General features: G+C 34.8%; 1 protein-coding gene across 1 annotated transcript; it reads right to left on the reverse strand.

Moving 5' to 3' along the window:
• Window positions 1-4,865: 4,865 nt before the first annotated feature.
• LOC149572651 (proteasome subunit alpha type-5) lies at window positions 4,866-53,729 on the reverse strand. The gene is made up of 9 exons (XM_089813756.1): window positions 53,607-53,729; window positions 53,422-53,503; window positions 53,241-53,321; window positions 32,693-32,806; window positions 32,501-32,602; window positions 14,158-14,216; window positions 5,592-5,694; window positions 5,392-5,457; window positions 4,866-5,226 (listed from the first exon to the last, which is right to left on the reverse strand). The coding sequence occupies exons 1-9, from the start codon at window positions 53,618-53,620 to the stop codon at window positions 5,134-5,136; spliced, it is 714 nt and encodes a 237-aa protein (XP_089669882.1). The 5' UTR covers window positions 53,621-53,729; the 3' UTR covers window positions 4,866-5,133.
• Window positions 53,730-72,089: the final 18,360 nt, after the last annotated feature.

Genomic DNA, 72,089 nt, shown 5'->3' on the forward strand with positions numbered 1-72,089 from the left:
TATTGGTATTATATTTAATCTCTTTGTATCTCATTGGATGATTAATATCAAATTGGCCAGTATTGTTGTTTTGATTAAGTTTTCCTTGAGAACCCAAGGATTTTGTGGCCAACCACCCAAGGAGGACATTCTTTCTCTCTAAATATTATGTTATTTCTTTCTTTCCAAAGTCCCCAACACAAATGTGGGAGAGAAAAGTTCCTAAGGGATTGAGCTAAAGAGCCATTTGTAGGATATTTCCAACAGAGAAAACAATCCATAAGGTTAAGAGTTTGAGCCCATTGAAGATTCCATTACTCCAGAAGGATATTCCAGACACTGTGATTGTAACTGCAATGAAGGAAAAGGTGATCACTATCTTCATTAGCCTTTTTACACAGAATACATCTATTAACTATATAGATACCCCTTTTATGTAGATTGTCTCTAGTTAAGATTTTGTTTTGAAGAGCAATCCAAAAGAAAATTTCAATCTTAGGGATTAGACCCCTTTCCTAGCTTTGGACCAAGGAGGGGGAATTGCATTAGTGTTAGATTTGAAGACTTGAGGCCACTTTATAATTTCCACTTGGGTCAAACCCACAAACAATGGAGTCTTCCTTGTACCCTTTAAGGCAGAAGGCATTGAGAGCAAACTAAATAAACAACATGTCAGGACTAGTCTCCACAAGACTCACCCACCCATCATTCCTCCAATAGTTAAAAATATAACACCCCTAGGTCTATTTGCTTCTTTCAATAGAAAAGGCATCAAAATAAACTTGATTCAACGAAACATCTAGAATCTAGATGTCCTCCCAAAACTTCAACATTCTGCCATTTCCCAATTTCCATTTGCAACCTCTTTAAAGAGTATCTTTTACTCCTTGAACTACATTCCATATAGCAAAAGAGTTAATAATCCCAAGAAGGTTCAAATACTCAGAGATAGAGCAAAGATTTTTTAGATATTTGTGCTTCCATATAGTGTTTCGTTCCTTGTCTTCCTAATAAAGTCTCCACCCTTGCTTAGCTAATAAAGCTTTATCCATAGTCTTACTTTTCCTAGTACCAAGTCCACCTACACATTTAGGTTGACAAATATTATCCCACGCAATTAAACGAAATCTTTTTCTATCTTCCAATCTTATCCATAAAAAAATCTACATATATAACAATATATTACATTTCATATAGTTACAATATTCTATTAACAACAAATGATAATTTTAATTTCAATTATTGGAGATTTTTAGATTAAGCTTTGGTCGAATGTTTAAAAAGTCATTTTTTGGACACATTTGACTATATGCACTATTTTAATGAGTTGTGTGGTGAGTCACACCTTCAAAACTTAGTTGTAGGTAGTTCAATGCCCATTTTACATTTCTTAAAAAACCGAAGGTCTTACGATATCCCATGTAGCTACTACATGTTGATAAAGTTAGCCCTCACGACTACTAATTTGTCTCCCCTAGCATCGATTTTGTCGACTCTATTTTTGGTTGCATTTATGAGGTTCAAATGACAAAAATCTTTCTAGATAAGCATGTTGGCACATTGTAATAGGAAAGCTTTTCATAGAGAAGTTCCTCAGTCTCGATTGCCATTTTGAAAGGGAAGAACACTACACCTTATTTTCAGACCTTACCTTCCATTTCTAGTTAGTCAATTAAAGAAAGATATCAAACTGGACCTAGTTCACCTCTATCCTATGTTTTCTCTAGGCTTTGTGGATTATTTTAAAGCTGTGTCATTTTAAATGGGCATAGCTACTAATTATTTTCAGATTTTCTAATCTAACAAAATAATGCCTTTGAATCATGTTTTATACTCTTTCAATCATCTATAACAGTTTGTGATCTAGGGTTATACTAAGCCGTTTGGTAAATGAAAGATGATAAGAATCTCTTTGAAACCTTAACTAGTACTTCTCAGAAAAAAGTTTGAATAATTTGCCCTACATTTGTAGGACTTTTGTATGTTCTCTTTTCAACAATTAAGTTCATGTGGCGTTTAGTGCTCAATCTTTTGGGGTTGGGTGTTTCTCATTATTTCTAAAGAGAAACTCGATCTATTTAAAAATCTTTAGCGTATCACCTTAGTTCGGTCATTTTTGTGATTTGTCTTTCATTCCCTTTCAAAAAACAATATGAAGAGTAACCTCTTAAATATCAAAGATTGTTTTACAAGGCACACCAAGTCTCGCGCCTATAAAACTTCCCAGCTACCCTTATTTAGGTGTGAGCCTCTTAGGAATCGACACACTACGATATATTTTTGTTTTCTTCCTTGTAGGTTGATTGTTTATAAGTCTCTTCACCAAATAACCATGTAGATAAGATTCACTATGCCTTTCCCTTTCCAAAATATCAGGAGATCGTCAATGTGGCATTAAGGTCATCCCCAAATGCCCTACTACCATTGATGAGATCAAGAAAGAGTACTAGAGGTCTATCACATGTAAAGTAGGTCTTGTGCAAATAAGACAGATATAGTAAAAATAAAAAGGGATAAGAATTTGTCACGTGTCCAACAAATATTAATGCACACAAAACATCAAGAGAGCAAGAAGACGCGATAGACACCGTAGTATCACATCTAAACATGAACATTATATTTGAAGGGGAAAAGGTGACTGAATACTAGCTAATTGTTTAGTATCATGTAATGGACACAACAATCATAACAGACACCATAACTCGACTCGTAACTTGAGGGGTCCACGGTGCTCTAGGGGAATTAAAAATGTTCCAAGTACTAAAGAAGTTCAAATGTTGAGCATTCGAGTCAAATTTAAAACTTATCGAATCATATCAGTCACTTGAGCCCAAACTTGCTTGTTTAGGCATTGTGCCAGTTAAAAAGTCTTTTTCAAGATAATTTTGGTTTATTAAGAAAGATAATTTTGGATCATTAAGAAACATCAAATTTAACAAAGCATTTAACTATAAAACACACAAACAATTAGTTTTGGGGGGTCAATGTACAAGGTATAAATATTTAGTTCAATATCACCTCCTCCTAAACAAATCCTTAAGTGAAATGAAATCCACAACTAATGAAATATGCCACATTGAAACAACCTTGTGCTTTAATCAAAAATCTTGCAATGAATAACTTATAAAGCACATGCGCATATAAACAATGACAATACTCTGAACCATCGTATATTGGAAGAACACTAAAGTCAGCCTACCTTTACTAGTGCTATTGGTGCTTAAAGGACGCTAACACATCAATGGAACCTAAACCAAAAGTCATCATTTTAGCGAAAAGAAACTGCATTACTTAAAATTAAAAGATAATCCTCGAAATTATATTGATTATCTCAACCTTAACTATGTACTATAACACTAGAAACAACACATTCTCATCTCTCCAATCGAAATTCAAAATTATATGTTTCTAAACTGATAACGAAAACGATCATACTTCTGCAAACTTCGACACTTGCATACGAATGGATGCACATAAACTAGCGTCCTTGAATGTATTGTGCATTGCGCTGGCCACATCCCTCGAGGAACGTGAAACTCCCATTGTGGGAATCAAGGAACTTTTTCTCTTACCCTAAATATTTACCAGTTGGGTTACGAACTCGCCACTAATCTCGGAGGTAGTAAAGCCTTGGTAATCAAAAAAACGGTTTGACACAAATGCTAAGAGAAAATAATCCTTGCTGGCAAAATCTTTTTCATGAATGACTAAAATATAAAATAAAACCAAAAATATCCTCAGAATGCAATAGTCCCATTTGACCATAGTGGTTTATTTGATCCCCATCGGATGTAATTAAACGTCAGATCAATGAAGAACGAACATAAAGCACACGAAGAACACCGGCTCTTGGAAGTAAAGTATCATCCCTCTTTTACATAAAAAAAAAGAATTGTTGATCTATGAAAAAAGAAAATGAGAATTAAATTTTACACAGGTGTAACTCAACTGTTGCTTTGCCAGGTAATGTCCAGAAAAAATGTTATGGTCTCAACTACTGCAAGCGACCCTGCAGTGCATGCAGCTTTACTGCTGGGCGCCATGGACGTTAAAAAGAACATTCCCTTGCCGTTCCTCCATACCAACTCGAATATTCCAAAATTACATATGAATTTGTAGAGTTTGTATCGGGGTCTTCCTTCCATTGTTAGGTACCTTAGCAAACGATTGCTCCTAATTTCAGGATAACCGATACAGAATAAATTCAATTCACACCTATTGTAAGGATAACAATTACCTAAATACATAATTAGGTAATTAACAAATTAATATTGGCAACCAAGGTGATGTACCATCTAGATAAAAAAAAACACACTTGAGGTAACAAATCAGATTGATAAGTAATCAAAATATAAAATCTGCTTTCAAATCACAATAGAATGGGCAACGATAAACAAATTCCCAACTATCTCAATATCAACCAAGAATGGTTACATATAGCACCTATTTTATTACATATGAAATTGTGTCCATATTTACAATGCCCATTGTTTGATTAGTGATAAATGCATATCGGCATGTCTTCTGAAGAAATCCCTAACACTTGCCTAATGCAATTACCACCACCATTAAAGTTTTGTGTTGATATGATTTCGCTTAATTATTAAAATAAAGCCCTGCTACGTGCAGTCATTCAACAGAACATGTATTAAAATTTGCAAATACATTCTAGTTTTCAGGTCTCAAAGAGATAAGGTTAATTGTATTAGCTAGGTTTGACGTTGTAAACCTGTTGGCATAGTTGATCTTCACTGAAGTGGAATTTCAATTAAAAATTATAACTGAACACTTGTACTCTTAAATTCGCAGAAGCAATTGGCAAAGCAATTCCCAAGGCTACGTGAAATAAACAATGATAGCAAAATCAAAGAAACTCATAACACTCATTTAACAAACAAAATATGTGAATTCTTTAATAAAAAATGAGTAAAACAGTATTAGTTTTATTGAATGTATGCGAAAGCTGTCTAGGAACTTCTCACCTTACATAGGGTTTGATGAGGAAAAATTAATATATGGCTAAATTTGACCAGAATAATTTTCTTGATTATAATGGCTTAACCATCAAACTAAATGCAAAGATGTAAATAAAATGTACTGCTAGTCCGAAAATGCTCCTCATGCCCCTACAAAATCTTTTTAGTAGAAATCTAATCATAGGCGACTTATAACTGCCTCCACTTCTGCTGGAGTATATAGATGATAAGTGGGTGCAACTTTTGCAATGTCCACATTATTGGCCGTCACCTAAAAACATGTCAACGTAAAATGTCAAATCAAATGGCTTCCAATATCTGTCCACCTCATACATTTAGAGAAAATTACAATGTTTCAATATCCTTTAATTTGTATTGTGTTCAATCGTACTAAATATCTTTCAATCAACTAACAACGAAAGCCTGCATAACTAACCTTATCTTCCATTACTTGCTTTAAAATAGAGAGTGCAGCAGTCTCCGCTTCTTCCAAAGTCATATCCTGAATTGCATACTCTTGAACTTAAATTCATCCAAAAAGTTTAGACTGAATTTCTCTAAACAACTTGCGAACTAAACTTTCACATAGTACCATTCTAGGAATCATACTGTTTAAAACCATATGCAGTAATATACCTTGCGATACTGTTCCTTCAAGGAAATGTCTGCAGCCTCAACTCCAGATCCTATAGATTTTGCATCAGATTGCCAAAACGTACCTGAAGGGTCTGTATAATATCTGTTTAGCAAACAAAACAATTAAAGAATATTAAAACTCAAATGGTTATTATATGCTGGCATCTTTTCTTTCCTAGCATTTTCCACTATGCCAGTGTCCAGGCAAGATCAGGGTTGAATTGTAGGCCAGTTTTAAGTTTCAACAATTGACCAAAAATTATCACATTCCAAATTTCCACTGATACACATAAGAAAAAACATTTCCCAAGGAAAAGAGTGATATCCGCAGTTAGAAGATAGGTCGGCCAGCCTCTTTATTGGCAGTGTTAACTAATGCCCCTCTTATCTGCCGATAATAGTGGGGATGTAGATTACAATTAAAATACTTTAGGCTAACCTGAAAATTTTGATAATTCAAACGCTTACTAAGCTCAACCATGATGAAAGGGAGACGACAAGATTAAAATTTCCTACTGCATGCACAAATTGCACAAATCAGCAGAGACAACAGCCTCGCCTGTTGACCTTTCAGTGTAATATTTGATTCAACGTGTCTCATTGCAGCAGACATCCAGCAGCCTATCATGGGAAGACCAGGTGCAAAGTACTAGAATGCATTGAGTGTGCCACTTTTCTGAAAATCTTTACATTACATTTCATGCATATAGTTGTATGCCACTGTCAAAATTAAAAACCTTGTTTATTTTGTCTTCATGTGAAACACAAGCTTGGAGAGCACATCATTGTGCATAAAGTCAGAATAATAGAAATTAGATTTTATAATTTACAGTCCACATTTAAAACTTTTCAACAAGAATGTTAGATGTTAATTAAAGATTGACATTTCCACAAGTAAACATTTCAAAGGTGTGTCATTCATATACATAACTATGTTCAGCTTTTTCCTTACCAATGTTCTTAGTTTCCTTTGAGCAACCTACTCAGGGTAACTTATTGGCCTTAACAAATCTCAACCATTTCACTCCACACTTAGAAAACCATGAAACAATTCCGGTGTTCAGTACTTGTGCATTTTTTATCTTCTGCGCCAAGTACACGTAACCAAATAAGATTTCCACAAGTAGAAATTTCAAAAGTGGGTCACTCGCATATATAACTATGTTCAACTTTTTCCTTTTCAATGTTCTTAGTTTCCTTTGAGATCCCCCCATAGGGAAAATTATTTTGTCCTCAAGAAATCTCAACTATTTCACTTTGTAATTTGAAAACCATGAAACGACTTCAGCTTTCAGTTCTTATGGAGATGACAGCTTCTACTTGCGGTCATATTTGCCAGAGGTTTACACGTTATGTGCACAGAGGTAAGGTAAAGGTAGTTTTTAGGTCATCAATGTGATAAACACTGAAGTAGTTGTAAGACCCCAAAAATCAAATCTTGGAGGACCCTATGTGAGCCAGGCAACTTTGCCAGTTGAGCAACAAGTTGATAGTTCTTCAAAATTTGGGCCTTGTGTGATTTTTTTAATAATTTATCAATGTTTGAAGAGCTTGTTTACTTAAAGTAGTTTACATAATCATCAAAATAGTAACATACAATGGTCATAAGCGAGTTATGAAAACACACAGCATTCATTACTTCTTTTAGATCAAGGAATTTGAGAAAATCACTACATATTTCAAAATGCAAATTTCTTTCACCAAAATAGGTGTACTGGCATGGAAATGAATAAGCAATATTTGAAATGCTTCCTTTGAATGCACCTTGTGGGTTCAAAGTTTAGGTTCAACTTCTTCCCAATCTACCAAAAATCTTTATTTTTTCATATAAGACATCAAGTATCATGAATGCAAAAAAGCTGGCAACAGCCTTTATATATAACATTATTAAAAGGGTCCTTGAAGCAATAAGACAACATATGATAGACAAGCACAAATATATGCCTCCATGAAAGATTACCAACTACGTGTCATGGACCTATTACTTTCAAACAATTGCTGTGATCTGAAATATAACTGCTGTAAAACTGAACTAGACATGAGTTTGAATGTTGAGCTTCAGCAAAACATGAAACTCAACTACAATCTGGAAACCTCCCTTTTACTTGTTAAATTTTATCTTTATACTCTATAGTTTGACAGTGACAGAAACACAACAAAATATCAAGTGTAATAAAGAATGAACACATTCTACCTTAGTTACTGATTCGTGAAACAAATCCGATTCGGGCACATGAATCGGATCCGTGGATTCATGATTTTTTTTCCCCCAATTATGATTCGTGGAGAATTCCTGTGTGTGTGTTCATACATATACATATATATATACACAAAAAAGTGAGAGAAATATACATAATTTTAAAACTAAATCATTTCATAGTATGAATTTGTGATTCTGGTATGAATCTATGGATCAAAGCCATTATGATTATAAGAAAATAATTGGAAAAACAAAAAGAACAAAAAAGATTAAAAAAAAAATTAAAAAGCAAAAAAAAATCTGGACAAATCCAGACGATTCTGGACACGGATCCGGATCCAGCCTCTAGGGCACGAATATGGTAACTAAGCATTCTACAGAAGAGTTCATGGCACTTTCTGGAGGAGGCATCAACTCCAACTCAGGCTTATAGTTTTTAAGGGCTCCACTAGACTTTCTACTAATAATTGAGATAAAATTGCTTTTCATGCTTCGAGTTTGAGAAGATGTCACCCTCAAAATCTTTATGGGCATGGCTACATGCTGGACTTAGTTCTTAATTTTTGCCACCTTTTTTTCTCTGGTAGTTCGATGAAGGGATAACTGTAAACCGGTATACCATTGGAATTTCTATCGAAAATAAGTTGTTACTTAGCCTGTCTTTAATGAGTACCTATCTCTCATCAACTCAAGGAAGCTGTGCATTTTTAAGACAGAAAGTTTTGCAAGTCAAAGTTTTTGAAATGTACTTTCATAAGGAGATTGGATCTTTGCCTACTGGAGCACTGGCTCAAAAGTTTGTAGGTGTATCCTTTTTAGGAAGGAATGTCCATTGATGCCACCATCAGAATAATGTAAATAATTTGTCCCTTTAGTAAGAGAGATAAAATACAATTGTTGCAAACAAAATATTGAGAAACTCCTAAACTTTATGCTAGAGATAGTTGCAACACTCACACACTGCCGGCGAGTAACTACTCGGCAAGTCCTGCCAAGTGCAAAGCTGCGTGAGCATAAAAGGATTCAAATGTACAACATAAAGTGCATTTGGTTTTTTTGACATGTTTATCGATTGAACCACAAAACACCCTTCCAAGCTATTGCAAGGTCATTTGCAAGGATTTAAGTTGATTTGAAGCAGATTTAGAAGCAAAATCGGATTCTCAAGATGGTTTTCAGATTTGTTTTTCTTTCATTTGTTAAATCATTTTTGCTCTTTTTCAAAAAAAAATTGCATTTAGGTTATAGAAACTCAATCATGGTATTTCCTAAATACTCTAAATTATCTTAGAGTGCAATGTACAAGGATTTCACACCATTTTTTCCTCATTTTTCCCTGTTTTCTCAAGAATCTCAACTTTTACTAAAAGTTCAAACCTTGTTACTTCTGTCTTGTTCTATTTTTCATGTCTCAACTGTCTAAAATTATTTAAACTAATTTAGTTTGTTTGCTAGTTTCTTAATTAAAATATTGACTTGTGCTTTCAATTTGTATGTGTAAGTTGAATGATAATAGCAAATAGAGATTCTTCTACAACTAAGTCAACTTCAATTTATATCAGTGCCTCAGTAGACAGGTGCTCCTCTATATATGTAGGCACATGTTTTAAGAGGGCTAGAGATGAGACTTGGAAGTATGCCTTTCAAAGACCAAAACCTAATTTAATAATTTGCATCAACTGTGAAAAAATGATTTATGGAGGCATAAATTGCTTGAAGTACCACCTTGCAGGCATCACGAAACATGATGTGAGGATCTATGAAAGTCTACAAATGAAATAGAAAGAGAAATGAATGTCTTACATGCTGCCCAAGAAGAGAAAAAATTGCAAAGAGAAAGGGAAAAACTAACTATGAAAGCAAGCATAGCTGAATTTCACCGTGTTACAATCAAACTTGAAGAAGAAGAAGAAGCACTTATGGGCATATTGGGCTCTTTTTGTAGCCGACATACCCGCAAATCCACCACTCCCTTGGCCACCAGTTTTGCTGCTTTTAGTAGAGCACCACCATCAGTGCCACACACACACTCTATTCCTAATTATTTTGTGCACAGAAACACACCTAGAGCACAACCATTATTGGAGAGAACTGGGTGGAATTGGGAGGTGCATAAACGAGTAGACATTGTTTGTATTGATTTCTAGAACTTGAGAAACTTCCCTTTCAATGTGGCAAAAAATACATACTAGCTTAGTTTGGATACTATAATCATTAATGACAATGGCCAAAAAAGGCTACAAATTGTCTTCTCGTGCTAGAGTGGGGAGTAAGTCCTATTGTTTTAGAATGTAGACTGAATTTATGTTCTTTTTTATCTACAGTAATTAGTATATATTATTTTTTGTTGAATTTAAGTTTTTTCATATTTTTAATCAAAACTGTGTACTTATGTTAATTTTACTTCATACTCGTAAGTTTGTGACATATGCAGTTGAAAGGGCAAAAGAAGTGCTAGAGGAGCAAATAATAGAATGGAAAAAATTTGGTTGCATGATTCTTAGCAATGAGTGGACAGATAGCAAAAACCACACCATCATAATTGTTTTGGTTTCTTGCAATAATGATGTGGTGTTCTTGAAATCCGTGGATGCCTCCAACAAGGTGAAAACCACTGGAGTTTTGGCTCTAATGTTAGAGCAAGCTATCATGAATTTGGGAAGTGAAAATGTGGTACAAATAGTAACTAATAATGCAGTAGGATATGTGGCAACTAGTAGAATCCTCCAAGAGACATGCAGTACACTTTTTAGACACCTTGTGCAGCATGTGCCATTGACCTTTTGGAGAATATAGGAAAACTAGATTGGTGAGACCAATTGTAGAGGATGCAACGAAGATTACAGAATACATCACACACCCTTGGGTTCTTCGATCTATGAGAGGAACACCCACAAGGAGTTCGTAAAAATGGGTGTCACAGAGTTTGCAATGGTTTTCTAGATGTTGCAAAGTATTCTTAGTTCTTTGATGGCTTTGAAGCAAATGTTTGCAAGTCAAGCGTGACTACACTCAGGTTATTCAAAGAAGCCTGAAGGAAAGAGTGTTTCATACATTGTCTTCGACAAGACAACCACCTAATTGCACAAAGAACTACAAAGATTGTGAAAGTAACTTGAATATTTAATTTTTTATTGTATTCATGTCTTTCATTATTAATTTGTAATTTCAATGATTAATCTTTTTGTACTCTTTATTGTCAGTGTTGGAGCCCTTGGTTAGAGTTCTTTGCTTGGTGGGGATTAAACCCCAACAGGATATCTTTATGAGGCCCATGGATAGGGCCAAGGAATCTATCAAAAATTACAAGGGGGGTAAAAATTACAGGTGAGGTAGCCTCAAACTTGACCCCATATGCGAAATTACTGATAGGAGGAACAATCAGTTCCACCAACCCATTCATGCAGCAAGCTTCCTCAACCATCGTTTTCGTTTCTTGACATTCTACTTGGATTCCAATAGAAAGGTCATGGAGGGCCTCACTGCATGCATTCTATTAGAGCGGGGTTGTTGTTGCACCAAACGACCGATCTCTCAATGCCCGATACAACCACTCAACTTATAGTACACAGAGACCGGATAAGCCCTTGTCACGAATCCCGAGAAGAGCATTGAACAAATTTATAATTATCTCCCCCTCAGTGTTACCTGAGGGTCTGAGGATTTGAACCTGTGGCCAAGCTCTAATACCACTAGTTAGAGTGGGGTTGTCGTTGCACCAAAAGACCGATCTCTAAATGCTCGATACAACCACTCAACTTATAGTACACAAGAGGCGGTTAAGCCCTTGTCACAAATCCCAAGGGGAGTGCTGAACAAATTTCTAACACGTTCAGATGATGATATTCAAACTTGAGGTGAAAGAACTCATTGTGTCCAAATTGGACATGTACCAAAATGCAAGGGGACAAGCTATTTTCTTTAGACTTGGCCAAGAAAGGAAGAGCCGCTCAAAACTTGGATATAACATTTTGAATTTTGCAGTCTTTCACATGTATAATAAATAGATAAAAGTTAAAATATGTTTTCACATTGCTTTATAACTCTTCAGTATTTTATTTTGCATATGCTTGGTGGCGATAAGGTGTAGACGCTCCAAATCTGCAAAAAATTGTACTCCAAATCTTGTGTCAGCCTTGTAGTTCATCTAGTTAAGAGTACAATTGCAGCTTGTTCAAAGCCATCCACACAAAGAAGAGGAACAAGTTAGAGCAGAAATGCCTCAATGACCTTGACTATGTGCAATATAGCCTTTGATTGCCCACAAGAAAGGCAGAGGAAACACCAGCCAAACCACTTGATTTGGTTGACATTGATCCTTACAGTGACTGGACATCACATGACCAGCCTTCATTGTTAGCAGAGGGTGAGATCTATGAAGGAGGGGGTGGATTCAGACTGAATGACATTGAGGGGTATGTGAAGGTTGAGGATAATGAGGAGTTGTTGCCAATGCCAACAATAGTACCATCTACATCCAATATGGAAATCGAGTCACAGTCAATTGTGCCAAGCAAGGAGGCAGAGCACCAGCAGACTCCTAGGACTAGACCCCCTAACCCTTACATGGTTTTTACCAGAGCTTCCGGGAAGGGGAAGAGGAAGATGTGGACTCTTTTGATGTTGTATTTACTTACAGTTTTACAAAGATAATTTTCTATTTCAATTTTGTTTTAGACAATCAAGCTAGCAGCCATCAAAATTCTACGTGGATGCCATTTTGTACCCAATCTGCATTTAAATATATCTAGACTTAGCTTCTTTCTTTTGTTAGTCATTTATGACTTATTATATGCATCTCCTCGTTGAACTTTGCAAAAACAAAATCGGCAATATTTTTTAGCAGCCAATTTTTTTGTTGAGTTTTCTACAGATTTTTGTTGAGCATTTTTTGAGGCCTTGGCAAGTAGTTGCCGAGTCCAAGCTTTTCAATTATGATGGCAGCCATTCAAAGTTATGATATTCACTCCTAGCACACTTCTCACTCTTAGTGCACATAAGTGGAAGTAATAAATAATCTTCAAGTGCCATGACATCTCAGGCAGGTACAACCAGCTAAATGGAAATTTGCATGCATCTAGCTCCAAAGGCAGCTTTGTTGTACATGAATCCTTCATTGCAGATATAGAGGACATGAAGAAATCTTTAAATGGCTATAAAGATATTTTTCAATCATAGTTTACTGTCGGAATATAATAAATTTTAAAAAGCTTACAGTTCTATATTAATATCCCAATCTAGGAAGAATCTCTAACAAGGAACATTTCTTTAATTTAGAAGCTAGAAATTGATTTGCATTTCATCTACTTCAGTGTCCTTGTTTGGTTTTCCTATTGAGTAAAAATTCCTCTTTAATTTTTTTCATGGCTACTAGGATTCTGCGTACAGTTATGGGGATGCCATATTTAAGAAATATTGAGTATGTGAATCAGGTTACAGGTATGTTATAATTCTATACACAGTAAGAAACATGGATAGAGGTACACAGACAAGGCCCAATCCCTAAGCCTGAAGTTCCTCTAATGTAAGTTTTGTATTATGTGTTTTATATGAAGCTATACGTGGTTACACATGTCATCTCCAGAAGCTTGACATATATTGCTTGAGCCAAACATGATGTGCTTTAAATTAATAATATAATTAGTGCATGACACAGCACGTGGGCATAAAAAAATCAGTAATACTGAAGAATGTCAAATTCATCTACTCCAGAAAATCTTTAACTTTATCAAAAGTTACAGAGATAACAGGATAGTGAATCCATTGGTCAATAGACAGTCAACCCAATAACAAATAGTTGCATGTGTTAACACCAGTTAGCTCTTCCCTAGAATATTCAACCCCATGCCACCGTGCCGGGCAATTGTTAGAGAGAAAACAGAATTGTGAAGAGATTCATCTGCATGGAGCCAATCTCAAGACTACGAAGATTACATTTATGGTTTACATCAATGTCTGAAGATAGGGATAATAATTGACAGCATCAAAGGGTGCAAAAATGTGTTTTGGTTTCCAGTACTATGCACATGGCAAGGATCAGGAGCTAACCTAATGCCAAATAGAAAATGGCCCAAGCAGTTTGTAATTGTAGCTTTGCAAACTACAACTACCGTACATGGTATAAACATTAAAGTTTAAGGTCGATAAATTATCCTGCAATACTTTGTTGTCACAATTTTGCTTGCCACTTCCAAAAAACAGTCAAGACTCGAGATGTTTTGGATATTGTTGAGGACACGTCACTATCACATGTTTGGAAATAAAAAATTTACCAGTGCAATTTAAAACATGTCAAAGATTAATAGACACAAGAGCATAGATACGAAGCAGAAGAATATATAGAAGCAAAAGGAAGTAGGTCCTTACAAACAAGGCCCATTCTCATCATGACCTGCAATCAGAAGAGATACTCCAAATGGGCGTGACTGCAAAATTGAAGAGAGGGAACGTGAGAAACAAAATATCTCATAAGCAAAAAAATAAAACAAATATATTTTTCCTTTTAGAACATTATCAAACTAATGCAAAAAGATATTGAAATGTGTATTTAACTAAATTTTTCATGCATATCACACTTCTTAAAATTAATCTCAGAACTTGACCACAAAGGGAAGTAGACATTATTCTACCACTTAGAAGACTGATTTGTGGACCACTACAAACTAATCTTAAAATTTAAGAGGCTAAAAAAATAGCAGGCATAAGTCCACAAGCCATTTATCAAAGCAAAAGTTATACTTGTGTATGAAAACACTAGTCCATGAGTCATGAATCAACTAAAATCTGATCTAGTAAGAAATAATTTTGTCCAGTCAAATGAGAACTAATTACAACAAACATGAGGCAAAATACAATCTAAGCATTTTTATATGGTATATTTTCTGCTTTTGTTTTGTTTCACTGACCAAACATCAAATTTGACAATCTACCAAGAAATGGTCATCAATGCTAGCATCTATCTGATAAATAGTCATTCAAACTTCAAAGCATTAAATATGTGTTCCAAAAAAAAGAAAATTATCAAAGACAAAGCAAAATATTTACCATAAGCATTAGATGCTCCATAGTCCATATTACCGTTGATGTCAGTTTTGTACCACTACATAACATATAGCGATTGAATACTTGATATGGAATATCAAACACTGAATCCCTCTCTTGAAAAGTTAATACTCATGAAGACATGAGAAAAACTCCAATGTTCCTTACACCTGTGGATACTAACTCAGTTATATTGATGTGATTTGTTGGTAATCACATAGGCGGCCTTACATTGTTCATTCAAGGATAATCTTGGACTTTAGGATGATGGTGATGGTTTTGTATGAGTGCTAGATGATGTTGATGGTGGTGGTGATGGTGGAGGGTGTAGCGCCAGATAATGTTGAGGGCTGCGACAATGAGGGCAATAATGCTCTAATGACTTTTACCTTCCTAACTTTCTTAGAATGAAATCCGACTACTCAACTACTTGCTATTTTACTCCTACTCCTATGAATGGAAAGATTAGCAAATGGACAGGGACCGAATTTGATGAAAGCTAACTAGCGGCTCTACCTCCATAGATGCAATGATTCAAGGGAAAAGACTAGTTTACCATGCAAGGCTTCCCAACAAGTCGCTAGGGTGCTAGTGGCCTAGTTATAGATCTCTATCAAACATCCACTAATATCACCATGCAACTATCCATCTACTTTACTCTTACTAACTTTCTTGAAATAAATACTACTTTAACAACTTCAAAGGAAATCTAATTCTTACCATTGGAAGACGAAACCTTGCAACAACACCAAATGTTCTTAATCACCATGCAAGTCACAACAATGATAAAGAGAAGCAATTTTGGTATTATCTTAGCAACAATTTTATCCGACCATTTACAAATGAGAGCAAATAGCCTTATAACGATCTAGTTGGATCCTAGAAACCCTAATTAGGATTGCCACCCCATTGGCCAATGAGATGACACCACCTCATCAATGGACCATGAAAAAAAAGGAAAAGTGGCAACCAACGAGAAGGCACTAAAATGGTAGCCAATCCGAATCAGACACCTATCCTACCCAATAAGGAGAATTTGCCACTTGGGCTTACATAAAATGATCTTCTAATATAGTTCTACCCATTTCTTTCATCTTTTTAGCCAAAGCAATGAACTTAGCTAGCTTGTCGTTGACTTCCTTCATGGGAGGGCAAAGTGTATGTTTCGTCTTGAGCTCAGCTGAATTCATCATGTTGCTCGCTACTTGCAGTGTTTTCTCATGATCCATCTCATATTCTTTCACGTATCTAATAAAGGCATTGAGGGAGGCAAAGGTGCCCAAGTGTCTCTTCTTGATGGCAACCTTCCCCTACTCATCCAATCTTGATCCAAATTTTGTCTCATTGACGTTCTCCTCTTTGATATCTTCGAAATCAAGCGCAGCCCCAACATCGCTCATCATGGTTGAAATGGAAGTGCCAACGTCTACGCTGTGATGTGCAATCTCGTTCTTTACCTCTTCAAGTATTCTCAATCTGATAGTCTGTTAGTCTAGTTTTTCATCCTTGCCATTTGCCATACCTCAGTGGAAAACCCTAGGGTCAATTTTGAAAATTGGTTTTTCTTTGTCAAAACCCTAGTTCAAATTTCCTTGTTGTGTGCTCTAGCTTTAAAAGGGTAATTAAATGTGATTTCCAAATTACGTTAGCGCGGGATGGGTTAACTTTAAGTTTTCTTTTTATAACGATTACTTTTTTTTTTCCACAATTAAAAGCTCTTATTTTCCAAGCTTGACTTAACCATGGTCATGTATCCTAAGTGTTGAATGTAAGATCTAAACTCAAATGAGTAATTTTGGTCAAGCGTCGATCTTAGTAAGATCAACGACTGGCACTTACCCTCAATATGAAGTTGCACGATTTTTATATAAAGCGGGGAAGCGCCTTTGTGCCACATATCACCAATTGACAATATGTCTTATTTGCACTCCAAAAATTTGAAATTTGTCAAATCCTTTTTAGAGGTTGTCAGTATTTGTCAGAGCACGTTCCATTTTCTTGTGATTCTATCGGTGGGCTCATTCCCAGTGGAATGTTCTGTTTTATTCTTGATGCATTGTTGATCTTTTAAAAGATCAACAGTTGGCACTTCACCGCAAAATGGAGTTGCTCAAGTGTTAAACAAAGCAGGGAAGCACTGTGTTGACACTTGTCTATACTGACGTCAGGAGAAATGTCACATATAGCTCTCATGCATGCTTCTTTTCCACCGTTGATCTTAGGAAGATCAATGACTGGCGCTTACCCCAAAGATGAAAGTGAAAAGTTTTTAAACAATGCGGGCAAGCGCCTTGTTGACATTTGGCACATGGTGATATCAATGCCACATTCTCTTAGAAGTATTCCTACTATTGACAATTATCAGATACTAGTACTTGGATGTAATCCTTTCACTAGTTGAAGTTGTTGACTCAGCACTACATAATATGATTATGTTCCATCGTTGATCTTTGTCAAATCAATGGATAGCACTTTACCGCTTTGAGAAAGTGATCAATATTTAAACAAAGCGAGGAAGTGCCAACAGGACACTTAGAAAATAATGATGTCATGTATCCACCCTTCTCAAAGGTAATAATGAAGTCCCTGTTGTGGCAATTGTCAAAACACGTGGCTAGAAAGAAGATATTCTATTGGTCAGTTTAGCTAATTGGGTGCTATTAAGGTACAACTTTTTGCGATCATCAATTTGTACAAGATCAACGATTAGCACTTTCCCGCAATATGAAGCTGCACAAAATTTAAAACAAAGCGGGAAAATGCTAATTTGCCATGTGGCAAGGTGGGACCAATTGTGAAGGACATTTGCTGGCTTATGCCAGGTTGGAAAAAGGTGTTGAAATGGAATGCTAGTTGGATCGCACTATTAAAAGTTTTATTTGCAAAGTGCAGTGAAATTTCATGATCATTAATCTTTACAAGATTGACGAGCAACGCTTACCTGCACTATCAAAATGCACGACATTTAAACAAAGCAGGGAAGCGCCTACTTGACACATGGCCAAGACATTAAAAGTTTTAAAGCAGCTTTGTGCTTTTAAATAAAGTCCTCCAATGCTATGAGATCGACGAATGAATTCAAACCTGAAGCACAACATGAATTTAACAGCTAAGAACATTAATATTGCTCAGAATTCCTTCATGTGATCTCAATGCCCTAGTATAATTTGCAAATTCACCATTATTGAACCACACAATTGCAAAGAATTCTCAGAGTGCAAGGGTTTCCAAAGCTAGGGCACGAATTTCTACAAGGTTTTCAGTGAATTACAGTGCGAATTACAGAGAAAAGGAAGCCTAAAACAGCGGGTAAGTGATCTTGACTTCTAAAAACCAAGAAATTAGAACTATGTGAAGTTAAATCTTCAAAATGCCTCCACAAAAGGAATTCTCCAGTCTCACTTATTATCTTAAAAGATTTGTTCACGATAATTTCCTTGAACAATTTCCTTTGTTTGTACATGAGATAACAAAAGGCAGAGAGCTTATTCCAAAAAGCCCTAGGTTGGTTGTGAGTGAGGGTTTTTATGATAGAGCCAACTGGGTGAGAGATGCTCAAGTTTTTGTAGGAGGTTTAGAATTATTCAAAAATTGGTTTGTCGAACACAACCTAGACACTCCTTTGAGTAATGTTTGAGAGTTTGATATCGGTAAATTGGTGGTTCCTAGGGTTTTCTTTGATAGTGATCTATTGTCTAATATGGCCAAAAAATATGACCATATCACTAGAATTGTAAAGAATCATTTTGGAGATAACCTTTTTAGGGTTTCACCTGTATTGATCAGTGAGGTGTTTAAACTCAACCCTAACCATGCAATCCATGAAACAATTTACATGGATGATCTTCAGGCAAGATATGATGCACGAAGGGCATATTTGAGAGTGGGGCCATTACAGCAACATATTGCTAAGATTGGATCACTACCCCTGGTTACACCAAGCACCCCAAAGCCATTGATGAGGAAATACTTTGTTCCTAGAGCCTAAGCCTTATACTTTACTCTCTGCCAGATATTTGGGATGATGAGGAGTACATCCAGAGTTCTATTGTTCTTATTATAGCTCAAATATTGCAGTTTGGAATGAGCACCATTCTTGATTTTGCTACTTTCCTTTCAGAAGAAATTAATAATGGTTTGGTTTGAATAACTCAAGGTAAGGTGAACAGGCCTTTTTGCTGGTATTCCTTGTTGATGCACATATGTCTTTATAAGGGAGATACCTTCTTTTCCAAGAACATGAAGCTAGAACTAGAAAAGGATGGATAGAAGCTCCCAGTTCCGCTACGGAGTGCTGACATGACTTGGGAAGCCAAGGATGCCAGCTATGTCTGATTTGACAGATATTTTGCTCCAAGGCTCAAATTGCTCTTGAGAGGGGATAGTCCAAGGATTCCACAGCCTCTACTAGAACTAATCAAACCCAAAGACCATGCCAAGGGACTTTTGGTCAGTCATAATTGGGGGAACATAATTCCATATAATGTTTAACCCCATGTTTTGTTGTTTCATGTGCCTCTGAAGATAGGAATTGCAAAATTGCTATGGTAGATTGGAACGATTGAGGAAAGGGATATGATAGGTAAAGGTAAAGGCACTTTTTCCCCTATTCTCACTGTAGCTCATGATTTTGTTTTTGTTAAGAAAGGGTGGAGGAATCTTAGTTTATTTTTGAATAGATATCACATGGCAAAATCCCATGCAAGATACATTGATCCAAAAGGATTCTATGACCTCCTAAGGGAGAGAACCAAAGGTAAGGTTATTACACAACATGTATACTTCCCGGAAGATCTTATTAGAAATATTTTTTCATTACAAGAACAGGAAGTTAGAAAAAAAAAATGGATAGTCTTCAGTAAAGTCTTAGAATTCATTAATGCTTTTGACCCCAATTATTATCCATTGAAAGATAAGTATTGGGGGGCCAAAATGATTGCATTAATGAATAATTTTGTTGTGATAATGCAAACTATGAGTGAAAAGAAGACTATCTTAGTTAAAGCATATCCTGATAAAGCAGCATAAGTGAAGAGAAGGATAAATAGCAGAATGATAGTCACTCCAGGTCAGTTTACATTTCAGAGGACAGGATATATTGTGGCTTAGAATGTACAAAATGTTCCCCCTCACAAAAGGCCAAGACCAAAGAGTCCACCTGACACCAGTGCATAGATAGAAACTAGAATAGGGACCCTCTTCTCATGCAGAAGAGTATTCACCAACTCAAACCCCACTCTGAATAGAAGATGAAGCATCTTTAAGAGAGCAACTAGGACAAATGGGTGGGGAAGGAGATATAGTGGTTACCACTGTTGATATAGAAAGAAGAGTGCCTGAGGAGCCTCCTATGCACTCCTTTGACCTCAGCGTTGCTGATTACAAAGGTAAGGAGATAGATCCTATTATTGCTCAAGCCTCTCATAAATTCATAAATGATGAAAATATTGTTAGATCTAGGGCCTTTGCACAATTTCTATGGAGGAAAAATGTAAAAAAATAAAGGCAGAGCAACCAAATAAATTAGACTCTGACATTGAGAAAGAGGTGAAGGCTAACTTTTTGGAGGATTTTGCCCAATTAACACCTGAGGCCGGAAGGCAGTTAGTTTCAGAGTTGAGAGTCTTAGTTTTGCCTGAATGGGACATAGCTAATGCTATGATTTTTGACTCCATCAGAAAGGAGAAAAAGGTGCAATATAAAATAGAAAAAGAGATATTACAAGCACATAGGGGAATAAAATTTAGTAATGATCATCAAGCCCTGGTCATATGGTCTATTGAAAAAAAAGGAACAAGACCAGAATGCAAGAAATTTCAAGTGCAGAACATACTAGTGCTCTTACAGTGTACAACGCTGATGAACTAGATAGTCAACAGGTTACAAGAATAGTTCATCAAATGTTAAATTTTGAGGACGTGGTTGTTGGGAAGGAGAAAAATAGATTCTTAGAACTCAATGCCAAGTTTGAAGAAATACTCAAGGCATATGAGGAAAGAGGAAAAAAGATACAATTACTAGAAAATCAAATATCCCAAATGGACAAACAACTTGGAAAGATGAAAGTGGGAGAATCCAACAGGCCAAGAATTGTATATCCTCACCCCCCAATTGAGCCATTTATAATTCACCCCCATTATTGAATTACCAGATACCCCACAGAGGCCTGAATTCTATATTGTGGAGGAATTTGAAGAGGAGAAGAATAAATTATGGGAAATGCATGTGGAATTAAATAATCAATACGAAGAGAAGCTTAGGCAAACAATTTTGTACTTAGTAGATAAAATTGATTGGCTGGCTTTTTATGACCAGGTGACAAGAATCCTAGAATTATAGGATGAAATAAAGAGAGATGAAAACAAATTGAAGCCCATTGTGCAGAAATGGAACAAAAGAAAAATGATGATGTTACTATTATGTGTATTTTTGTCATCCAATTACCATGTCATCAGATAGAAATTTTTTTTGATATACTCAGTAATCTGAAAGAGTTTGATGAGAAATGAGTTTGTGTTCAGAAAAGACTAACAATTTGTCTTTCCAAATATATAGCAGAGAAGTTTGATCTTTTTCCTAATGCCCTTAAAAAGGTTGACAAAATAAAAGAAAAAGAAGAATGGGGTAAGGAACTAGATGAGTCATTGTACCACAAAATGAATAATGTTATAAATGAAAAGGGGCATGTACTATGGGCAATGACCAATGAAGAACTTGTCAAAGTACAATTATTTTACAATGCTATTAGAAAATATTTTGTTAAAGTAGAAAAATTTGAAAATTCTATAATAAAAGTCCAGTGGGAAATTCTGAATTTTGATTAGCCTAATGACACTGTTTTCAACAAATGGAAAGAAGAACTTGTGTCTTTGGAACAGGTGGCAGAAGATGATGTGGCAGTTGAGGACTCAAAAGTAACTTTTACCCTAACAATTCATGATGAAGACAGTGAAGATCCCTGAGTTGAGGTTAACTTGCTAGCATCGGAATAGAACACATCATTAGCAAGCTTGATAGCCACATATTCCGAGGAATCAGAATAGCAAAAGAACAAATTATGGAATTCATAACCTTGGAAAATGTAATCGAAAATGGACCCACCAAAAGGATACTCTGATGAAAAGTTTTTCTGTTACACACAATTTTGTCTTTTTGTAACAGCTATAAAATATAAATATCTTTTGTCAAAAGGACAGTTGTCAGTTCTCTAAGCCTGAAGCTTGTTGCATCTCACCCTTTATAAGTGAGATTCTAGGGCTAGAGAAAGGGTCCAAATAGTTGGATCACTTTTAATGTCTATTAAATCGGTCTTTAAGTTTGTTCGGTCCAATATCTTGATGTGAACATTATGATGTATTCCTTTGCAATTGTTTGAAAATACATCCTACCTTACAGCATATTGTTGTTTCATCTTAGTTCATCTTGAGTTTCATGTCAATTGTATTCAGTTTTTAGAAGAAATTAATACAAAATAGACTGTCCTCACCAATGTTTTTGTTGAATCTTGTCTCCATTCTATTACCTGGTTATTTTGAAGTTGTATAAGCAAAGCTTGTCCAATTGAATGCAATTGAACTAAATTGTATGTCAATCCATTATTGCTATTAATTCAATGAATTAAATAAATACTTTAGTGATATTGATAGGGTCTCCATGGTAATAGGAAGGATGTCTGTAAGAATAATTTTCAGTAAGAACTATTGATAATGTTGATTGTAAAGCAATCAATGAATGGACTCTGAATCCCAATGGATGAGGCATTGATCTATTAAAGTCAGTCTGTATGTGAAGAAATCATAGGCAAGCATCAAGCTCAAATCCAAAATCAATTTTATTTTATTGTTTGAAGGATATCAATGTTGGTCAGCACTTGTTTGCATTTTAATATCTTTTAGTTGGCTACAATTGCTAGAAGTATTTGCAAACCTAAGAAGAATTGTGACCAAATCTGCTTCTAAGGGATGTATGTTATTGTAAAATGCTATGAAATGATTGAATGATGTATGTGATGTTGTAGTGAAAAAATCTTCCATTCCTCAAGTATACCCACCTTGGTTTTGCAGAGCCTAAAGAGTAGGAAATGTATCTTGATTTCGTTAAAGTTGGGTCCAGATAAGAAGCACATCCAATTGTTTATAGAAAGTAATTGATCCTTAGATTATTTGTGTTTTTATTATCTTGGTATTGAGTATTTTTAATAGTTGAAAAACACCAACATAGCCAAGGCAATAAACCAAAACACCACCGTACTCAATCCTCCTCCATCTATCAACTTGTCTCTTTCCAAATATTTCTCTGGTAGCTCAATGAATGCTTGTAGCCTGGGAATGGCTAAGTCCTTGAGTAAGAGAAATCCTTCCACTCACCTTAAAATGTTTTGAATTTGTCTCTAATAACCACTAATGACCTGAATGTCGAGACAAAGGAAGGCAAGAAATTTCGCCCATCTTGGATTGTATCATGGACCCAATCCTTGACTTCACGCAGCTGAAAAGATATCTCTTTTGTGTTGCTTCCACTGTCTTGAGGAAGGGCTGCCTAATGCAACTGTTGGATAGGCTGGCAATCTCTCTGATATTTGTTCTCAGCCTCCAACTTTACAATCTTTTCGTTTGCCTTCCTTAACCTTTCTCTGATTGAAACCGTGTCTTCCTAGATCTCCTCACATTCTATGTCATTCGTGATTCTTCCCAAGTTATGCTCAACTATCTCATATTCTTGAGCTACAATCTCATCCAATGCCTTGCTAACAGTTGGTATAGCAATCTGAACTTTTTGGTGACCATCATCATCACTCCTGATTACCTTTGCCACCGTTTTTGCAATTTGTTCCTGGTTCTCGCTATCGCCCCTTTCTACTAATCCTTGGATATCTTCAATTGTTCGAACAATCGCCACCTCGCCTCTTGGCATAAGCATTTGCCTTAACCATAGCGGTGCAGTGCATCTCCTCAAACCTAGATTCAATTCAACTAGCAAAGCATCACCAATAGCCTCGAGCACCTGGCTTATTTCCTTAATATCAATTGGCTTATACTCTTCTTCACTAGTGATTGTCACATCATCTCTATGTTGGTTCTCTAAGAGAGGGGAGTACTCAGTACTGTCACTATAACCACTTGATTTTGAATCAAAGCTCACCTCTATTATAGCCCCTTGTCCACTTGTATTATCTTCTTGGCTTCTAGCCTCAAATATTTTCAAATCACTTCCTCCAAATTTGCTCTTCCTTGAAATTCACTCTTCCTTAAGATTCAGTTTTCAATTTTCACCGCCTCTAAATCAAATAAAAGAGGTAGGACCTCATACAGAATTGTTTTTGATTTTGCATTGTCCTAAGTTGCAACTCTAAATTCTCGCTTATAATTCTAGCCCAATCAAACTTTCTCTTTTCATTTTCAATTTCATCAATAAAGAAGTACATCCAATTCTCGAATCGCATACCTTAAGCTACGCCCATGATCCGGCTGAAAAGCACAATAGGATTGTCATACTCTGATTTGAAATCTGACTTGGTGAGCTTTGATGACTTGGTGACTCCCTTCTTGCTTTTGTGTAACCAATTCTATTTTAGATGAATGAAGTAAGCCTCCTAATTATCCTAAAATAACTTAGCCACCTGATCCATCATTACCATTGTCATGCTTTTATACTGGGGAATATTAAATGCTTCTTTGACCACTTGTCCACTAATGTTGGCCAACACTCTCTTCACTTCATCAAAAATGGACTTGGTAACAATATCAAACCGAGATGCACACTCCATTACCAATTTCGGACAAGGCAAGGTAGGAGGAAACGCTGCCACATGTACAATTTCGCTCTTGTAGATCTTCTTTGCCATGGGGGATTATCTTTCCTTCAATTTATCCTTTAACTATATCATGCTCACTATACTGATATTGGTGTCACTTATTCGCCTCACTTTCAAAAAAAAGGTGGTCTTAGGCATCATGTCTTCCTTGTCTTTTTTGGTATTCGTTCCCTTTAGGTTCTTGCTTGCACTAACATCTACCATCCTAAACACTTATTTCTACCCCTTTGTTCTAAGTGATATGGAGTACACTAATCAATCTCTAACCTTCTTTCTATCAATGGAATCTAGCTTATTTCTACCTCGCCAAGTCCTATCTCTACACTTATCAATCTCCAACCTTCAACCTAGGGGTGGAACTACCACTTATTTCTGCCTCTCTGTTACCTTAGGACGGACTACACTTATATCTCCCAACTTCAACCTAGGGTGGTCTAGCTTATTTTTGCATCGCCAACTGTCCTATCACAAAATCTACACTTATCTCTCCAAACTTCAACCTATCAATGGAATGATGAAGTGGTAGATGATGAATGCAAGAAAAATATAGGGGAAACGAACCAAGCAAGAACAAGGAATAGAATCCGCCTTTAAACCAATCTTCACCTCTAAAATGAATAGAATTTTACCTTAAATCTGCCTTTACCAATAATCGGGCCCTCTTCAAATTCGGATCAAATCTCGAAATTTCAAGCCTTCTTGCAAATAATGATGCCCTAGCAAAAATCAGAATTTTGACTTCCTTGAAATTGCCCACATTTGCCACAAATCAGACCTTGGATCACATAGCCTCTACAAAAAAATCACCCAAGTTGGAGAAAATTCAAATCTGTTCCAAAATCGCCTAGGGCAAGAATTTGCCCAAGATGGAAGAAGGAAAAAATGACGCCAAGCAAGGAAAAAAAATCTGCCTAAGAAAATTGCCCAAGTCTGCAAGCTGCCCTTCTAGAGAAACATCGCTCAACACATGAGGAGGTAGATGGAATGAGGAGATGAGAGAGGGGGGAGCCCCGCTTATACCAAAATTTCCTTGTCCCTCCAAGCTGGCAGACTTGCCCTGGAGGAAAGCAAAAATTAAATTAGCTCTTTATTAATGGCCCAAATTTGAATGCCATGCTAAAATTACTTAGCTAAAAGTGAAATTAACCCATTTAATTGCTAGTTGTGATCAAAAATTGCAAAATAAAATGAGGAAAGCCTAAGAGATGCCAAAATTTTCATTTAAAAAACGTTTTAGCAATTAAGATATCATTAAAATTGAATTTAGCAAGCTAAAATCAATTTTTAATTCTAAATTACTAATCTCTTTCAACATTTAAAGAAAATCTCCTAAGCAATATTTCAACCAATTTAATGAGATTTTGCAATTTAATCCACTTTCAATTTTGCAACGCAATTTTATTAACCAAAATAAATCATTTCTCTAGCTTTCAAAATCGATTTTCCAATTTTAATTTCACTATCAAATATTTCCTTTTTCACTGGAAAAAATTTAAGATTTTCCAAAACAATTATATTTAAAAAATTTCATTTTGAAAATGTCCAAGTCTGTACAATTATTTCCAATTTCCAAAATCCGTCTAAGTCCAAAATTTTGCAAATTTATCCTGCCGAATATTGTTCTAACCATCGAAAATGTTGTCTTTGAAATTTGTTTGGCCTATGGATAATATTACATGTTCCAGAAAATCAAGTTAAGACTGGATGAAAAAACAAATCACATCCCTCCTGGCCTGAAGGCATCTAAGGTGTAAAATTTTCAAATCAAAAACCTCTAGACCACTCCAAAAAATTTGCTAAGGCAACCGAAAAAATTTCAAAAATCCGCAAAAATTGCCAAGGCTTGCCCGAAAAAAGGGGTCCCCAAAACTTTTGGGGCGATGGTGTGAAAACCTCACGACAACTACCCTCACTTTTATCAGAATAAATGAGATAAATTAGATAAGAACAACTATCTGTCACAAGATGGTCTCTATCTGAGTTAACAGCTCCCGGGTCATAAAGTTGAGCATTTGCAGGTTTCTCAAAATCACTTTGAATACCAAACATAGTCACATAACAAGTTAAACACGATCAAGTCACAAATCCAGCCCAATCAGCAAACCTGCATAGGTTGATAAGCTCATCAAGCTAGTTCACAAATTAAGTGAATTTTTTAGAGAATCCAGATTTTTTTGGAAATGTCTCTCCCACATCAGTATATTATTGGAAACAATTTTTGAATAAATAAAGAATGAGCAAGCTTTACACTGCATTGGAATAAGCTCAACAGAATTCTGATGTCTTCAAGCAATAACATTACACTTGGAATTAGGCATAAAAAGTGAAATGACTATGTTCTTACTTCTGTGTTTTTATTCTAAAATTCAAAATGTTTAATAAAGACAAACTTCGTCATAAAATAAAATGAAAGCAAATAAAAGAAATGTGTAGTTTTCCATGGTCAAGAATAACAACAGATAAGAAAATACCCATATTTTTAGTTATGGATATATCAGATTAGTATAAGGTCAAAGACTCAAATGCCAACATCAGAACCATTGATAATCTTGATTTGATGACCTATACTAAATGCTTCAATGCTAAAAATGAGAAGTCTTTATTTAATGTAGCAATAATCATGATATTAATTCTTCTAACCCTTCCAAAAAAGAAAGTGGAATTTCTTCTCGTGAGAACCCTTGCACAGATATCACAATTCCACTTACATGATAAATAAATTATGTTTCCTCTCAGAGATTTTAATATAGCACGTATTAGGCAAAGGAAGATATATTCATTTCAATTCCTTCATTAGCTTTTAGGATAGTAAGTCTTAGCATGATTTATTTAGCTTTTTTGTAACCAGTTTCATACTCTTTAAGCAACCTAACCATTCATATGACTTGACAATTTGAAACTTGTTCAGAGCACTTCAAACAGCAACTTTATTGCTAACAACTAATAACTTTTTCTGTAACTAGCAGTTTAAGAAATTACACCATCAAATCATCTAGATTTCAATGTTGAAATGTGAGTTACCACTTTGGATTTAGCTACAGAAGCTTGCGTTATGTGAAAATGGCCAAAAACGATTAAGGGTTGGGTTTGTTACATACATAACATATAACACGTAAACAAAATAATCATGAATAGATATATGCATAATTGCAGCATAAAAAAGAAATAAGGTTACCATATAGCATCATATAATAAACAAAATCACCATAAAATTTAAAATCACTACAACAACATCAATTTATCAAACTCAAATGTAATGATATATACTCAATGCTCAATAATTAAATAATATATTCAGCAAGCAACGTCATTTGGATCTTTGAAAAGATCAACATCATAATCATCAGCATCAATATTAGATGGTGTAGATGACTAGAAAAACCACAATGAATATAACTCACACTTATACTAAAAGTATGCTATTGGCTATCTAACTCCTTCAAATGAAGAATGTCGAGAAGCAGAAAAATCCAAGTCGCACTCTAGCTCTACATCCCACAGCCTCATCTGCCCCTTCCTAGTAGTTGTTTTGTGGGAAAGAAGGCACAAGTTGGAGTGCATGTACACTTATTTTTCCATCTCTTTTCTAGTTCAATCAGCTATACTTCACCAAGTAAATAAAGGAGTCTATGCTCTGATTTGACTCAAATAGAATAAAAACAACCTATTGAGGCAATTAGAAGGTTAAAGAGTTATAAAATTATGAAATAAACTTCAAATTTGAGACAGCGTCATTCTATACTTCCCTCAAACATGACTTGTCCATGTCAATGCAGCACATCACAAAGGGCTTATTGAAACTAAAAGATTTCCCCCCAGTCACATCAAAGAAAGACTAAGATTATTTACGAACATTTATTGCCACCTTGCTATTGAATTGCCTCCATACAAACCATACATGGATGATGACCATCCTAGAAAGTGCATGCAAGATAGTGTCTCCCCAACCTACACAGGTCACCTTAAGATGATTGTGGTGGAGGCAAATCGGATTTCAACAAATAACTCAAAAATTAACAATTATAAACAAAAAAGAAACATACTTAAGTTTTAAAAAGTAAATAACTGAAGTGTATCATGAAAATTTATATTGTTTCATTTAGCGTTACCAGCTCTAATTTCAAAAATGTTTCATGCAAGCCTTACAACGTGTGGTAGTTTGTAATGAACATTTGAATATTGTCAACATTAGCATACCTATTTGATCCATCAATTTTTTTGCAAACCTTTTTGTAGTATAAGGCCACGCTGATGGATGGATCATTGTACAATGTCTCCAAAAAGATGTATGAATAATGTGTCTCAACCATCATAGTTGCATAATCACCAAAAAATCGGCGACTTTCTACTAATCGTCAAGTTTTTTTTTCTGATAGGAGAGTTTCCCAAATTTAATTGCGACTTGGCTAGTGAAAAAATTGCGAAGTTTTTGTGAAAAAAATCACCAATTAATCACCAAGTTTTTCATAAAAACTCTTTTTTTTTTAAAAATTTTAAAGCAAAAGGTTTATATATATTATATAAAATAGAGAATTACAGTATGCCAATAGAGTTGGGAAGAGGAAGATGTGATTGTAATGATGTATTTGCTTCTAGTTTGACACAATCTATTTTATTATTTTGCTTCCTGCCATCAGCACTCCCCATGGGAATGTGATTTTTTACCCACTAAGCATTTATATATATCTAAATTCTACCTGTTCTTTAGTGTTCTCTTTAATGAACTCATTATATGCATCTTCTCGTTGAATTTTGCAAAAACAATTTTTTTAATTAAATTTAAGCAGTTTTTATGTTCCGGAGTTTTCCCAAGTTTTTTTTGCAAAACTGGCCGATTTTTTCCAAAATAAACTTTTTGGGGCTTGGCGAGCTATTGCTGAGTGAGAGTTCTCCAACTATGGTCTCAACTACTGATCCAGCCAATATGAATTTTTGCATTGTCCCGTTATAATTTGGACAACATTATGAAGTCTCATTTTCTCAATGGCCCATATAAGAATGTCCACAATGAATTGTACATTCCTTGTCTACTCCTTACAATACCTAGCTTACAAAAACATTAACCCTTTAGGTCACACTACAAACACATTGATCAAGGCTCATTTTTGGTATCTTTCCATCCATTAAAATGATGGATGCACAAGTCTCTTTCTCCAAATCCCTAATGGGCTTAAATGAATCTTCTGCAAGTTTCATCTCCTTTGCCAATTTCGCATAACCCAATCTCTTTAACTGTTTTGGCACCTTATTGGTCTTACTTACCGTTTCTCCCCAATATCGCAAAAGAACAACTTGCTCTACCATGTCAAATATTCCACAATAGTTAATTTGGGTCTAAATTGAAGCTGGGTGAAGGTGGGTTTGGCCACAAAATTGTAAACATCTATCACCGTAATCCCTGTGGCAATAAGTTTGGAAAACATTGCATTCCAAAACAAATGAAAACAATAAAAGAGAGTTATTTTGTAAAAGAAAAAAATAAAATACTTTCCTCTTTTCCAAAAATCTTCCTTTGCCAACTTGTTGGCAATGAACAAGATCATTCATACACATCGAAATGCAGTCCAAATATTGTGGAAACTTCAATGATCAATTGATTAATCTTCAACACTGTCTAATGATGAGTAAGAATGATTGGTTTTTTTAATCTTTTTGCAATCAAAATGAGGTAAAACAAGCTTGATATAATGTTTCAAATCTTCTAGTTGTGGCACATTTAGTTTTAGTGCTCACATTTTTTATTTTTCAATCAAACTTTAGGTCAAAAACAAGAAGAAAACCCTTTGTGTGCATGGGTTTCTCAAGTTTTGGCCAAGACCTGCTAAACAGATCTAGTATCACTTTAGTTCACCCTACAATATGTTAGAAAGTAAAGTTCACCAAGATAACTAAGAGGGGTAGGGTGGGGTGGGGTGGGGCGGGGTGGGTGAATCAGTTATCCAGCTATTACAACATTTATCTACCTTATTAATCCTTAAGCATGTGATCAATATAATCAACAACCATATGAAGATACTCATACACAATAACATCAGATATGTTAACAAGGGAAACCCTTGATCAGAGGGAAAACCCCGATGAGGATGGTACCCACAAAATGATGTACTAATATAAAAGTTCATTGTTAGAGGATGGACTCTGTTAGGAGCCAATGAAATACATTCAATACATATTAGTCCCTATTAGGAGACTCCAACCTTGTTAGGAGTTGTAGAAGGCAGATGGACCCACAGTCCAAACAACTTCAAGGGCAAGACCACCAAACTCACTATCCAACTGGTCTCCATATTATTCCTTAGTATATAGCTCCTTCTCTATCCTCTGACCGAACCAAACCTCTTCTAATCTTGATACCAGATCACCAACTTCGCATCCAATAATCCATTGGATCACTTACTCACATTTACCAAACACTTTGTATATCACTTACTTGAATACATACTTCACAACAAGGAAAATATCCTTCCTTTATACCATATCCTTAAAATAATTCCTCGAGTCCGCTTGAGGCTTTCCCAATTAATTATAATAGGACCTCTTTAAGATAATCAATTATTTTACAATTACACAACACTGTCGGCTCGCAGTCACACATGCGACCTCTATCCTTGATTGTCCAACTTCGCATGTTGAGATTCTCTCTCTATTAGGAGATACACTCCAAACATCAAAGACTGCTTCTCAAGTACTCTGTCTGAACACTGTCCTCTGTAAATCAAGAATATCTCCCTCATGTCTTTGACTTTCTATATGCTCTCTTGTCCACTTCATCAGCACACAATGTGGAATATATCCTCAACTGTGCTTGACCTAATCATCAATACACAATCCATATGACCTTGTTCTTTGTCTGCTACTCTGCTAGTTTTTACAGAAACAATACTACATTGACATCAATGACAAATACTGTCATGAATGCAACATTATCAATCTCCTCAAGTGCTCTAGCAATGCTTAGGATGCTCCCCCAAAGGAATACCATCAGCATTCGTGCTAACACAATAGATCTTTGGCCAAATCCAAGTCCATTTAATAGGATCCAAGCTCACCTTGTGGAGACACCATTTCAAGACCTAGATGGAATTCAAGTCAGACCCAATGTAATGCTTTTTTCTGGTGAATGACTAAAAATGATTTCAACAGGTGAAATAAAACTTGTATGTATGCTAATTATGTATGGTATTAATATGTGTGTGTGTGTGTGTGTGTGTATATAATATATATATACATATATATGCGTACGTGCACGCGCGCACACACACACATATATACAAGCAAGGTACCTGCCTAGCAATATGCAATAAGTAAAGTTGATCTCCGCAATCTCAAATTTTAGTTGTGTAATCAAGAATGGTTGTATGGTTGATGCCTCTACATAGCTTTTTAAAATTGACTTTTAAGATTTTTGTCCCTTTCACATACTGCTGTATTTTGTACTGACTCTTTATGAAAAAAGTATGCAGTTTGATCAAATCTTCAGTGTAAATGACTTCATGTTTAGAGTTTAAAATCAGGATAGATGGCTATTAGTATTTGGGAATACTTCACGATAATATATTTAGATCTATAATCAAACGATGAGGGAGTTATCTTCTTAACCCTTCACAAAGACATTGGGTAACTATTTATGTAACTGCTTTTACAACTGTTATTGAAAACTTGCTGTGCCATCTAATATTTATTAATTATCGCCTCTAATAATTTCACCTATTACAGGCAATAATCAATCAACCGGGTACATAAAACATATTTCCAAAGTCAAGGAGGATATAATAAAAATTAATTGATATTAACTTATTAGCATTTCACATTATGTAGTAACAGTAGATTATCACGAAGCCTTGGGTGAAATACCATAGAGTCTTCATCGCCTTCTCCAAAACGAAGCGCAAGATCACACAAAGCTTGAGTTGTGGACTCTGCACTCATAGGCTCACCATATGAAAACCTATGGTTCTGTAACAAACATAACAGACGTCAGCAAGATAAAGCATTACATCAGGTTTGCTCTAAATATGTATCTGTCAGTCAACAATTGGATTGCACCTGAGTTTCAACTCGTGCATGTTCAACAAGTGTGCGGGCATCAGCTATCAATCCACTCATTGCACATCCAATATGTTCATCAATCTCCATGATTTTCTCCACACTGCTTGGCTCCTAAATGGGAGAATAAATTTTAGTTAACAAAAGAAAATCCCTTCCACGGAAACTATATGATTATACCTGCCAAATATCATAAGAATGAGATCACAGTACTAACTAAAGAAATAAATTGAAATACCTGAAAAATCATTTAAAGAAATTACTTTCAAAGTATTAATGTCTTCAACATCAGAATAAGTGATTTCTCTACAAAAGTTGAAACAACTAATTTATGAAACAGCAGTATAGAAGCAGAGAAATACAAATTGAAGGTTCGATAAATTGAATAAGCACTTGTCAATGAGACAGCTCATGTAAAACCATAGCAGCAAAAATTGTTTGAAAAAATAATCGGATTCTCCAAAAAAAAAACAGTAAAAAATTGCAGAAAGAGAGACAAACTAATGTTTTAAACTTATACTATTTCCATAGTATAGAGATATTGAGAGCAAATAAAATAGAATTTAACCCATAAATTGTAGACAATAGATTCTGTTTTTTGTATTCATGTTGCTAATTACATAGGCAAGTATTCAGTTAACTAAGACTATGATGTAACTAAGATCAAATTTGTCGGAATTTTTAGGAAGGCAGTCACCAAATAGTTGTCTTCTGAATCAAATAACTGAGATCAAATATTAATCAGACAGTGGCCATTGTTCTAGTAAAAGTGGAAGCCATTTTGAAGTGATCCAAGACTTTCATTGTGATTGAGACAAGGAGTTTTATATGGGTAGTTCAATTTTTGAGAAAGCTTATCAAATCATATTACACAATTCAATGCTTTATATTTTAAGATGGCAATTAAGAAGTCCCTTATATTAGGTTGAGTTCAACAAAAGACTTTTATTTAGTTGAAGTAAAAGATTAGCAAGCGACTGGTTTTGGTAATACCTAGCATTCAACTGCTATTTTATGTGGACAAAAATATTAATAGCATTTTACGTACAGAATAGAGCATCTAGTCTAGCCCTATAGTTCCTTATTCTAACAGGCTGATTAATGGCACTGGTTCTCACCCACCCTGCAGCAATAAAGTGGCCATACTAGAGTCTCCCTCCCCGCCCCCCCCCACAACCATTCATCAGCCTGCTAGCCCTACCATTCTAAGGCCCATCCTACCCAGTACCATTCATTAAATTAAATCTATCAATTTAAATTTAAAATCATATATATATAGTAAGAATTGAATATAGTAATTATATATTAAAAATAAATATATAAATTACAAAATTTACATTACTTTTACTTTTAATTTTTAATTTATTATATAAGTGTATATATAGTCAATAACAATTTAAATTTAAAACAACTCTATTATATTAATTATAATTATAAACTATAGGGGTTCCCTCGTACCCCATCAAAGTGCCATATTTAGTAGTACATAATATATATAAAAATATATATTTATCAGTAATGGGCCAAAGCCTAGATTAGTTATTATTATTTTTTGTAATTAATTATTTTTATGTGTCAAGCTCGAGTAGAATCAAAACCAAGAAATCCCACATGGGAGGCTAACAAGTTATCGTTGTGTTGAAGGCTCTTGCCTCATAATATATATAATTTTAAAATTACTGTACAATATTAATTATATACTTGTTCACGTTAGAATCCATGCAGACTGTGTGTAGAGAGCTTAGGTCATATCAAAGCCACAATTTAGAACAAATTCAATAAGCTGCTGCAACACTATCTCACATACCCCCTGCGATTTAATGATTGACGCCCTTTCAATTTCAGTTGATAACCACCATTGCTCCTCCCACTCCTCTGTTTGCAGCTTCCCAAATGTCAGAAAGAAAATTAAGGGGCAAAATAACAAACTGTTCCCACACCAATTATGCAGTGACTTTGAATTGCCCTTGAATTGACCCTACTTCTAAGTGAATTGACAAATTTGCAAATTCTTATTGGGTTTCAGATGTTATTGCATCGATTTTTCCACCTTTTTGCCATTTCTTAGGGATTTAACGCAATTTCAATGCATTCTAAACAAAAATCAAATTTGGGTAATGATTGGTCAATGATTTTTTCACCAATCAAGATTTTTTCAAAGAAAAACCTGGCTGGCTACAGGATTTGTGATTAATTGAAATGAATTCATGACCTTTTGAAGATTATTGCTTCTCTATGTAAAACCATGAATTTCAGATTTCTGAAACATGGGAAAGAAGTATTTCAGACAGCATAAAACACATTTTCATTGCATATGCTCCATCCCTTGTATCCATATTTGAATAGGTTAGAAAACCTAGTACATGTGTCTAAAAAAGTAACACGAAGAAGAGGACATCAAATTTAACTTTAAGTTGAGAAAGAATTATACACTTTTGCACTGTCATTTTCATCACTATCAAATTCTTAATACATTGAACATAGATTGCTTATTTTAGTTCCAAGTTCCAGTGGTTCAATAGTGCATATATAAAATGAATATACAGGATTACTGTCAGCTTCATGTTACATTTGATTTTCCATTCATCAACTCTCTAATTACTGTATTATCTTTGAATTGCCACCCATCCCTCTTACCATAATAATTATCAACATGTAATTGTTGATTTTTATAATCGGAAATAAGATTAACAGCAAACAAAAATTAATGGACTCAAGATACAGCATCTTATCCTGAAAAAACCCTCCAACCTGAGAAAGAAAAACCCAGCCACAAATAAGTTCCTTTATCAATATATGTTCCTTTTTTTCTATGCAGATGTGTTGAGTTTCCAGATCTGCTGCAAGTGTATAAACACTGCTGTGATATTTGATATGTGTTTTTTCAAATGCAATAATCACTTACATTTATATTGAGTATAAGCCATGAATAAACATGTCCCTTCATAGGACATGTCTATTTGTTAATCAGATAATTAATATAATAATATATATGTTTATCTGATAGAAGCTATCAAACATCAACACTCCCTCTTAGCTAGGAAGGATAAACACATATTACCTCAAAATAATATCAAGTTAGCAAGATTAAGGATATCATCGATCCATCATTTTGATATCACATTTGATATCAAGAGTATTAGTCTCCCAGAATATCAACATATGATATTCACCAAATACTCGATAAGGTTTGATATCACATCAGATATCAAAAGTATTGATCTCCCTAAATACATGATATTCACCAATTACTAAAAAATGTTTGATATCAAGAGTATTGGCCTCCCATAATATCAATATTATTCACCAAGTAATCAAAATAAGGTTTGATATCACATCTGATATCAAGAGTATTGGCCTCCCAAAATATCAATGATATTCACCAAGAACTCTTTCACAGGAATGGCCTTCCAGAATGTTGGGATGCAAGACATTCACCATATACTCAATTTGTTTGATCTCATAATACAAGTTATTGTAAGATCGTCACCTTACAATAACTTTTGCAAATACAAGTGACATCATTTGGAAGTTATCACTTCCTCATGATGTACACAGGGGGTAGGCCCATTAAAATCACATAGTCACAAGGTATATTCATGAGTCACAGTCCTCTTGTATGCTACAATTTATTGATTAATGAAGAATCCATCTCAACAAGGTTTACTCCCTCTGAATCAATATGATCGAGGTCACCAAAGGTTTACTGAATCATATCCTCTATCTTCTCACTCTCTTTCAAGGTTGCCCGAAATGTCTATCTCCCACTGAATCTCTATCTCCCTCTTTTTCCTACATGAACAATCTCGGAGGAAAAGATCAAGGTAAACAGCTCATATTGAAACATATAATACGAGAGGGACTCTAATTGATAAGATAAATAAAATATTCAAGGATCATAAATACTTATTACACATCAATTTTACATTTAATAATGTCAAATTTATCAAATCTCTTTATTAGATAAAAATATCATCCCTATATATATTTGCTACAATATTAATGATATAACAAACTTATGTAACCTATTTCATAAGAATGTGAAAAGAAAAATAATATACCATTACTTACAAGGTCGGTATCCAAGTCCTTACCTTACTCTTGCTTGTTATTTATGGTTCAGTCTCACAACATACTATACTGATACTAGTCGATTGGTCCTTGAGATTTTATCTATTCTCTCTACGTAAAATCATATTATATCCATAGGTGAAACAACCTAAGCAATAATAATTCTCATGTCTTATTTGTGCTTGATCCATTACTCTCCACCTTATATGACAAAAATGAATTTGGTGTCATACTGAATTGAATATTAATGAATGTTCATCCTCTTAATTGAATGGGATATAGGGTTAAGGTGCCTAATGTGCCATCAATTATTACACCTCCCTATTTCCCAAACTTATTTCAATTCTATTTTTCTTCCATTTATTTTGCACTTATCAGCAAGTGTACCTTAGCTGATCGCATGACAGTGGGACAAATTTGTACTCTTTTTTATCGGGTTTCATCCAAACACATTTTAAAGTGGTCCTGCAATAATTAATGGTTTGTCTTTTCATTTCCATGTATCGGCTGGTTTAAGGAGTTTTGTACTTTTACTTTAGTATATGTTTTGTATTATATGGTAAGCATATTTAGATACATTTTATCTTTACGTGATTTGTAGTGGGACTCCTTCCCCCTCTTCTTACTTTCACTTTCCCTTTTCAATTCCTGCAGACCTTTCCACAGTGGCAGTATATATTACAAGAAAATTTCTTTTACTACCAATGAGTCAAATCAAAGTTATTCTTTTTCTTCTTAACAAATGCTCCTCTAAAACTGGTATATATGAACTGTAACTACACCCAATAACTTTGAGTCTTTATCAATTGGTCTTTCAATGATTGCAGTTGAGGCAAGATTCCTCCTTATTGGATTATCGCACCATATGATCACTGGTGAGAGGTGAGTGTAGTCAAATTTATATTTCAATTACAACACTCATTCTTGCCTATTGTTTTATGCTCAAACAGATAGCATCATAGTGGTTGAGTAGAGACTACTCAGGAAGTAAACTAAGAAGAAGAAGAAAAACACTTAAAGCACCTCCTTCGATTGGCTCTATGGTCCATCATTATATTATTTTTTATTACGTTTTGATATCTTTTTCTTCAACGTTTCAAAGCTCTTACCTGCTACTTCTGTCCACTTAAACTAACATTTAATCCCCCCTTTAATGGTGTTTAGGATTGGTGCACACACATGACTAAAATTCCTCTGGATCAATGAGACTCAATAATTTCTATCTTCGACCTTCTCTTTGATACATTTGTTGTTGGCTCTAATACCATGTTGAGTTACTGGATCTACTTAAAATGTATTAACACTGCCATGATATTTGGTATGTGTTTTTTCGAATGCAATAATGACTTACATTTATCATTTATATTAAGTATTTATCAAATTTTATATATATATATATATATATATATATATATATATATATATATATATATATATATATATATATATATATATATATATATATATATATATATATATATATATATATATATATATATTATTTTTATTTTTATTTTCTCTCATATATTTATATCTCAATTATATCTCATATAATTATATATATGTTTATCTGGTAGAAGCTATCAAACATCAACATGATGAAAAGCAATACCAATAAAAGAACATAGCATATATATTTCTGCAAAACAAGAAGTCCACGTCTAGATATGCTTGACCCAGCTAAAACACATAACCCCTGGACATGTGAAATGCCAAGAAGAAAAGGAATGTCACAATGCACATAAAGTGTCAACATTACCAAATATAGTAGTGCCAGAACTCATGGCTCTTTAATGAGTTCAAGCAATTGAAAACAAGAAAGAATAAAACCACTTCAATGTCTTGAACCGACAAAGCACATGAAAGGATAATTGTTGAGAAAAATAATTAATAGAGAGATAACTAGCTGACTAAATCGAACATCTCAAGATCATATATATAAATACTTAAATGAAACGATAGCAATAGAATAGGAATAAATGGACACATCGCAAAGAAAGGAGAAACAGCAACTTGAAATGGAAATGACAGCTTAGATATGGGAAAAGATGTCTCCCGAACTAAAACACCAACATTCACTCTTAGCTAGGGAGGTATCTTTCCAAAAATCCATTTCATGGAATCTCTCAACATGACACCCATTTGTGGAAAAGATTTCTATTGTGAAATCTCTCAATGTGATACCGTCATGGAATCACTCAACATGACGTCCACCATGGCTACTCCCATGTGTGGAAATGATATGATATGATAGATTTTAATGACGTCCACGAGACTAAAGTAGTCTATGGGACCCATGCAATCGCCCTCCCGAGTCAGGAGCCAAACTAGTCAGTTGCAAAGTTTTGGTTAACTTGTCTCTTCTTCTCTGAATTTTGATAATCAACTCCGCTGTTCTCTTCACTTGATCTTCCTCAAATAAATAGTTAAAGTCCTTGTTTTGCAGAATTTTTGTATAATCAGATCCGATGTCGTTGTAAGCCAAGCATTCCATGACAAAGTGTTGCTCTGTCTCCACTGTTCCCATATTGCAGAATAAACATGTTCTGTCTGCCCACTCTTCCTTTGGAACTTGCCATCTACCAGTTTCACATCGCAGCTGATGTGAACTAGTTCTAATTTGTGCCATCAACATTTTTGCTTTCCAGTTAATAGGTGCCCTTATATAGGCCTTTTCATCATGACTAGAAGTGGGATTAAATTCTTTAATGTAATAAGATTTTTTCCTCCCTATGTGTCTTGTCCACAAAATATTGCAAAATTTTTCATTGACAAACTTTTTTATTTCTTTAATGTTATCCGGGCAAGCTTTGATGTTGATATCCCATTTTTGCATCCATTTGTCATTTTGTTTCATCCATGTGCTTTTCCGCCTCACAAGTTTTTCCTCTATTACCAACTTGGGCCAACGATGTGTTTCTAGACCTTGGGTTTTCTTTAAATAGCTTAGCATTCGGATCAATGCGACGGCTTCTAATGGAAAGGAACCCACCTCCGCCAAAAGGATTTCATACGGAACTGTGCTCTTGACTTTAAGATTGCATGTGATAAAGTGTTTTTGAATTCTTTCTACTTGCCGCCATTTCTGTTTGGACATACTACCGCCCCACACTTCACATCCGTATAGAATAACCGGAGTGACCAGCAAACCAAACAGAATTTTCATGGTCGTCCAATCCCATAATCCTGCATTCCTGCACTTGTTTTGTAAAGAGTATAACGCCTTCCAGCCCCCTTGGATCCTTTTCGATCTACAAGTATCCCAGTTGAGTTTGTTATGAAAATCGATGCCCAAGTATTTGTACTCTTCCACAATCTCAAGGGGGCTATTTTCAAACAGAAACTTGTCTTGTATGCCCCTATTCTTCTTTAGTGAGAAGATCATAATTTTGGTTTTGCTAGAGTTAACTTGCATTCCTACATCATGGCAAAAAAATTCTAGTGCTTTCAAGTGCTCTTTCAAACCTTTAGCTGTTCTAGCAAGAATTATGAGATCATCTGCATATAAGAGCAATCTTATCACGAAGTGGGCCAGCTGCACCCCCTCACCATTGTTCTTGTTTATCCACTCTTCTAACTTGTCAATATAAAGCCCGAATAGTGTTGGAGAAAGTGGACACCCTTGCTTAACCCCGATGTTGCTGTCAAAATCTTCTGATATCCCTTCTGTCGTTCTGATTTTAGCTTTGACCTGCTCATATAATCTGTAAACCGCTGACCTAAGTTCTTTAGGGACATCCAACTCTACCATTCTATCCCATAGTTTATTACGTGGCACTATGTCAAAAGCTTTTTTAAAGTCCACGAAACAACAAAAAGCCTCGTTCCCCGAAGTGTCCCAAACTTTCTCTATCAAATGCCTGAGAGTGATGCCGTGATCTATAGTAGAGTGTTTTGGTCTAAAGCCTGCTTGCCCTTTTGCACGCTTGCCTTTTGTTTCAGCCCAGTTGCTGATTTTTTGTTCTACCAAACTACCAAATAACTTGCCAAATAGTGGATTGATCATGATGGTTCGGTAATTAGAAGGATTGTTTATATCTCCACTTTTGTGGAGTGGGATCACCACACTTGTAGTCCATTTTACAGGGAAACCTTCTCTATTGACACTGTTGAAAATCTTAGTGATGTGTGGTGTGAGGATTTCAGCACCCCATTTTAAGTATTCTGCTTGTAGCCCATCTATATCTTGCGCTTTACCAACAGCTAACCTCCTGATGCCTTGAATAATATCATTTTCACTGAATAACTCCCCTGTAGTCTCTGTTTCCATGGTACTATGCTCTCTTAGATCACATTCGTAGAGAGTCTTGGCATATTCCAGCCATTTGGTTCCTGTTATGTTATTCACTATCTGAGTTTTTCTCTGTTGAAGCTCTTTCCAAAATTTTCTGGGGTTGTTTTTACCAAGATTAATCAACTCTATTCTTCTCTTGTTCACATACTCTTCTTTCTTCTTTTTAATCAGTTGATTATACTCTTTTCTACTTTCTTTGTTCATGTTCTTTTTCCAATTCCTTTTTGCCATTTTGCACTCCTCATCAAACCAAGGATTGGCCGGAAAAGTGTTCTTGGCTTCTTTTGTGGCCCTAGATCTTTTACACTCCTCCAATGCTTTAATGATAGTAAGAACAAGATTATCCTTGTCCATGAAATGTTGTTTTTCAGACTCTAGATGGTTTCCCGAAACCCTAGACAGCCGCAAAAGAGAGTCTTGAAAAGTATCATGGTTTTCTTGTGTCATTAAAACTTTGCCAGTCGGAATCATCTTCCTCTTCTGTAAAAGTTTTGGAACAATATGTTGATCTTTAAAGTGAGTAGTCACCCTTATCAAGATGGGGTTATGATCAGATTTTAACTCCATGGGGCAATCTTCTATCTCAAAGTTGATTATCTTTGCGACATAGTCTTGTGAGCATATAACATAATCAACAACACTTTGTCCATTGTGTCTTTTGCATGTGATGCCTCCTGATTTAGGCCACTTTTCCATACCATTGCATATAACCATGTTGTATAGGCAGCATAAGCCTAGTAATTCAGCACCAAAATGATTAATCTTTCCCATGCTATCCTGTGAAGATCTTTCCCATTTTTGTGTCCCTTCTTCTTCGAGCCAAACTGGATCTCTGCTTTCATTGTAACTCTCCTTAAGATTGAGAGTTTGGTTGTTTGCTGTTCTAGCATTAAAATCCCCTATTAACATTATTTCCCCTAAAGAGCTAAAGGCTGTTATGTCTTTTTTTAGCGCAACGAACGGATCTTCTCGATCCAATCTATGTTTTTTATATATTTTTGAGCCTTTTGGAGCGAAGTAACATATAGCCACCCTTGTAGAAATCTGATTCTCTGTTATTTTTATCCAAATATACTGCTTGTTTACATCTTCTTTCTCTAAGTTTACAAATCTGCTCCAAGTTTCTTTTATTAGAACGGTGATGCCTCCATGCCCCTTACCATTATCTATCTTTTCATTCCACAGTGATACCTTCTTATACCCTTCAAAATCTGGAACTCTACATCCATCATGTTCATGAGTCTCGGTAAGCATAATGATGTCATTATCTTTAGCTATCGGCCCTAACCCAGGTTCTCTTCTCCAAGGATAACCTCTACAGTTCCAGCTAACTATAGTTAAATGTCCCTGGGTGGGCCCAATTTCCTATTTATTGCGTGTGATTTTGTCGCTGATTTGGGCTTTGCCATCTTGTAGCCACGCCCACTTGCCTTTTCCTCTTGCTGTTTTCACTTTTTCCCATTCCTTCCTCCTTTCTTCTTGCTGAGTTACGGTGAGGTCATCATCAAGATATATGTGTGTGCCTCTAAGAAACTTCCTCTTGCTGAAAATGTTATTTTTATCTCCTATATTCTTCATTGTCACTCTAACATGTCTATCTTTGCCTCCTCTAATCCATTTTCCGATTCTTTGAGCTTGTATGGTTGTTCCATGCCAGTCTAATTGGTCTTTAAAGAAGTCTTTTAACTAAATCCGTTGTTTTCTCCTGTTCTCCATAGTCTCGTAGCCCTTTGACAACGATATTTGTTGCTTTCTCATTTCTTTCTTTTTCCTCTCTAATCTGTCTCCGAACTTGTTTTTCTATGTTGTCAATAGGAGTGTTTGCTGGCCCTTTTACTATGTTGGCCCATGATCTAACTTCTTCAATCTGTTCCCTGAGTTGATTCTCTTTTATTTCCATATTGGCCATGGCATCTTGTATATTTTTCACCATGGCATCTTGTATATTTTTCATTTGCGAGTTTTTGTCTGCTTCTGTAGCCTCTCCTTCTCCCATAGTACTTGCTGCTGTCCTCTTTTCCCCTACTTCTTTCTTTAACAATATTAATTCATACTCTCCTTTTTCCATATTAAATTGCAATTTTTGAATTTGTTCTCTAAGTGACTTGACCTCCGCTGCCAGCTTCCAATTATCTTCAGTAACTCTTTTCATTGTGATACTTTCTATTTGGTTCCTCTCCTCAAGTGCCCACACCCTTTCCTTCATAGCTACTAAATCGTTCACAAAAATGTCTGGATACCACGTCATAGGTGTCCTTGTGGGGCTGTAATTATTCGATAGCCCATCCTCCACTGTGTCTATCACCTGAGAATTATCTGGCTTCCCTTTACCGTTAATATCTCTGATATTATCAAACTGCTTAATTGTTTTAGAGATTTCAATCGGCCTCAGACTTTGTTCTCCCTCCCTTGTGCTGTCTGGGGTTTGTGGAATCGGTTTCGGAAGTAAAGCTGCTAACTTCCCTCTTTTTGCATTTTTAAACTTTCATATCTTTCTCCGCCTAATTATTCTTTTATATTGTTTGGCATTCACATAGATGTAGTTGCCTCCTGTGAGTGGTCCGCTGGCTTGTGATAAGCTCGAAGTGTTTGTGGATAAATTATCATTTGTCCCTCCAAGATTGAATGAACTCGTGTGTCCGGCTGAGGGTTCTGGAATAATGAGGAAGCTCCCTTGATTCCACTTGATGATGCTGCTGTGCATTAAACTATCTCCGTATGTCAGGACCAAGCCACTATTGCCAGAGATGTACACAAGCTCTCATCACGGAAGCACTCAATGTGATGTCATCATGGAATTTCTCACAATGTAGTTCATCTTGGCTACTCCCATGTGTGGAAAAAAGCATATACAAATGTGCTCATCATGGAGTCTCTCAACATGACATCTGCCATGGCTACTCCCACATGTGGAAAGATCAATGTCTCTCAAAGGTTATATGCATTAAGAGCAACATCTCTCAAGGCTTCCACCTCATGTTTCTCCACCCTAGAGAAATATGAATTCAAAGAGCAACATCTCTCAAGGGATTTCACCTCATATTTCTATGTCTCATAGAAATATGAATTTAAAGCGCAACATGATGTTGAGACTCCCTCTTAGCAAAGACTCCTTAGCAAGGGCAGCATCCTCACAACTTTGATTAACACACAATAAATTACAGTTGGTTTCAATGCTTGATCAAACAAGGAGCTTTCAAAGTCACACTGCTTCTCGAGCTTGCTAATCCTATGCAAAGGACTTGACACTCTCCATTTGTTGCTCAAGTTTCCTCTAAAACTTCTTGAGCCTAAAGAGATCCTTCCTCTTTAGCTCATTAAGCTTTCCCTTAATAGTATTCTCCAGTCTCGACTTCATCTTATTCTCTAGCACATTAACCCTTTGATAGATCACCTTGATGGCCTTTAGTTCGAATATATCCCTTTGATCCCCCTCGGATGAGATGGTTATGAAAAGATTTAAATGTTTGTGAATCTTTAACCCGATATGAAAGAAGAGAAATTGAAAAGTATTTGCACACTTGAACCAAGTAATATATTGGACATGTTTGGCCCAAGGCAAAGAAAGAACATAGAGATTGCAATTGTATCCAAATACAAGTCCATGGTATAGAAATTCTTGCCCATAACTCACACAAGATGAGTATTGAGTGCCTTTGTCAATGAGTCCTCGCTTCCATCTCCACACAATTGATATAGTAGGAACAAAATGCAAATGTCCAATGTGAACACTCTCTTGATCTTGCCAAAGTTTCCTTGATAATGTTGAATCAATAAGCCTGGAATTATACCACTGTAGTGTCTCTACATGCATATAATTTCCAATTGTCAACATTAGAAAGTCTTGACAATAAATATTGCAACATCAAACCTAATATTAAAAGGAAGCTTCCATTAGTATAATCAAATAATATTAATAATAACCAAATAATCTCATTGCTTCAATATGATAATTATTAAACTACAACAACTGTAATCTTTTATACTTATTTCAATTATATCATGGGTAATAGTAAACTCACATAATCTTGACACAGATCTATCCAGACATATAATACTCAAAAAAATATCTAAAAAAAACTCCAAGTAGACACAATATTAGATTTGATAATAGAACTTACCTGTAATTTTGTCTAGCAAGAAACCCGATACACGCCTCAAGCCTTATCATCTTCCATGTTGTAGTTCCTTCACGCTGGAGATACGATCCTGCAACTGGGACTCCCTTCTTGAATCTTCGTGTTTATCAACTATATGTGTTGAGCTTTAAATATGGAAGATTGATTACTCCTAGTAGAAAGCTCTTACGGCAATGGAGATAAATTGGAAGCTCTAACATGCAAATTCGCAACTCCAACTATTCACTCTCCTTTCTTCCTTTACCATGATTGTTGATCAACTTCTCTTCCTTGCAAATTTGTATTCTTGTGCTTAAGATCAAGGTAAGCCCTCTAGCAATCCAAAACTGCCATAAACAAATGCCTAAAGACGTTGATCATCAAATATTAGTCATAACGATGTTTAAGAATTTGCATCAAGCTTTTTGTTTCGAATTTATGGCCACTTTTCTTTGCCATGAGTTGTTTCTCTACAAATCTGCGATTGTCATTCATTACCATTGCAATTAGAATGGGTATAGGACCAACCATTGTTATCCATAACATTAATTTTTGTATTCCACTCAACAACAAAAACCAAAATGAAGACAACCACATCCAAGGATATCCTTTGCCTGCAATTTTCATTTGTACATTCACAAGTTCTATATTGATAAGTAAGAGGTAATTTGCACAGCAAGTTAAATTGTGATATTGCTATCAGGATTTAACTGTGTGATTTTGGGTCAAACTCATGGAACACTAAGCACTCATTGGATCTAGGTGATGCTCACAAGGGTGAAGCACCGGGACTTCCCGGGAGGTCACCCATCCCAGTACTACTGAAGCACCGAGATACAATGAGTGCTTAGTGTTCCATTTATTCTCATGCGAGATGGATTCATGTTGAATCACTACTCATGAAACATGGGTCAATGAGTTTGACTCAAAATCACACAGTTAAATCCTGATAGCAATATCACAAGTTCTATATTTTCCACAATACTAGCAATTAACTTGACCAAACATTGTTTACTAAAGAAGTTGTTAGCTTGAATGCTAATGATATTACATTGGGGGAGTATCCTAAGCATTGGAGAGTATTCACATGTTGCATTCATGACTGTGTTTGTCATTGATGACAACATAGTATGGTTTCTATAAAGACTGGTAGAGTAGCAAACAGAGATATTAGTCGTATGGACAATGATTTGATTGTATGGTGATGCGCAGTCATGTACATCTTCTACACCATGTCCTGATGACTTGGTTAAGTGTGCAGAGTCTAAGTCGAACGCGTACAGAAGTTGTACCAAATTTACAGAGAGCGGTTCAGAGACATAGTATTGGGAAAGCAGTTCCTAATGTTTGTTCACTATCTTACATCTGAGATGTAGTAAGAAGATGCGCAGTCAGGCAGTGACAGAGGACAATCTACTAGTGACAACAACAATTGTGTAAGCCCTAGTATAGCACATGTGAAGTTTTGTATAGACTGTGAGCCGACAGTGCTCTTGTAATTGTAATTATTTATCTTATTATAATTAATTGGGAAAGCCTCAAGGCTGACTCAAGGGAATATTTTGAAGATATGGTATAAAGGAAAGATGTTTTCCTTGTTTGTAAGTGTGTGATCGTTGTATGAAGTGCAAAAAGGAGCAGTGTTCGAGGAATACGAGTAAGCGATCCAAGGGATTATTCGATGAGAGTTTTGTGATCTGGTTACAAGATCAGGAGGAACAAAGGTCCGATTGACAGGATAGAAGAAGAGGAAGGAAGTACAATTCATTTCTATTATTCTACAAGGAATAGTACAGAGATCATTTAGATAGTGGGTTCATTGGTCTTGCCCTCGAAGCTGTTTGGGCAGTGGGTCCAGTTGTCTTCCACAACTCCTAACAGGGTTGTAATCTCCTAACAGGGATCCAAAGTCTCCTAACAGGGACTCATATGTACTGAATGTATCCATAGACTTCTAACAGGGTCCATCCTCTAACAAGGAATATTTATATTAGTACATCATCTTATGGGTACCATCCCCACCGGGGTTTTCCCTCTAATCAAGGGTTTCCATAGTTAACATATCTGGTGTTATTGTGCATGAGTATCTTGTTGTGGTTTCTAATTATATTGTTTCATATGGTTAAAGTTTAATAAGGTTGCCCCCCCCCCCCCCCCCCAATTATATTGGTGGACTATATATTCGAACAAAAGTTTGAGTTGCCCTATCTTGGTTGTAAAACACCACTCAACCCAAAAGAGTGAGCATCCTCACTTTCAGTTTTAAGGATAATTTCTTGAACTCATGTTATTTTCATATCGTGGCTTTCTAAAAATTCAGCAAAAATTCATTTGGAAGATTTTAACATCTAGGGTCAACACAGCCCATGAAACCCAACCTGCGCAAAAAAATTGAAACCTCACAAGCCCTAGGAGGAGGGCCAGCTCTGATACCATGTTGATTTTTTATGATCAGAAATAAGATAAACAACAAAAAATAATGACCTTGGCCTCAAGACAGCAATTTATCCTAGGAAAACCCTGCAACTTGAGGGAGAAAAACCCAGCCACAAAATTGTTCCTTTATAGACAAATAATCAGATGTCTAATTTTATAATTTACACAAAATTGTCTTCGTAGATGAACACTAAAAAGTAATAAAAACTCTTTATTCACCATCCATAATCTCTTACCAAGACTATAAAAGAACATAGCATATATATATAATATATATATGCTCAACCTAGCTAAAACACAATAACCGTTGGAAAGGCGAAATGCGAAGAAAAGGAATCATGTGCACATAAAGAGACAGACTCCACCAAATACAATAGCGCCAAAACTCATGGCTCTTTAATTACTTCAAGCGACTAAGACTAAGAAAGAATAAAACCACCTCAATATCTTCAACCAACAAAGCACCTAAAGCGATAATTGCTAACCATAATAGAGAGACAAATGACTGACTAGATCAAACGTTTCCAAATAATGTATACATAAATACTTAAATAAAATGACAACAGAGTAGGAATAAAAGCTAAGTTGTCAATTTGGGTTCAAGGACGGATTCGAGTTTGAGAATTTGATTCATAGATTCATAAGGATTCATGTGTGGGTATGAGCATTATATATTCAAAGAAAAAGAGAAAAATACATAATTGTAAAACTAAATCATTTCATAGTATGAATCTATGATGCTTGATCACTGATCAATGTCAAATGTCAAAGATAAGCATTATCATTATGATTCAAACAAAAAATCATCGCATTGAGTTACTGAACCAGTGAATTACAAAACAAAAATTCATTATATATATTTATAGTTTTTCCCATAGGTCTATAGGGGTCCGCGCTGGATTCCCCTACTCTGCGATGATTCGCGATTGTTCCAAGTTGGGTTAGATGTGGGACATACCAGTTTAGAACCAGATCAGATTCACAGGTCAAATCCGTGAATCCAATGATGTAGAATAAAAGAACACATCACAAATAAAGGAGAAAAATCTCAAATATGGGAGAAAAATCTCTCGGAGCTAAATCCCCAACAATAGTTAATTTCTTGTTCATCTAACATCAGCCATTTTCCTAATTCTAGTTTTTGATATTATAAGTAGAAAAACTAGGACATAGTCCAACTACAACTAGGCCTCAAGCCTAATAGACCAAAAAACTAAACAAGCACATTAACAACACTTTAACAATATCGAAAACTACAAAAAGAAAATAGAGAGCCAACTACTAAGTAGTATTAATCTTACCATCTAAGTTAATAGAGCCATTAACAATCCTGTAAACATATCTACCATCAAAGCTAATGCAACTAATAATGGTCTTACGAACTACCCTTATAGGGTCATATCTAACTAATAGCATACAATTGTTATCAATCTTAAACCAAAATATCACGGCCAAAACTATGCCATGACGACATTCCACTAGGCTAAGCGACCACGTAGAACCCAATTTTGGTGACCATGGAAAGAATGAGCACCAATATTATTATAAAACCAAATAATTTAATATATAAAACAATGGGGACAAAGTCTCCTTATATAGATTTATAACAACAAAGTTTATAAGAGAAACAATCAATAACTAAAACCAAAAATAGAAACTAACTAATAAACTAAAGACGAACTAAGATGACCATTAAAGAAACATTACAATATTCTAATACCCTCACTTAATGATCATCGCCTAACTACCTTCCAAAAGATTGTACATGTTTTGTGGTCATAAATTCTTTAGAACATTCTTCTACAACTAAAACCGTCCCTAAATTTGCAAAAAAAAGTCATTGACCAAGAGTAGACAAAATCTATCCAAAAAAGAGAGGTTGTCCCCTTCTTTAGAAAGCTCTGCAACAAGAGATGAGAGCCTAGCAGTGACTTGGAAACTAAGATGAGTTTGCCAATAACTCCCAAAATTTGAAAAACTACTAACCAAAATCATTACAAAACATCCCTCCCTATAGCCAAAGACACACAGTGAGAACAACCGCCACAATTTAGAGGGAAAAATCAACAAACCCTCCAAACTTTTGCAAATGAGCAGGACACCCCCATTATAAACAGCAAAAAAGTTATGATTTTATAGGGAAAAATCACTGAAACTAAAGTTTACAAAGCATCATTTTTTGGGGAAAATGGTAAAAACCCTATCATAAGATCCCACATGAACAAGTAACTTTGTGAATTACAGAGCCCAGTAATAAATTTTTGGACAAATGAGAAAACCCCAAAAGCATTTAGGGACAAAAAATTATATTACCTTCCCAAGAATATTTAAGGGAAAATTTATTAAAAACCCACCAATAATATTTTATGGGGAAAATTTAGAAACCCACCAAATATTTTTTATGGGGAGAAATTATAAGCCCCAACAAAAGACATTTATTTCTACAAAACCCTAATATAATTTAAGGGGCAAATATTATAAAACCCACCAATACACAAGCCAAAATGCATCTGAAATACACAAGGATAGAAGGGCACCAAAAAAAAACTTGGCTCTGGTTGGCAAAGCCAACAAACAAAAACAAAAATGGCCAAGCGCAATCTCGTAGCATAAGACACAAGAAAAAAATGGCAAGAAACAAAACCCTCAAAAATGCAAAGACATCTCCAATAATTTCTAGAAAACCTCCAACCTGTTTGTCATTGTTGTTGATGCTTTATTCTATGTTATGACCTTCTAACCTTGGCCCTCCTATCAAAGGTATAACTCTGCCTTTTGAAAAAAATTCCAAACAAGAAGAGGCTACAATTTTTTTATTTAAAAATTTGTCAAATTTTTAAATACCCCGTTGACTCTAATACCTTATTATAAAGCCTAATAGTTTGATATAAGAAACAATAGAGACGAAGACTCCTTATATGGATTTAAAACGGCAAAGTTTATAAACAAAAAAAATCGCAACTAAGACTAAAAATAGAAACTAACTAATAAACTAAAGAGTAAGATGACCATTAATGAAACATAACAATATTCTAACTGCACCTCATTAGCATATCTTTCCATACTAGGAATCAAAGTTCACCGATAAAACTTCAACCTAGATAACATCCATGGAAACAAAATCATTGTTTTCTTACTCCTTCAAGGAAAATCTTCACTTTGGCAAGAAGCATCCCTTGGTCTCTCCAACATCTTAATCTTGTAAGTTCTAAGCCTAGAGCAACCATGATATTCACCACACAATTGCCTTCTCTGTAGGTATGTTGAATGGCAAAACAATCTAGGCCCAAAAGAAGACCTCTGATATCCTCCATTACACCAATATAGGACAAGTTGATCTTAGATATCCCTTTAGCAGCATCTCTAACAACTTTCAAGTCACCCTGAAGAATAGGAGCCTTAATACCAATAGAAAGAGCAGAGTTTAGGCCCCAACACATTGCCATACACTACATGATTATTAGTTTGTCCATCCAGATTACCAGAATATGTTGCCACAAGGCACCAAAGGATGTATGGGTAGCCCTCCCACTAGACACTAAATCATCTCTATCAGCACTATCCAAGTTAAACTTGCACCACTCATCATCCAAAGGTCTCCATCTGGTATTCAATCTAATAAGCCTTTTTGGAATTATCAATTTCCACATAGGCATTGGGTAAATCCCAGCTCAAAGCATCTGACTTAGTGATAGACAAATTATCAAATAATAGGCAAGATGAAGATCTAAACACAACTTCTAGAACATTCTCAGCCTCTCAGAAATCCCTGGTATTCCATCTCTTTCAAAAACTCTAGTAAATATAAGGAGGGATTAGCTTCCATAATTGTCCAACTAATGGATTGCCAGTAGGCCCTTTCCAATCTACAATAAACTGGTCCAACCCTCTGTTGAAAACCCAATTAAGGTCAAGCATAGACAGCACCAATTGCTATAAAACTTTGGCAGACTGGTGCTCTCATTGTCTTATTATTTTAGAACCCTGTAATTTCTGTGTTTTATTAGTTTTTACTTAGTATTTGAAATTCTTGTGTCTTCCTCTTTTTTGCCTTCCTTACCCTTTCTGTTCCCGTATTTCATACTATCTTTCATTTGCCTTACATCAATTATCTCTAGTTATTAGGTTTCCGTCCCTTACCTTTCTTGTCATCAATTAGATTTTAATTTACTGTTTCCACTACTTTGCTTTTGTTTTTCATTATTATCATTTCTTTAACATTAATTAGTTTTTCTTCACACACCCATCCCATGGTAACAAAGTTGTCTTAGCAATCTTATTTTATTTGATGGTGTTTAAAATCTGCAATATTCACAATTTTTTGCCAAGGATCACTGAATGCAATCCAATACATCGATGTAAAAAAAACCCTACGTGTTCTCAGCCAAAAAGCTACACAAATCATGAATGGACTGCAGAAAACTACTAATCCTAATGCATATCAGATAACAAGCTTTATTTCAGTATAAAACAAGAACAGTGATCAATCAAACCAGAAGTTCAATCATCCACAAGGTTTCCAAATCCATGCCATGCTTGCATAATAAATATTTGTCCTAACAAACTGTAGAGCACCACCACAAATGTGAAGACAATCTTGCCTTTAAACGACTGAAACTGCTTGTTTTTCCCTCTCTGCCTCCCTCTCATAATCTATGGATCCCTACTCCACTATCAGAAGAACAGGAGAATATTTTATAGATTTCATGAATTGACTGAGAAAGACTGCCTCCCTGAAATTCAAAAGCACCTGCTAGCCAGACATATTTATTATTTAAATATATAAGTAATGAATAAAATTGAGGATTATAATGTAAGAATCCATATAATCTTTCTTCAATGCATGGAAAAGATGATATAGACTCGAAAATGAAATTATTAAGAGAAGATGCCAAGCACTAGTAGCAGATACACGGTTGGATACATGGATCTTGTTCTTCGAGTACAAGAAACTTTAAAAAGTGTGTAATGGAACTGTTCTAGGGCTGATATATATGGAATGACAGTTATATTCCAGACTACACTCCAAAACATGGAATACATAAACTCAAAATTCTAATCAATTATGAAAATCAAAAAAATTGTTGTGAAATTAACGAAACTCTGCCTCTGAGAATCGTTTTGGACCAACAGAACCGCTATAGATATAAGTTATATTCCGTGAACAACCACAACTTCTAAAGACAGTACTGTTCGCAGGTACGGAACACTGACTGCGAGAAGCATTTAGGGCTAAAAGAGCTGCCATAGATACAGTTTCCACTCCGTGAATATTCTTCATTCTTTACACAGGACTTCTACCCGGTTCCGTCCCGATGAGTGCTGCACTAAATAAAGTACCAAGAAGGGTAATCCGCAGAGGACCCATCCCGGTAAGGTTTGAACCTCAATCAACGTCAATGTAATTAATCAAAAAAATCAAAATCATTGATTGAAACTTACAAAAAATTCAAATGTAATTCACAGTTGTGAATTTTAGGGTTTTGGCCAACCGCAAGATCAGGGTAGTAAATTTGATATGTCTAGAAAAACAATCTCAGACATCACTTATTTCAAAGAAATCTTAAATCACATTCATTATACGCTTTAAAAGGGAGGAATAGAGAAATATTGAACAAAGGAATCGAACCAGCAACGGCGAAGTAATGCGCTTCTCGACTGCAAGAATTACACCGTGATTTGTCTTTAAACCCACTGCAGTAGAGCCCAACTGCAAATCGCAGATATAATTCAAGTCGTATCGTTTACTTAACATGCGACCAAGAAACAGTTTTTGTAAAACACTGGGTCAAGGAAGGAAAGAGTGATACCTTAATGGCTTCCATGGCGTATTCGACCTGAAACAGCCGACCTTCCGGCGAAAAAGTGTTGACTCCTCTGTCATACTCGCTCCTGAAACCCCCATATTGATTAATCAACAGATAACAAAATAATGATAGATCGGCTGCAATGCGAATACAGGGCAGGCTAAAGACTGGGGACCATGAGAACTCACCTGGTTAGAAACATGGTGTTTCTCTGAACTACGAGAATTTTTTCCCTCTTCGTGTAAAAACCCAAAGGCACTTGATTACGATGAGCGTCGGAAAGATGCGGAGACAGACTGAGAAGTGTCTTTACTGTTTTAAACTTTTTTGAATTAAATTTATGTGAAATTCAATTTAAACGTTTACTTGGCCAGCAAGTTTATAGGGCTCCCCTCTACAGCAGGGATTTAAAGGAGGTGCAATGGTTAGATTGATTTGAAGGTACAAAATAATTTAATAGTTTTTCTAAATATAAATTAAATTAAGTTGAGAATATAGATTATTAAAATAAAACTATGAATTATTTATTGTTAGAAAAATATATTTCTTGAGATGATATATATTATTTAAAATATATAGATTCTAAATTTTTTATTATTGTTATTTAGGATTTAGAGTTTCATTATTTATCGTATTGTTATTTAGAATTTACGAGTTTCATTATTTATCTTAAATATTAGGATCAAGAATCTTATTGAAGAATACAAAGAAAATTTTTGTTATTTTTTCATTAAAGAACTTGTGTTTTGCACCTAAAATAAATCTTAACGGCCAAATGATGGTTATAGTGTGTTTAGAAAAGAGGTCCCAATGGAATGAATCTTCAAGCATTTCTTGGACATTTCATATGAATCTAGGGTACACATTTAGACATCTAGGGTGTCTTAAAGAACATGTCATATTGTTACCTATTTGTCGTTCTTGCAACAACTTAAGACTTTATAAATAAGGATTGTTTGTACAAACTCATTATTAACACATTTTTCATCCAACTATTGAATCACTTTTAGGTCTAGTAAGTTACACTCCTAAAAATTCCAAGTACCCATATTGCATTATAGATATTCTACCTACAGAAGTAGGTGTAAATGAATCATAGTTTGATTCCATGAGCTTGGGGAAGAGCACTAGTTAGCATTCATGTTTCAATTATATTTTACTCCTTGCTCACCCAATTAATTACTAATTTTAAATAAATAAATAAAATGGTAACTATACATCCATTAATAAATTTCAAATGTATTAATATTGGCTCTGCCCTCATGTATCCACTATTGGTATCTCTAACCATTGTGGTCTATTAGTGTCCACTTAGTCATTTACAAGGCAAAGTCAGATGGTTATCACTATGACTAAGCTACTCTATATAGGTTGAGTCATGTACATAAGCAAGTATGTACCAAGCTCTATAGGAGCCAAGTAAGTTTATGGTCACCAAGTATTTTCTATATGAGTCAAGCTCAATAGCGATCGAGCAAGTTTAAAGCATACAAGTGTTGAGTTACATAGTGTGTGTCGAGCATAATACAGACTGAGCAACAACGATGTTGAGCATCAGAAAACTGTAAAGACCGAGCAATGCATTGTTTACATAAAAGTCAGGAATGGAACATATTTTGAGGTGACACGTTTTCAAGTCAACATGGAAATATTATTTAATGTTTGTAAAGGTTGTTACAGAGAGTTTTACGCATGAATGACATGGATTACATATCCCTATGTTTTGTGATCAATGATTCGGATGGAGAGGCTATCATGGAAGCATCTGGAAAAACTCTTTACGAAACTCTTTAAATAGCAAAGATCTTAACCTAGATCGGTGTGTACCAGAGTGGGCGAGCAAGAGAAAGAGAAGAGACATGTATGTGTGCCAACAAGGAGTAATATGCAAGTGAAGGATTGAGATTAGATCAAAAGTTGGTGAAAGGGTTATGTTATCACTTAACAGAGTGAGTGACCTATTCAAGGCAGTGAAGTAAAAGGGGTAGACAAGTTTATCATATCAAAGGAGAGGATCAGTTAGCAAGGAGGAGACTCGAAAGAAGCTTACAAAGCAAACCAAGAGTTAGGTACCGAATCAATTCTAACCAACTTGAATCAGGCTAAATCTCTTAACAGAGTGGTCTTAACAAATCTTTGTAAATCTCCTAACTGAGTCCTTACTTTGTTGTAAGTGTTAAATTCTCTAACAAGGTGAGACCTAGCAGTCTCTTCAGATTTTGATAAGGTAGAGCCCTCACAAGGTAGATCATATTTTATGATTAAACATTGTAACCATAATAGGTTAACTTGATTATTGCAGTAGTGAAGATCTATGAGTGTCATCTTCACCCTAATTTTACCTTCACCTTGGAGGGTTTTCGGGTAACAAATATTGTATTATGTGTTTATTTTCATGCATGTGATAGATCATATTTACATGTTATAGTAAGTTATCATTACAAGATTTACATGCACAAGTTTACTAATAGATGTGAATGAATTGGTGAAAGTTTTAAAGTGCTTAAGATTCTGATTCACCCCCCCTCAATATCTTGGGTATCATGTTTATACCTCCATTAGTCAACATGACTATTTAGATTTTATAGACTTCAATTGCATAACAAAACTCATTGCTTATTACTTAAAAGCTACAATAAGAAATAACTATAAACTATTAAGTCACTTTTAAGTATATAAACAAGTTAAAATCCAGTATACCATTTGTAATCTCTAAATGAACTAATAATATACTTCCCCAAAAAAGTATAATCCTTGCACAGCCTTAGATTCACATGCAAGTTTTATGTAGTAAAAATTGGAAAACTTCAAGTTTCATATAGAAAAATATGTAAAATGTTTGCTAGATGACATGATACCTTGGGCATGCTATTTTATATGGGGGAATATGAGAGGAGTAACTAAGAGGGGAGGGGTGAATCAGTTACCACTAAAGTAAATCCCAGATCCATTAGATGTCAATACAAATCAAAACTATGATTAAATTTTATTCTACTATAACTCAATAAACATACATGCACTCGATTTACACTAGAAAATGTTGTAACTTGGTAAACATTGAAATAACTTAGTAACTGCTTAAGATGAAAATATTTAAGATATTATCTATGATTAATCTTACTTAACTTAGTTGCATACACAAAAGAAATAGCATTAACACAATTGACACCAAGATTTAATGTAAAAATCCAATTTGGAAAAACCATCAATTGCACTAATAATTCATTCATTTAATACAACTTGCAATTCCTTTTTGCACATCAAGAATATCTCATCTTCTGTGGATCTCAAAAAAATTGAGCCTCCATAGCTTTTGCTTCTCTCTTTCTATAACAAATGTTTGAATACAATAATTATAGGGAGTTGTGGAGTTGAGAATCTATCAACTTCAATATTATATATATTAATAATAAATACAAATATTTTACAATATTGAAGATGGTGAGATGCCAAAATGCCACAAGAGAGAGACAACATTGACCATTATTAGAAATGAAGAACACCACTTTTTCAATTGAAGTAGACCAAGAGACATAGTAGGAACATTAGGAAGAGATCCCAAGATGTATACATGAAGAACTATGAAAAGAGACTATAAGAAGAATGGGACTAGACACATAGAAGTTGGTTCACTATACCTATGAACAAAATTATAGTGTAGATGAGTGAGATTAACAAAAATTCAAAAAGGCGCCCACTAGACTGTTAGAATAGTAGCTTTATCCAATATTAACATATCAAGCCAAAGGAGAAACCAAAAATGCCACCCCAAAGAAGAACATCATACCCAAAGAGACATAATTCATGCATGTCGTCGGTATGAGTGTCCATCAGACCATGAGGTAACAATCTTGTTGAAGAAGTATGAGCAGGACGAAAAAAATGGCAAGTACAGTAGACATGAGGAGGAACCCTATGATCATGGGAGTGATCCAAAAGAGAAAATAACACATTAACCTTGGACTTAGTAAGCAAGAGCATTGACTTACCTAACTGGTTACCATACTTATAGAGGGCCTAATTGAAAAGCCTAAAGTCTTGCACCTCCAATATGCAGCGAATGACAAGATATAGAGGATCATACAGTTGGCCCTTTCCAAGTTATTCCAATGGGATAACCTCACCAACCAGTGTTGAGGAGGACCATAGCCAGTAGTCCTCTATAGTAGTTGAGAGAGAATTATCCGAGAGAAGGCTAGGCTTAAGGAGCTTATCCGCTAAGCCCAATAGATCATACTCCTACTAAAGAAGGTCCATAGTATTAGAGATGAATACTGAGATTAGGTTGTATTTATACAAAAACCATCAAGCACTAGAGGACAAGATATCATCCCCAAGGAAGACTCACATGTTTGATGCACACTGGTTATACTTCATATGGAAAAATGCACTGAGGGAATTTCTTGAGATATTTCCTGAGAAATAGTGGCATGGAATTTGTAAGAAAATGGAAATATGATTATTATACCCAACATTCTCCATCTTCTTAGTGGTTCACCATGAACACAGAGGAAGTTCTTTCTCCATGAACATTGATGTAGAAGAGCTCATTGTTATATAGAAATGGTGAGACATGCTTGCAGATAAAATCACCCACGAGCATACTCATAAAAAATGGCGAGGGAAGAGGAGAATTAAAAGCATATAAGGGAGGAGTGGTGACTAAGAAATGAATTCTTGAGTTAATGATGTGTCAGGTTATTAAAACTACCCCATGTATGAGCAAGGGAATGTGGCCATGCGATGGGTGAGAGAGAGAGAAACACCCGTGAAAAATAATTCAAGTGGGAATTTCCAAATCTTAGGCGAGATATGGATCATGTGGGTTAATGTGCTAGGTGATATCACCAATCCCTAAGAAGAATGATAGTGGCACCATTATTTATGGGAATGAGTACTAGATATTGGGGCAATGAACATGGGAGGGGCTAGACTATCAAGAAACCCAAGGAGTACCTAGCAACATTGAAATGAAAAATAAGACAAATGATAATATGGGATGAAAATTACACCACTTCCTTTGCTAGGATATGAATAAGTTGTGAGAAATCATGGAGATAATTGGATATTCCTTCCAAACTAATTTTAATATCATTTGATGCCATATTAGCAAATATATCAGCTAAATGTTCCCTTCCCAGAGTGTGTGACCAATAATCACATTTTGAAAGTGTAGGAGAGAGTCCCATACTTGTTGCATAATGTATCTAATTTTATAATTAGAAGATGAATTAGACTTGAAAAAATTTATGATTAGAGCATAATAGCCTTCAATTCAAAGGTCTTTAATGCTCCATGATGTAGACTCTCTCAAGCCAGAAAGGAGTGCAAGTGCCTAAACTTGATTATTTGTTGTGAAGGGGAACATAAGCATTACAAATCAAATAGGAACATTTTTACCTCAGAGAATATAATGAAGATCATTGGATTATATTTTACATCAATGGTGACAACAAATCATTCATGATATAACTTATAGTATCTAATAATTATGATATATTATTGGAAAATTAATTTCGATTTCTATAACAATTTATAGAATTTGGGTGAAATAAATATATTCATGTATCAAATATTGTGGCATATCTTTGAGCTCAAATTTTTAATTAATTACATTATTTGGTAACTTAAATATTTATAAAATAAAATTTGGTAAAAATGTGGAAATTTAGGTTAACTTTAATCTTGAATCATTAGCCAAATTTGGATTTTCAAATTTCAAACAATAACCAATTGGCAGATATTAGCCACTAAAAATTCACTGGTGTATTTGCATCATATGTTGGGCTATGTCCCATCATGTAGGGACTTTGACTTGGATATTTTAGATGACATCTCATATGCAACTACCCTACTCATTCCTTGTGGGAGTATGTGCTTATGCAATGGTTACTTTGTATGGTTAGAAGTGGTTGTAATATGCAATTTCATTTTTCTTGTGGCTTCCCTTCTCTATAAAAATATGGTGCATTGGGTTGGTGTTATTATTACTATTTTTTTAATGGTTCTCCAAAGGTGCTAGAGAGTGGTGATACTCCTTATTGTGTCTTGGGTGATTTTTTTGTCCTCATTCTTGATAGTTTCAACCTTGTCCATACTTTGTTTATGGATAATTTGGGTCTTTCATGTTGGATTATTTTGGAGATGGGCTTGAAGTTTGGCTTTAAGTTGGTTTCTTGTGACATTTTGTCTTATTTTCACAAGATTTCTTGGAATTTTTATTCTAGTTGCAAGGTTTACCCTCAACTATTGAAGATTCTTATTATTGTGGAGAATTGGTAGGAGCCCTATCATGTTCTAGACTTTGGTGTGTTCATTTGTTATGGCTCTGTCCTTGTTGTGGGGTTCTCTAGCTCTCCCTTTCTAAGTGGCTCTTTTCATCTATGGTTTGAATAGAGGTGTATTGACTCTTTAGTCTTTTGGAGAGTATAAAAGGTTTATAGTTTAGAGGACCTAATGGTTTGGAATTTCTTCACCCCATTTTTTATGGAGGTCCTCCACGAAATCTCATTAGCTACCTAATACAGGAGCTCAAGCCTTATGGTTAAACCTCTTTGGCTAAGAGTCAAGTAATAATGGATATCCATTCTACCAAATTTTCTCGGAGTATGATCCCAACCTAATCCCTTTTTGATGTCAGAGCCTTATACCCAACAATACTTGATCCCTACTGGGCTCATCAAGAACCTTTCAATTTCAATGGTAGACCAAGGGCCTATTGACACCCCATTTCCTTTTGATTGAGTGAATGAGGTTATGAAAATGATTGTTCAATATTTTGGAAGAGCCTTGGGGCTTGGTTTACATTCTCCCCGTAGATTGTGGTTGTGGTTTATTGTGGGGGCTCCTAGTGTAAATACCTCAACAAAGTGGAGGCTATGTGTTTATGAGTATCTCAAGACCACTTTATGGCTTGTACGGAGGACTGTGCCTCAGTTGTTGTATGTGATAAAGATATAGTTTGAAACCATATCCATTGAAGTTACTTCATTTGGAGTGGGTTTTAATTAACTTGCACTGTGTCCCTAGATATTAGTATGGCATTCATGATTTTAGATTAATTTTTGATGGAAAATGTTATTTTATCACATTTCTCTTTCTTTTCCTTCTTAGTTAGACCATCTATTTTGGTGGTTATGGATAGTAGTTATTTTATTTTGTGGTTGATCATTTTATATAAGTTTTCAAGGAATAATTCTAGTCAATGGTTTTTGGTTATTGATTGCAACCAGTTTTGGGTTTGTTATGGTTGTCATTATGTGGTTTTGGCACTTTCTTTTCTCTTCTTCCTCTTTACTAAAAATAGAGGTGGAATTGTCTCCTATGAAGGTAGAGATTTACTTTGTGAAAAAGAAGGTTCACATCTTCACCTTGTTGTGGGTAGTTGAATGTGGTTTGTGATATTACTTCCTTTCATTTGATCTACTAATATAGAGGGGATTTCTTTAATATTAAGGTACAATAGAGTTCTATAGAGGATGCAAGGTTTATTGGTTGTGGTTATGTTGTTTCATTTATATAAGTTAGTTCTGGGTACCATTTTGGTTTCCAATGTACCCACCTTTGTGGGTTGCTGGTAGGGTTCTCTTAGTGGCTTTTGGAAACTATATTGTAAGTGCCAAATTATAGGCCATTTCTCTCCAAATGACCTTTTTAATGAGATCTACTAATTTCTCTACCAATGTGTCATTTGTGACCTTGTTTTGTAACATATATCACATATGTTGATATGTTATTGATGTCTTTTCAATCTCTTGATTATGGCAGTTTAAGGGTCAGCCCCTTTGACATACTACTTCTATAATTAAAAAATATTAATAAAAATCAAACTATAAACCAAAACAAAGTCCAAGTTCAAATCATGCACAATTGTAAGTCTCCTGCATGAAGTATAGTGTAATCATATATTAATATGTCAGCTATAAACTTAAAAATAGATAATCCAAAATTGTAGATCATAGAAAGAGGTAAATTGGTAAAAAAATAAGTTGAGAGCTAAATTCAAATCCAAGATCAAATTATGTAGAGTAGTACAAGTATGTCTCATTTATAACACAATTAGGTGTCTCTTACATGAAATATAAAACAATCTAAGTCACTTGCAAATATTACCCAACATATACTATAATGAAAATCAAACTATAAACTAAACCGAAAATTAAGTTCAATTCTTAAGAAGGTAGGTAGCACAATTAAACCCCTCTTGTATGTAATACAACCTAATCCCATATTACTATAAATCATTTATATAACCAAAAAATAGATTACCCGAAAGACTCAAATAATTCATTTCTATTTCCATTTCCAAATATAACAAGCACCTACACCCAAAAGGAGGTGTAAGGATTACAATGATAGGAAATTATTTGTAAATTAAAACACAACTGATGAATTTATAACTTGTGCTTATATTTTGTTAATATGATTATAAGATACATTATTTTGTGAACTATTATAAAATTATTTTAATTATATATTTGGTAATAGTTAGTTAAAAAAATTTCTTGTAACAATTTCAATAGTGAGAAGAATTAAAAAAAAAATAAAGATCAATATATAATGATACATGATTTGCCCCACTAAGTACCATGTTTTCAATGTAAAATATTTGAAGCATTTTGCATAATTTATCTAAATCTTAAAAAGAAACATAACACTAAAAAAACACATTGAGAAGTATATTTGTATTGTGTATATATTTTGTTAGTACAATAGTTAAGCACATACAATCTTGTTTACAATATCCTAAACAATATTTGTATTAATGTTTGTTCATATTGTTTGTTTTTTCTTGGGAGTTCTAGTTTTCAAGATTGGAAACAAATGGTATGATGGTACTTTGTAGTGGTACAAAATAAACATGGGAAGATCTTTTTGACTATTCCTTAGATTTCATTTCTACACATAACAAAAAAATGTGATAAATTTAAAGAATATTTCAAGGAATCATGATGGTTCTAGTGTAAGGCATTTTAGTGATGTAATATATATCAATTCAAAATAGTTGTTATGGACAAAAAATTGACACGTAATAAATTCTTTACTTCAAGTATTAAGCATATGTATAGTGTTAAAGTATTCATATACATGCGGTTTATAGAAAGAGTTGTAATATATTTGACAATAAATTTGTATTTTGTTAAGGCATTGAATAAACATTTTGGCATCCACAAATATTGTTGCAATATTTATTGTTGTTTATAGGAGGATGGAAGAGTTAACAAAATTATTCCTTTAGTTCAATGTACGTACCAAATATATGCACATATTAAACATATACTGTGCAAGTAATATTTTCAAATTTTACAAAGCACATTTTGGTCTGCAAATAGTTGTTATAGGTTGTGAATTGTGATAGTTTAAAATAAATATGCTAATAACTTCCAACAATATTGTAAATATATCCTTTTTATATAGTTTGAAGTATCCTATTTTAAGAGAGTAAATTTCTAATAGTATTAATAAAAATAGAATATCTAATATTATAGTAGCTTAAAGATAAGACTTTGGTATACTACATATAAAATAAAATACACATGTTTGAAGATTCTTCACAGAATAAAATAGATTTGTTTTGTCAAAATGAATATAAATTTGAATTAAATTTCTATTTATTTATAAATTCTCTATAAAAATAGAGTAAATGTCATTTTTCTATCATAATAGATAATTTTTCAACATAGTTCAAGTCCATAAAATAAGTCATTTTCATCATAGTTTAATTTTTTTTTTCAACATAGTTATAACATCCTACTATCAATTTTAGCAACTATTTCTATACATCTAAGGGATTACCTTACAAAATGATGAAAAACACATTAAATGGGCCATATTAAATTCAGTGGCCATCAATTTGACAATAAACAAATATTCAAGAGCTTAAGCATACAACTATTTTTATATACTCGAGAACACCCAACATCTTCAAAATTGAAGTTGAGTTTGACTTTTCATGAAGATCATAGCATTTAAAGCATTTGGATGTTTTAGAAAAATTAAATGAAATTTTCAGTCAATTTTGTATGGGAAAAAATATAAATATAAATCGACATAGTTGCAAATATATATTAGTTCAAGACCCTTTTCCTACCTTTTTTAATCAAGAACTATATAACTCTTGTCAAGACTTGTCATCCTTTCTTCTTTGACATACATATATTAAAAACTTGTAGTACATGTATTTGCATAAACTAATTAAAAAATACAAGGAATAAATTAAATAGCTCAAGATTATGATTAGCAAAGAAAACTAAATAGTATGTGAGGAGAAAAAGGAGGAGTTGGGTTTTACAACAATGTAGTCTTGTCACCAAATTATTATTAGTCCACGTGGAAGAGTAACCAAAAATTCAATGATGTGGCCACAACAAAGGTGTCTTCATAAAAAAAAAAAGACATATCTCTGCCTAAAAGATAAGTTTGATATATAATGAATAAAGGTAGGTAGTACTTCCATCAAATGGTGTGCAATGATTTGCAAAGAAGATAAACATGTTAGGAGAAATGAGAGGTTAAAAGCCACTTGGTACACCTGAATTAATGCATTTTTTCCATCCTTGGAAAATCACCACGTTTGCCTTGTTTTGTGTGATCTAGAGTACAAAGGAGCCAATAGTCTCTAGCCAAATCTAGAAATCATTGAATATAAGCAATGGCGATACGACTTTCTCAGAAGAGTGCTATCTTAAATTTAAATAGAACTTTGGAAATATTGTGTATTGGTAATATCAAGCTCAACAAATCTTGATTTTATTGTAGAATTCAAAAGCTCATTTTCTACTTTAGTAGGGGATAATATCTAGTGACATCGATAATCATTGTTTAGTAAAGCAACTCTAAATCCAAATTTGTGAACCTATGTTGCAAGTGGAAGCAAACATTTTCATTTTCACCTTTACTACTTCTATTTTATTTGTTTGAAGAACAAACAAGGTTATGTGTATAAAAAAAAGTAGTGAACCAAAGTTAATAGTGAATAGAACAAAAAATAAAAAATGATTATGGCTATTAATTAACCTCAAAATTTAATATAGATTATGCCATGTCAATCAAGAAAATGGCCAAATTTTCAAAAAAATATTTATGACTAGTTAAAGTGGATATTATCAAAGAATGAGATGAACCAAAACTACCTTTTGTACCAGTAGTTTTCAAATCTATTCACACTAAACTAATATTGAGGGTCTCATCAAGGACACAATAGAAAGTTGAGCATTTGGGATACTGCGTTGGAAGTAAGGTTTTATATGATTTTATAGTTGCACAAAATATTTCATATTAATTATCAATCTCCTTAAAAACTATGAGCATTAATAACCAACTTACTTTGCAGTTTAACAACAAATCTATACACAACTCAATGTTTAGTTCTCTTATTATTCTCGCCTTCTTCCTCTATGCATGTTCCCCAATTAATCTTCCACAATAGCACATAATATTATGAAAAAAATCATCTCCTAAAAATAGGACCTTCTTCAAAAGGTTAAAATATTCTAGAAACAAGTCATTCTTCCCTCAATTGTGTTGATTGACTTTCCCTAGTATGAAAGAGACAACAACTGTAAATAAAAGAATCTTCAATAGAATTTACTCTATAATAAATAAGAATGGGTACTAGTAGCCCCTATTGTCACAAAAGCTTGCACCCTTTCCTAAATTTTTAACCTAAAGGCAACCTTGTGAAACATGGAAACAACCTCCAAGTTATGGGACTTGAAAAATGAGGTTGAGTCTCTAGAGAAGGATGGCTTCCTTTGTTATCAGGGTGCACCTAAACTACACTTGGAGAGGAAAAGGGAATAAAGCATACATGAAACACTTACTTAATCTATCTTAAGGAGGTGATGCACAAAAGTACTCTTCAATCGTATCTCTCCCCATACATGCATAGTTAACTATCATGACATCAAAATATACATATTCATACTTGTTTAATCAAACAATCCAGTGTAGATTACATAACCAAATAGATGACATAAAGAAGAAGAGTTTCATTATATATCATTCATAGGCCAAAAGAGATACAATCATGCAAATGATAGATAACCACAATACCTTGATGAAGGGAAAATGAATCTTACACAATACATAAATGGCTCAAAGAGATAAGGTAAAATGTTACGAAGTTTAGAGGCAAAGAGAATTTACAATGTGCCTGCCAAATAAATGCCAAAGAAAATAGAGAAGAGTTGACCCTAACAAGGGTTTGGAAATGTGGCTTTATAGTTCAAACATAACCTTTGGATTGCTTCACAACTTCATCAATGCATTTAAGACTATCAAAGGGTGGTAGAATGTGATCTGGATGATAGATTTGATCTGGTACAACTTTAAAGGCATGAAAATCATCAAACCCTAACTAGAAGAAACCCTAAAGGTGACATGAAATGGTTCCATTAATGCTAAAACTCTTCAAATAGACAACAAATTGACAAGAAACATGTCTTTCATGTCCTTTTGGCATGACATTCATTCGAGAGTGGTTGGGATTGATCATGGAGATTAAATCATGTAGGAAAAACTAATTTATTTAATCTTTGGCTCAATAAATCATCAAGAATTAGCTGTCAAGTAACCAAGATGAGCCACATGGACCAATGATATTATTTATTTTTTCCAACTCACAAAGTCTTCATGAGTTGACCACCTTATCTTTTTGACCTTGCCACCTTTTAAACTTAACCATCATTTATCCCCCAAAATTGTGAACTTAATTGTGACTATTTTCTTTAACCGGACCCCACTAAGACATGTGTCCACCCATCATTATGTTGCCATGGATAATGACCCCACATCTTTGGTTAGCAACATAATGATGACCCTTGATCATCATTCAATATTATGGTCCCAAAGATTGATCAACCTTGTTAGAAGTTTGACCAATGGAAGCACCACCTTATGCCAACTCATTTGATACCCTTCCACCTTGTCTACAAACCACAAAGGAAACATGACCAACATGGCCACACATCACACCATCATTATCTTGCTAAAGAAAATGAACATACATTTTCTCATAGTGAGATAGAGACAATTGTTGATCACCCTAGATCTGATAGTGGACAAGAATACAGTGAGAAATTGACCCACTTGTGTGAGGAATGAATGAAACCTTTCTACTTGTATTATATTTTACAACACTAGTTGTGGAGAAAGAAAGGCCCACCTTGGATACGTGGCACACTTTTACTTTGTCGCTAAGACTTTGGGCCATGCAATTATTGACAATGACAAAACAACTACTGTAGATATTCAAAGGATTGGAAGGATGAAGGAACATGTGTAGATCAAGGTTAAAAAAGCAAGCGACCACTTAAAGGACTTAGGAAATAAAAATAACCTAAGGTCTTGGCATATTTTATATTATTCAAATGTTTGGATTTTTGAATATTATGAAAATTGGGTATGCTTGGCCTTTGAAATCAATTTTTTGTTGGGAGGGAAAATTTAGCCAATAATTTTGGCAACTTAGGGGGGATGCAAGCATGCTATGCATTGACCAGTGACCATTACACATCCATTGGGCTATAGAGTCATAAAAAACATGAAACATGGGCATCGTGAAACACCACAATCGTTCCCTTATTTCTCTACAACTTGCAAAACTTAGAACTTTCCATCTCCAAAGGAAATAACACCATGTGCACCCTGCATTTGTTAGAAAATAGGAAAGAACTAAAAGAAAATTACTCTAACTATATACATGAGACATTCATCCTCATTAGAAGCAAGGTTTATGATGTATTCGATTGACTGACATAGGAAAAATTTCACCATCAGGTCTACTTCATTGGAAAGCATTTGACTTCTTTCAATTGACTATCACATAGGGGCCACTACATATTGCATCAAATTTTGAATGTCTCCCTAATTTTTCTCTATCTGCATCCCACTTTAGCACAAGATCACCTTCCTTGAATTTCCTGACCTTAGCCCTCTTGTCAAATGACCTTTTTTCGCTACCGCTGATATGTTTTCAAGGTTTGCATAGCTTGGTTTTTCTTCTCTTCCAACTCCATTAATTTTGTTATCCTCATTGTCATAGCATCATCTTCAATTGAATCCAATTGATGAGTCAATTCGAGCAAACGAAACTCCAATGAGATAGGAAGCCTTACTTCTCTTCCATAAACTAGCATGAAAGTGAAGTTCCCAATGGCCCTCTTAGGTGTTATTTTATCGGCCCAAAGGGTTGTTCTCAACTTATGATGTCAACACCTTTTATTATCCTCTATGGCTCTTTTTATTATTCTAATCAAATTCTTATTAGATGATTTAGCTAATCCATTATATTGAGGATAGTAATTGGAAGATGTACTCAAATAAATGCCATGATCTACTGGCCATGCACATATCTGATCTCCTAAAGAATGATTTTGCATTATCTAAAATGATGGTGGAAGGAGTATCAAACCTTGTGATGACTCCATCTAATAACTCAACAATTGAATTATGAATAACATCTTTCAACGCAATTTCCTCTATCCACCTAGTGAAATGACCTATAGTAGCTAGAATCCATTTATGGGCAGAACTAGAAGTGTTAATAAGATCTATGAAATCTAATCCCCATTGAGCAAAAGGTTGATCTACTTGAATAGGATGAAGTGGAAGGGTTGCAAGTATTTTCTTACTTGAAAAGAAGGTAAAATTTTCACACTTCCTAACATTCCTATGGAAATCATGGAACAAGGATGTCCAATAATAGTCTACCCTCGTTATCTTCATGGTAGTGGTTCTTGCTGAAAAGTGGCCATCACTAGGACCATCATTCTCCCAGCTTGATCTACATTAATACATCTTAACAAAACATTGAAGTACCTCCTAAAAATAATACCGTCAACTATGGCATAAGGGATTGATTGCAATCTAAACTGTCCTCTTTTAGCTCTATCCCAATCCTTGAGGATATTCATTTCTTGATAAGAAGCTTTTCATGTCATCTATCCAACTCCTTGGATTTGCATTTCCTACTTCTTGCTGATCTATCAAAACTAATGCAACTTCTTCATTTAACTCTTGAGATGAGCTCATGTACTTGTACAGACATCTCCCTTTGGATGTCCACATTACACTCCATCACCTTAGTAATCCAACCTGCCTTTTTCGCATTGATGTCTTTTCTCAAAAGGAAGTCCTTAATACTTGCATGGGGCACGAGAAAATAGATCTTATTTTGGGATAGAAGATGTCTAAATTTCTTCAAAGATCTTATGAGTGCAAGAGCTTGTTTCTCCACATAACTATAGTTGTCCTCATATTCTTTAAGCCCTTCACTAAAGAAGGGAATGGGTTGTTTTCAATTATTATCATTTGATTGAGTCAAAATAGTAGAAATGCTTCACTCACCTCCTAATGTGTAAATAATAAAATCTCTCTCAAAATTTGGATTGATGAGACTAGGAGCTAAGGCTATGGTTGTTTTGATCTCTTCAAAACTTGATTTCCCTTCCTTGGTCCATGCAAAGACCATGTTCTTCTTGAGCATAGTTGTAAGAGGTTTTACTATGGTAGCTAAATTAGGAATGAATCTCCTTACAAAATTTATCCTACCAAGAAAATTTTGTAGCCCTTTCTTGTGGTTGGGAAGGGGAAGAACAAGAATAGCCTTAGTTCTTTTTGGATCAATAGTTAGGCCATCCTTGGATACAATGTGTCCTAAAAAATTTCCTTGATTAGTGGAAAAGGACACACTTACTTGGATTCAAAGATACTCCATACTCTCTACACCTAAAGAAAACTTTCTTGAGATAGCCAAAATAATCTATCACATTCTTTTAGTACACTATAATGTCATCAAAATAGACCAATACAAATTTTTCTATCATATTTTCAAAGGCCATCTTTATTGCCTTTTCAAAAGTAGCACCTGTATTCGTTAGCCCAAATGACATTTTATGATAAGAATAGGTGCCCCACTTTATGGTAAATGCAATCTTGTATCTATCAGCTTCCTTGACCAATACTTGATTATAGCCTAAAAATCAATCTAGGAATGAGAACCTTTTTGAACCACTAACATTGGATAGGATTTTCTCCATGGAAGGAAGGGGATGATGATCCTTGAGGGAGGCTTGGTTAAGGTCCCTAAAGTCTACAAATAATATGATTTCTCCGTTCTTCTTCCTAACAGGGATAAGGTTTGCGACCCATGATAAGTGTTTGATAGGAAAGATAATATTAGCCTCAACCAACTTAGATAGTTCCTTTCTCATTAAGGGTTCAATTTTAGGATTGACTAGCCTTTGTTTTTGTCTTATTGGTTTGGCATCATCCTTTAGGTCTGTGGTATGTTGAAATAGGCTTGGGTCAAAACCCTTTAGGTCATCATATGTCCATGCAAACACATCACTAAATTCTTGACATAGATGAATGAAATTTTATTGTTCAACTTCAGTACATACCTTTCCCATGTTTAGGGTCCTTCCGTTAGCAATCATGACTAGTATATGGTCATCCTTACTTGCAGCAATGTTCATGCCTCTATCTCTTGCTCGATCATTAGGACTGAAAGCACTTTCTAAGGTAATCAGACCCCTAGGAAACTTTTTGGAACTGGGATTAATGATATGATCCCCATACTGATCATGTAATCTCTATTGACTCTATATGAGAACTCTGCTTCATTTTGCACAAAACTCATAATTTGTGCATCAGATTCAAACACTTTCCAATTGATATTATTATCAAGAATAGTAGGCTAACCACCACTCTAATTTGTTGCTTCCTCTCATCTTCAAGGCTCCTTGGCACATCATAAGATGTACCTATTGTTGCAAGTCTATCAGCATGTCTATTCTCTTTCCTAGGGATGCTTATGTTTATAAGACTTGAGAAGACCATTATTGGTGACATTCTAATTTCTCACTTGATGGACAACTAACTCACTATCTCCATATACACTTAAGGATTGAATTCTTCTTTTTTGAGCAAGTATAAGACCTTGAATCAATGCCTCATACTATGCTATGTTACTAGTACAACTAAATTGAAGCCTAAATGAGAAGTAGTACCTTTCTAGTGTAGGAGAAACCAACATCACACCAGCCCTTTGATATCAGTATCTTTGGCCTCATACTATGCTATGTTACTAGTACAACTAAATTGAAGCCTAAATGAGAAGTAGTACCTTTCTAGTGTAGGAGAAACCAACATCACACTAGCCCTTGATACATTTTTATTCCTTGATCCATCAAAGTACATACTACATATCCCACTTGTATTCTCCTTGTTCTTCATAAGGTTAGGGACAAGAAAATCCTTTTCAAGTATGCAATAAGTACTAAGGCCTGTCTCTAGGATTTAGTATATAGGATCAAACTGATATGCATTAGCCGATTCATCTAAAAGAGCATTATATATCCTCATGAAAGAAGTGGCAAGCTCTTGCACTATATCATTTTCATCTATCTCTAGGATAGTACAATTCATATTGATGAGATTAGGAGTGTAGGGCTCAATATGGATGAGTACTAAGGGATATGCTCTGATTGAAGATTTAGTTCCATATCTTGTTTTAAAAAACATGTATGAATAGTCAAAGGATATGTAGCCACCTATTTGGGAAGTGAAATCTCTTGAGATACAGATGGAAAAGTGTGGTTTAACTTTAGAAACCAATACATCTTGAACTATGGTAAAAATAGGGCACAAATGTAGGGCAATTTCAATGTTCCTAAGGATTCCTATAGTATTGATAGTACTCTCATCCAACTACAATACATTGCTATCAATGGGCTCATATTTCATTCCTCAGACATCAAAAACACACTTAGGCATCATTGAACTACTAGCCCCTAATTCAATCATGCAATTTTGGACTAGCTTATCCCCTATAATTAGAGAAACATAAAATGGAGGGGGTTTAATTTTCTTACTTGTTTCTACCTCCTTTGATGGTTGTACAAAACTCGTGGCACTCTCCATGCTAGGAACCAAATCCTTTGGTTTAATGTTCTTGATGTAGCAACCTCTTTTGTAGAGGTATAGTAGCAACCACATCCCACATGGAAATGTTCACATTTGTTTGCTTCATCTATTCTACCACACTAAATGATGCATTGGGTGCTTTGGTAGAAACATTGGGAGTTGTATGTGTAGGAGGTTGAGATGGAATTTCCTAAGGAACATTCACATATTTTTTGCTATTATTTTTCCTTTGTTGCTGAGGAACATCTAATTGATCATTTACTACTTGTGAATGAGGTATTTCATTTGATGTTGAGGCCTAATTAGGAGGAGGAGGGGCAACATCTTCAATGACTCTTCTCCCACGCCTAGTGTTCTCCTGCTCCTAGTGTTGTGTTCAATGGGATCTTGATTCACATGACAATGTTCTTCTATTTGGTGATTCATGAAGGAATAGTCACCCTATTTTTGTAAGTGCAAGGCATCATTGGGTTGGCTTACATTGCATGATTTTCCTACTGCAGGTTCTTAAGTGGTCAAAGCTAAATAGGATTCAACCTTTTGACACATACAATAGACATAGGAGTAGTTTTAGGAGGGGCAAAAATCCTGATGCCATATTATTTTGAGGGACTAAGGCCCTACTTTGATTTTCATTTGAAGTAGAAGCATGACCATTTTGCCTATTCTAATCAAAAGAAGTATTCCCTTGATTTTGATTTTGATGCCTACCATTCAAAAGAGCCTAATATTGCAGTTGAGGA

This window comes from Cupressus sempervirens, chromosome 2 (assembly GCF_028749045.1).
Source record: "Cupressus sempervirens isolate cs-2001-9-10 chromosome 2, ASM2874904v1, whole genome shotgun sequence".
Classification (NCBI taxonomy): domain Eukaryota; kingdom Viridiplantae; phylum Streptophyta; class Pinopsida; order Cupressales; family Cupressaceae; genus Cupressus; species Cupressus sempervirens.

Excerpts from the sequence above, each read along its gene's own strand:
- LOC149572651 (XM_089813756.1), bottom strand. Across the intron at positions 32,807-53,240 it reads GCATTACTTCGCCGTTGCTG|GAGCCAAGCAGTGTGGAGAA; the intron begins GTTCGATTCCTT and ends TCTCCCATTTAG. Across the intron at positions 14,217-32,500 it reads AAGGCGATGAAGACTCTATG|TCACGCCCATTTGGAGTATC; the intron begins GTATTTCACCCA and ends TCAATTTTGCAG.